The 71,452-nt window shown below is 46.5% G+C and overlaps 5 protein-coding genes across 5 annotated transcripts; 4 read left to right on the forward strand and 1 right to left on the reverse strand.

The window, feature by feature from the left end:
- The first annotated feature begins 7,578 nt into the window (after nucleotides 1-7,578).
- LOC127301141 (uncharacterized) lies at nucleotides 7,579-8,766 on the forward strand. The gene has a single exon (XM_051331364.2). It carries the CDS (start codon nucleotides 7,709-7,711, stop codon nucleotides 8,342-8,344), a length of 636 nt encoding a protein of 211 aa, XP_051187324.1. The 5' UTR covers nucleotides 7,579-7,708; the 3' UTR covers nucleotides 8,345-8,766.
- Nucleotides 8,767-22,233: 13,467 nt separating this feature from the next.
- On the forward strand, nucleotides 22,234-23,330 carry LOC127301142 (uncharacterized). Its single transcript, XM_051331366.2, has one exon. It carries the CDS (start codon nucleotides 22,387-22,389, stop codon nucleotides 23,020-23,022), a length of 636 nt encoding a protein of 211 aa, XP_051187326.1. The 5' UTR covers nucleotides 22,234-22,386; the 3' UTR covers nucleotides 23,023-23,330.
- A 124-nt stretch (nucleotides 23,331-23,454) lies between these two features.
- Nucleotides 23,455-26,391, reverse strand: LOC127301143 (uncharacterized). The gene is made up of 2 exons (XM_051331367.2): nucleotides 26,152-26,391; nucleotides 23,455-23,889 (listed from the first exon to the last, which is right to left on the reverse strand). Exons 1-2 carry the CDS (start codon nucleotides 26,298-26,300, stop codon nucleotides 23,808-23,810), a joined length of 231 nt encoding a protein of 76 aa, XP_051187327.1. The 5' UTR covers nucleotides 26,301-26,391; the 3' UTR covers nucleotides 23,455-23,807.
- A 148-nt stretch (nucleotides 26,392-26,539) lies between these two features.
- On the forward strand, nucleotides 26,540-29,429 carry LOC127301144 (GTP-binding protein BRASSINAZOLE INSENSITIVE PALE GREEN 2, chloroplastic). The gene is made up of 3 exons (XM_051331368.2): nucleotides 26,540-27,827; nucleotides 28,335-28,502; nucleotides 28,590-29,429. Exons 1-3 carry the CDS (start codon nucleotides 26,619-26,621, stop codon nucleotides 28,977-28,979), a joined length of 1,767 nt encoding a protein of 588 aa, XP_051187328.1. The 5' UTR covers nucleotides 26,540-26,618; the 3' UTR covers nucleotides 28,980-29,429.
- Nucleotides 29,430-49,952: 20,523 nt separating this feature from the next.
- LOC127301145 (heavy metal-associated isoprenylated plant protein 23) lies at nucleotides 49,953-51,111 on the forward strand. Its single transcript, XM_051331369.2, has 2 exons — nucleotides 49,953-50,417; nucleotides 50,644-51,111. The coding sequence occupies exons 1-2, from the start codon at nucleotides 50,249-50,251 to the stop codon at nucleotides 50,955-50,957; spliced, it is 483 nt and encodes a 160-aa protein (XP_051187329.1). The 5' UTR covers nucleotides 49,953-50,248; the 3' UTR covers nucleotides 50,958-51,111.
- The last annotated feature ends 20,341 nt before the right edge of the window (nucleotides 51,112-71,452 follow it).

The raw sequence follows: 71,452 nt of genomic DNA on the forward strand, positions 1-71,452 counted from the left end.
CCTGTCGCTGAATAGGGCTAGTCAAGGTCTTGCAAACTTTGCAAGATCCGAAATTTTAACTATGGTGTGGCTTGGTTTAGGTTCTGATTGTGTTTCTCAGAAACTAAACCCTTGAACTCGATGTAATCCTTACTACTATATATACTCCCTTTTGCCAGCTATTTTTTTTATAAAAACAATCATCCAAGATCCTTAGGTCGTGTACAACACTAGTACTCATTGTTCAATGCCTCATTGAGTAGTTGTTGATTTAGACGAGGTACAAAGAAAATTGTGTTCTCTTGGCTAAGAGATGATCACTTATAACACGCTATGCAGTTTTTTTATTTATTTTGCAAGATGTCTTTGTTTAGTCAAATGTTTTGTTTTATTTTATTTTAATAAAGTAAAAATTCTGGGAGCATTAAAATATTAATTGTTGAAGACAGCAAGTCCCAACACTACGTATAATCCATAGTTTTTTCCATTTGGGCTACACATTGATTCGTGATAGGTTTACATATCAAACCTTCTATTCGATCCATGGAAATCAACGTGCACTCCCTCCCATGGAGGTTTCATAAATATTTCATTGATAGTAATTTCAAAAATATTTTATAAAAATCAAAAAGGTTTCACCTGAAGTAAAACACATATGAAAAAAATTCATGTGTATATGTTTCTTCATGAAAAGATTTATAAATTGTATATACATGAAATTATTCTTGAATCTTCATACATTCGTAAAATCTTTTTATGATACCTTCATAGAAACTTTGTTGAACACTTTAACTATGCTGAACCTTGAAATCTCTATGAAATTGAACTAATTTCCGTAGACCACACACATATGCACACCGTCAACACACATATTTTTTCTTTTAAGCTTAATATTCCCTCCGTCCTACATGTTTGGGATTTGTTAAAACTCGGCTGTATTCAACTACTGTTTGGTGCCTAGATACATCTGAATTTAAACAAATCTTTGACGGAAGGCGTACAAAGCTAGAAGTGCAAATCTCGTGCGTGTTCTCAAAAAATAATTGCTTATTGGCCGAACATAAAATAATGAACCACTTTAATATGCACACATGGCGTCTTCTGTTCATCGTGTTGAATTGTAATTTCGTTTGTAGTAATATTTGTAAATGCTGTTTTTTAATCAAATACTACTCACCACTTTCAGCAACTGCATACACGAGTTCGTCCGGGTGTAAATATAGGAATTTGGTGTCTAATTTTACTTACGAGAGGGCATATTACAAAATTTCTTTCAAGATACGTATAACCCCAAATCGCATCTAAGCCCGATAACGATAGATATGCGTGTGGATCGAGCTGATCTTATCTCCGGAAACGTAACAGCAACACACGGGTAGGACGTACTTTTACAGTAGACCAAGTCACTTCTGCTGCTACAAGATGCACATGAAAAATGATTCGGTGACGCTACTTGAGGGCCAAGCCTCCCAGTGACGTGCAGTTGGATCCTTCCTGATAATTAACATCGACCGATATGATATATCTACACCAGGTCAGCACAAAGAAACTTACAAGAAAAGAAAAAGTTTTGGTCGATGATGATATGATAGCGAGACGAAGACTTGGCCTAGTAAGCCATACTTCGGCTCGCTCCCTCCGGTCTGATCTATATGCCTTACGCGAATGTCTAAGTCATCAATTTAAACTATATAATCTAAAATACATAACATAACTTATAATTAAATGTAGATGGGGGTGATGTTTTGGCACATGAGAGCGTATTCTCCCTTTATTTTGAAATACATGTTAGATATATTTTAAAATAATGTCAAAAAATTGAAACACAAATTTTGCACGTACATCTTCATGTGCTACTCGCTGACAAAGTTGTTTTATGAAAAATCGACATGTCATGTGGCGTGTGTAAAAAAGACAAAATTCGGTGCTGAAACAAAGACTTATCACAAGATAATTTTTTTATTTTTTGCTTAGACTACAAAAAATATCATTTTTTCGTGAAACTTGACGAATACACATATATTATGGAGATGTACATGTATTTTTTTTGTCAAAATTTATTAACACTTGGAAATATATTTTTATGGTAGAGGGATCATACGCACCCGGGAGCCGAATTGAGTTTCTGTAGATGATATATTATTTGTAATAAATACCTTATATTAAGTTGACCAAATGAATGACTCGCTTCTGAATTTTTTTTAACGATACATTTCTTGCAATATATATCCTATATTAAAGTAGCCAAATTAACAACCTAAGAACACGAAAAAGACTTATAAAGCTTGGCTCTGATAGTTAGGTCCTTTGTGGTGGAACCAGTCCACCTAGGTTCAAGTCCTAGATTTAGCATGGGTGTTTGCATTTACCTGGATTTATTCCAGAATCTAACTGGCGCTATGCTTTCAGTGGTAGGTGACGTGCCCGTCAACAGCGAGACGCTAGTGGTGACTTTTTTTTCAACCTCAAGATATGCCGGCTCAGTCCCTCAGAGGTGATCATAGGGGTAGGGTGTGCGTGCGTGCGTTCATCGGGGTGTTTGTACGTGCGTGTTTGTGAGCGTCTGCGTTGTACTGTGTTCTCAGAAAAAAAGGATGCATCACGGCTCTGCTGCAGCAATCGAAGAAGGTACAACTTTTTTTTTTGAAAGGTATAGCTAGTTACTACAATTATGTGCACAAACAAATTATGCTGCTTCTTTTTGCACCATAAATGTAGGGGTTTTGTCTTCCTTTCTCTAATTCTAACCTGAACTAAAAAGTTTCGTGTTTCTGATTTTGTGGAGCTGCAACGAGGCAGCAGATAGCTGAAGATGCTTCTGAATTTGAGCTGAACTGGTCAACTTCAGCTCCAAAAGTCAATTTCGGGTTGTAACAAAATTTCAAGAATTTTTTTTCAAAAAATCGACTAAAAGATACAAGCAGATGCATTCATATTTGTCTAAGATTTTTTTTTTCAATTTTTTGTTATTTTCTAAAAATTCCTGAATTCCTAAGAGGGGCAATTATCTTCAAATCAAAATGTATGACCCTGGATTAGGGATGGCAATGGGTACCCCTTATCTGCGTACCCGGTGTGTAAAATCATATTAGGTAAGGGTGTGGGACAGAAAATTACCCACAAATACATAATTTAGAAACTATCACACCGATTGGTAGATCAGGTACATGCATATGTGGTACTACCTCCATCCCAAGGCTTAAGGCCTATATTTTTTTTCCAGAAAATCAAACTATGTTAAGTTTGACTAAGTTTTATAAAAAAAATCATTAACGTGTCAAATACAAAATTAATATTATTAGATAGATGATAAAATATATTTTCATGTGATATCTACAAAATATCATATTTATTGATAGATTATTCTAAAATTTTGGTCCAACTTTACTTGCTTTGACTTTTCCAAAAAAAAAAATAAGCCTTAACCCTTGGGATGGAGGTATAACCTATCCTTGCGTAGCCATGTATCCCTCCAAATTTTTGACAAGTGGTTTTATGCATGGTCAATTATTACAATAATTATTCATGAATTTGTGCCTATGTGCATTAATGTTTATGACTATTTGTTGTGTTTTATCATTTATGTTGTGTTGTTGTTTATAGGAAAGTGTTGTGTTTTATGGGAATATATTGTTGTTCGCAAGTATGTGTTGGGTAAAAATGTGCTGCTATGTTATGAATTATGGTTATATGTTTCTGTTGATGACTATATTTCGATTAATTTAATCTGTAGTTAACTATGGTATTTTTACCCTTTGAGCTCATGGGTATATAAATAATTGTATCGTTGATGATTACTGGTAAGTGTATGGGGTAGCTCCACCGTACATGACGGGCACATGTGCATTCATGGGTGTTTAAATTTTTGAAAGAGCCATGAACTGGTTACTTTGATAAACACTAATCCAAGTATTGACACAAGCATGTGGTGGTATATTTGGCTAGAGTAACTAGACGAGCATGCCAGTTTTTCTTAGGATCAAAAGTTGTTTCTTTCACTATTTATTTATTTGTAGTTTTCTTAGTATTTTCATATTTTGAATACCATACCCATTGCCAAATTCCTAGGGCCCCCATGCCACCATTCCCATATACTACCTTATGGGCCCATTTTCGATAAATGAAGTTAATATGGCACTAGAGCTTTGAAAATCAACTAATTAAAGTAGATAAAAGCAGCAATACATCTGCATGCGGTGAATAGAATATGACATAATAGGTATAATTAGGAATTGGTGAAATCTCGGATCCCTCCAATACAGAGTTTAGGTCGTTTAGACTCTGTGCTAGTGGAATTGTATTTTTTTATCAGATTATATATAATAAAAATACCAATAAGGCATAAGAAAATAATAGCAAGAATATACAAAGTTTTATTTGAAGCACTAGAAAAATTTATTGTTGGAGTGAGGCTATATTTAATATGTAAAACAAGTTATATCCCGTGTGGCCAACAGAAGGTTATTGGGCCTAAGGTTTAACCAGGCGGCCCAGTTGCTGATTGACCATCGCCATGGCTCGGACGGTGGTATTGCCATCGACCTCAACCACCCCGCAATCCCTCGCCAACCATGCAGAGGGGGCCGCTCCCATTCGATGGGACCATTGGGTCACCGAGGTGGATGACCGACCTGGCCTATTTGGCGATGCCGACTAGGGCACCAACAACTTTTTTGGTAGAATGCCATCGAGTGGCTTCGGCGCCTACGAGGTATGAGAACCATTGCATGGTGTTTTCTGTGCACATAGTGGTCATAGGATTATGTGGGTGTTGTGTTTGTGTGCTTAGAATGATGACGCCATCATGAATAATATGATCTATGGTGGAGCTGTGACCGCCGTCACTGATGAAGGGGATGAAGGGGATGAAGAGGAGGTAGAAGGGGATAGAGAGGATGACGCACCAACCATCGATGTTGAGACCAGGAAGAAAATCAAGAGCACACCCGGGAGCCGAGGCCCAAAATGGAATACCTTGGAGGACATGTACCATGCCAAGGCTTGGAAGGCCGCGAGCTTTGACCCCATTACCAGCTTTGAAGAAAGTTGAAGCTCGTCTGGAGGACTCTTAACAAGGGCGGTGTCATTGGTGTAGACGGGCCAGCGCCATCCGAGCCGGCCTCGAAGGGACGCCCCATTGGGAACAAGAAGGCAAAGGCCACAAGGGATGCGAGAACATCATTGGAGAGGGTGCAACCATCGATTGATAAGGTCATATTCTAATCAAACAATGTCTTGAGAGACCAAAAGAGTGATTCAAGGTGTGCGGCTTGTTGAAGAAGCAAGAGGAGAATATAGAGCTTGAGAGGCAAGAGTGGCGGTGAAAAAAAAAGGGAAAGAGGGCATGGCAAACACTTCAAACATGGATGCGGACGCAAAGCCGTGTTATGTGATATATCGTCGGCAGATCTTGCAGGAAATGAGGATTGCATCGCCAGCATCGGCAGCGCCAACACGGCGGCGTCTCATGAGACATCACGGACTCACAGGTGGCGACGGATGGGCAAACATTTTTCATTGAACTCTATGTGGTGTTGTAATATGTGTGACCGGATTTGATGGCGTTTTGGTCGTCGAGGCATTAAATTTATGTCATTTTATGTATATCTGCATAATTTTTTTAATATTACAGAATATGGTTTAGGAGGCGCGTATTGGGAAGCTAGACGCCCCTAGCTATACAGCGGCTACTATGCCGGCGTTGGTACTCATAGACTCTTACGGACGAAGGTACAGTCAAATTCAAAACTGCCAAGAAGCAAAGCTCGATCGTCCTTGGAGAACCCCTGTACCAAGAGAAAACGGAATCTCCGCGACGACCTACTACCCCGTTGAGCAGCGCCTACAGAGGATTATCCCGGAAGTTGCTCAGGCGCGATTGACTTGGCTTTTAGTTTAGTTGTTCGAAAAAACGTGGAAGCGTCCGACAGCATGCACCAAAACGAGAATCAGATGATCCGTGAGCTCCTTTTCATTTTACTTTAGCATATTGCTTGAAGGAGGGAATGAGCCGTCAGCTGATTAGTAACCTCGGCCGCCACGAACATCACCTTTGCTGACCTCGTACACACGTACTGCATTTGGAAGTGACGTGGACTGATGGCTGCCGCGACGCGGAATCGAGCCTGTCTTATTGTAATTCTTAGTCACAGTCACAGGAGTTACTTTACAGTTTTTTGGTCTATGATCCCAAGCATGTAATGTCGTGGCTGTCAAGTTTGAAAAAAATTATACTCCCTCCATTTATTTATATAAGCCATATATATGGTTTTTACATGGAAATTAAAGAACATATATTGGAGAAAAATTACACCCGATTTGAGCGGGATTACCACTGAACAATTGACGTGAGAAAATAGAGAACTTTGTATAAGATAAAAAAAACATAAACTAATCCCCTAAAAAAATGTCGATACAAGTGGTGCTACACAATACAACTTATATTCTGGATTTTTTTTTCCTCAAAAAACTATATGGCTTATATCGAGGTGTCGGGATGCTGGTCGTCGAAGCTCCCTCAAGCCGACTGAGGAGGCGGGGGGAGGAGGCGTCGCGGCGAGATTTGCTCTGCTTCCTCGTGTGACTAAAGTCCGCTGCATCGACGAGCTCATCACGCTGTGGCCTTGACTGCCTCCACGATCTACGACCGAAAGGATGGCCACTTGAGATGCGTCGACGATGCTCTTTACAACCTCCAGAGAGGAGGCCTTTTTCAGAGCTTCTCGCTGGAGCCCCCCCCCCCCCTCTTTCTCACTACCAAGTGGTTTATCCCCGGCAGAATCAAGGAGGCCGGCGGTGGAGGCTCAACTCCGGTGGAGAGGACCAGGGACCCGGTTGCTTTTCCTGTTTTTCTTTTGAGGTCCTTTATGCAATTTTCCAGAACTATGTGTTATTTCTTTTTTAGCTCAGAGTCCCGTCTGTAAGATGTACCCACCATTTTCAATATAATATGCGGCTCGGGGTCTTTGTAGACCCCTCTCTTGTTCAGCTGGATGCTAGTGGCGGCGTGACTCCTCTCGCGAGCAAAACCTTGGTCGTCCACTTTATTTCATCGGTAATATTGGTCGAATATTTAAAAAACACATGTTTACCTATCTGCCTAATAAAATAAAAATACTTTCTTCAGTTCTAAATAATTGTCCCAAGTTCAATAAATCTAGGAGTATCTGAGCCTACATTCTGCCTAAATCTGCGAAACGTATTTAGTGCAGGATCGAGTATGACAGACAATCGTGCGTGCGTGTGAGAGTTATTAGATCCTAAATCCCCAATTTTCCAGTACAGAGACGTCAGTTACAGTGCCCCATCAAACGAAGTCTGTAGAACGTTAGCTGCCGGTGATGCTTATCGAATTGGATAACAAGTTTAATGGTGATTGCTTAGCTGACATGACAGGCAGGAAATCGCACATGGTTGGCTAGGTGCCCAGTCAGCAATCTACGCTTGACCATTGTTTCGCTCACGACCGAGATGACGCGCTGGCCGGGACTTGACAATTCCAATTCCTTAGCCTAATCTCACTTTTCCACCGTGAAACCGGATCCATTGCACGGTCGATATAAACCGGCACACCGCCATCGTTGCGACTCACCACCCAACATCTTCTTTGTCTCTCTCCCTGTCGAGCCTTTTTGCCAAGCGAAGCAGAGCAACTCAGCAAACAACGCAGAAGAGACACGCGAGTTGGTGAGCCGCCTAGCCTAACCAAGAAAGCAAGCGAGTGCTGTGCATGGCGGCAGCGGAGTGCTGGTGCTGGCCGCTGCCGGCGTGGCTGGGCTCCGGCGCGACGTGGTTCGTGCTCCTAAACGTCGTCGTGGGCGCCATCTTCGTCCTTTCCTCGCGGACGCAGCCGCAGTCGCCGTCCCCGCGACGCGGTGGTGGGGGCGGGATCACGCGCAGGGCATCGTCGGTGCTGCTGCAGCGGCTCCGGTCCTTCTCCACCTTCTCCTACCCGTCATCGGGCTTCGGCACGGCGCCGGACTCGCCCGCCACCTCCCGTCGAACAGAGGAGGCCGGGACGACGACGCCCAGAAGGTCGCCGTTGACGCCACGTGCAGCCGCACCAAAGGCGACGGCAGAGCCAACCACACCGGCGGCGAAACAGGAAGAGGATGAGGAGGACGCGAACTCCATGAGCATGGACGACGTGTACGCGCTGGTACTGGCGGGACGGCAGCAGCCGCCGCCGACGGAGGAGGAGGCGGCCAGGTCGGAGGTGGACGCCAAGGCGGAGGAGTTCATCCGGGGGTTCAAGGAGGACCTCAGGCAGCAGCGCCTCGACTCCATCTTCAACTACACCCAGATGCTCAAGAACCGCGCCGCCGGCCACCGGCAGCCTGTACCAGCGGCAGGCACCAATCATTGATCACATCGTCGTTCCATCCTCACGTGATCGCTGAAGGTTCAAGCCAAATCCAGGGCACAACTCAAGCTTGAGTTGCTGTCATGGACGTCGCCGCGGGCTCGCCGCCAGCAGCCGGTCCGGCCCACCTTCGGCTCACGTGTTCATTGCTTCATTTGTTTGTTTGTTTATTCAGGGGAGAGTCATCCGTTTTTTGAGATGCTCTCGTCGTGTCTGTGTACATAGACATTGGTTGGTCGGATGTTTAGATGTTTCATGTAGGTTTGTGCAGATTGTTTGGAGTGGTTTTCATTTTTTTTTTCTTGGTTTGGCTTCTTTCTATGCATTGAAATCAGTGTTCTTTTGTTGTGAGCACATTCATTCATTTGTAACTGGAGACCATGTAAATAACCGCATACCAAATGAGACAGGATATGTGCATTTCAGATATTATCCACCTATTGCTCAAGATAAGTAGCTCCATTTCAGAACATTGTAGAACAATAGAGAGGGATTGATGGAACATGACGAATGTTGTATTAAGCCTCTCGCATTTTAAACATAAGGGTCGAAAGCCCTGCTTTGAATTAACAAAGCCATCAACCGGCCAGGAGTTACAACATTACACCACACCACGCATACCACGGCAAGAAAGATACAAGGGTACACACAGAACGAATTACAACACTGCACTAAGAGCGAGACAAGCTTGCAGAAGTGCAGACCGCCGCTGTTCGGTACCAAGGACACCAGCCGGAGGCACGGCGAGGCACTGCCCGAAGCAGAGTTGTAGTCTTGAATCCGAGGAGAACAACCAGGACTACAGCACCCGAGGCACCAACATGTTCTCATGCCGAAGAGGGCCCCTGCCCTCTCGCCTGGCTCGAAGGCGTCGAACCATCGGACATGAGAGAAGCTCACCCGAGAGCTGCAGAGGTGTTGGGCACCGGACCAGGCGCCGCCCTGGAGAAAGACTACCTTGACGAAGATCACACCAAACCGGCCACACTGCCGAGCACTTGGACACCCCCTAGCGACGAGAAATCCGCCGGGAGCACCTGCAGAGGACGGGGCAGACTGCCGTCGACACACGCATACGGGCCAAAGATCACCGCAGCTGCTCATGAACCAGCATTGCCCAAAAGCTTCAACCTTCAGCTCCGCCACCCTACCCAAACCTTCCCAGGCGGCGCCTCCAAGAAGGTCACGGCGCAGCCGCGCGTCGTCGCCGCCCAATCAGCGAGATTTTGGACTTTCGTCCGGGAGGTGGGGAAAAGGTGAGCAGGAGTCAAGGGCATCAGCTACTACCTCCGGAACCGATGTGAACCGTAGATCCACGCCGCAGACGCCGCCCACCGCCGCCTCACATCCCGAGGAGTCGAGGATGCCGGACCGAGGCACCCACCACGATGCCCGCCGCAGGACATCGGGGGGGACGAACCAGCGCCCTCGCCGCTCGTCGACCAGAAGCATCGGGGCCGCCCACCCGAGGCAGCCCAGATGAGGCCCAGACCTAGGCCCGCAGGCCCAAATCTGGGCCCGCCGCCGCCACCCCTGGCCACAGGCACGCTGCCGCAGGGCCGCGCCAGCCAGCAGAAGCCGCGCCGCCACCCCACCGTCGTTGCGTCTTCACCACGCCGTGGTTAGGCCACCGCGCCAGACTTCGAGCACGGCGCGCCCGCCGACCGCGCCACCATAGCCACGCGGGGGAGAGAGAAGCCCCGCCGCCGCCGGCGCCCCGGGGCATTGCCCGGCGACGCCCTCTGGCGGCGGCGAGGGAGGGACAGGGGGAGGAGGGGCTGGAGGTTGGGGGAGGCGAGGGTTTCTCCCCGCGCTCGCGGGAGCGACATGACGAAACGGGGGGACTGTTCCTCGCTTAGGTATCTCCAGCCTCTCGCATTGGCAGAGCCAGAGTTCACAAAATGGGTGTACATGGCTCAAAAAGCAGTAAAGAGTTTCAAATTATCATAGATTTATGGTTAGATATAGATATTTATATACAAGCATAGCTCTTCCTCAAAAAATGATCGGTGTACATATGTACACCCACGTATATAGCTGGCTCCTGGCTCCGCCTATGGCCTCTCGGACGAGTATATGAAGAGTATAACTCTTGGCTCTCCTAGAGATAAGGTAGATTCAAATTACAAATCCTCGAGTACCAAATACAATAACGGGATATACCTCTAACACTCTCCCTCGGTCGTAGCGGCAGTGATGTGGGCAACAGTAGCGTCGCGAACGGTCAGACTGAAAAGAAGCGAATGTGAAAACCAACGGCCTGACACCCCCCCTCCCGTTGTCGTAGCGGGAACATTGTGGCCGGTGTTGGTGCCAATGTCGAGGTAGCCGAGAACGTGGGTGCTACAAATTTCGTCAAGGTAGCCATGCGAGGGGATGCTATGGTCGATGTCGTGATCGGGGGTTGGCAGTGTCGAACTAGTCGCACATAAAGCCACGGGGGTAGGGAAGTTTCATGGAGTCGTGGGTGTAGGGGTGCGCTGGTGCCGAAGACGGGTACTTGATCGAGGAAGTCGTCAAAGAGTCGTGTTCATATTTGGATCTTTCTTGAATGAATTTTGTCAAATTTCATGGCACACGGTAGACCGTTTGAAATTTTCCCTCAAGGAGTAGCTTTATCTCACTATTTCATACAACTTTATGTTAAAATTTTCCATTTTGACATTCGTAAGAGAATTTATTTCAGGGAGTAGCTTCATGTCATCGTTTCACACAACTTTCGTCTTCTAAGCTTTTTTTTTGTTTGCTCAAAGGAAAAAGAAATAGAACATGAAAGTTGTGTGAAACGGTGAGATAAAGCTACCCTCAGAGGAAATTTCCAATGGTCAACTATGGGCAAGTAATTTGACAAAGTTCGTTTAGAAAAACTGTAGACATGAATATAAAATAGAGCTTTAAACACTCAGCGAAACAATAAACCATTTACGAGAATGAAATTACAACATCGAGACGCATCATTTTCATGTAAAGCTCTATTTTACTAGGCAAGCCTTAGATATGCGTTGTAGCAAAAATTCAAAATATATCCAGTAAAAGTACATTGGACCCTTTCTGCCATGCAGTACTATACCTTTTTATAATATTGACGCGATATTTAACACATGGAACAATAAATTGGTGACACTACTTGATGGCCAAGCCTAGCCTCCGAGTGACGTACAGTCAATGCCTTCATGGACAGCTACGAGTATACGATATGTACACCAAGTCAGCACAAAGAAACTTAAAAGAAGAAATGATTCTGGTCGATGATGTTATGATAGCGACGAAGACTTGGCCCAATTGTCGGTATCAAACCATATCCCGGAAGTTGCTCAGGCGCGACTGATTTGACAAGTTAGTAATTCCGAAAAAAACATGGAAGCGCCCGACAGCATGCATCAGATATTCATATTGAGAATCAGATGAGCCCTGAGCTCTTCTCGTTTCATTTTAGTATTTCTGATGAAAGAAGGACGAGCCGTGAGCTGATTAGTAACCTCGCCACCAACACCACCTTCACCAACCTCGTAAAAATCGAGGGTTTCGTAGGTCTAGGTTTAACTTTATTTTTAACGTGGGGCAAAACCTGTTTCAAGAATGAGCCGATGGCCTAGGTGGCAGCTAATCGAAAATTGGGAATCTAGCTCTTACATGGGCAATTATTCACTAGGTTAACCTCGGCAATATCCATGGGTATGGACTTAGAGTTTTAGGAAAAGAGGTATGCTAGTGAACACGTCGGTTTATGAGACAAACAAGGTGCTCCGATAATATATTGATTACAAGGCAAAATAGTCCTAATACTAGAGTAGATCTAGAGTTACAACAATTATTCGACGACCACCTCCCGCAGGCTCCTCCTAGTTTTTATATAGGAGGCTAGGTCTCAGAGTCCAGTTCGGATCAGTTTACAACAAATATATCTATTTCGGCTCCTCAGATGGGCCTTTCCTTATTCGATCCATCTAGTTCCTATGCTTCGGATGCTTCCAAGCTTTAATATTTCATGGGCTTCTCCCAAATATGCACCAGGGGTATCAATGCCATGACCTAATTAGGTCTACCTATGTCAATAATAGGCAATGTTTTTTGTGTGTGTGGCTAACTAGTTTAATTTTCAAGTCAATCGATATAATCTCCTTAATTTTTATCGTATAAATATTTTTTATTATATGAACAATTTTTTAAAATTATATCTCACTTGCGATTTAAATATCTCAATAGCAAACTATAGATCTACCTTCGATCGCCACAAACACCACCATTACCAACCATGTAAAAATCAAGGGTTTCATAGGTTTTAGGTTTAAATTTATTTATAATGCGAGACAACAGCAGTTTCAAGAATGGGCCGATGGCGTAGGTGGAAGCTAATCGAAAATTGGGAATCTAGCTCTTACCTTGAGCATTATATAGGGAATGCTTTTTTGGGTATGGCTAATCTTTGGTTGACTCTGAACTAGTTTAATTCTAAAGTCAACTGATATAATCTACATAATTTTTCCAAATACTTTTTTATTGTATGAATCATTTTCTCAACTATAACTCAGTTGCGATTTAAATATCTCAACATGAACCCGATTTGCAACTGAAAATATCTTAGTTGCAACTCAACTTTATTAAAAAAATCATGGTTGCGACCCTACTTACGACTAAAAATCATGGTTGCGACTCCAACTGCAATTCATAGGATGCAGAAATCGCGAACACTGAGCTGCAAATTAGCAGCAATTCCAATATATTTTAATTTCCCTATGTTTTGGACGAGAAAAAAATCCGGTTGCATCTTACTGTAAAAAAATGTTGTAAATTAACTTAGTGTTCCAAGAGTTAGATCCTATTTTCGCATTGTAACGAAAATAAGCTCCAAACTGGAGACTAAACTTAGTGCTTGAGTTTTTTTTATATAGAATTACTTAGTGCTTGAGTTGCCTTGCTTGTTTGCTTATCAAAGACTCAAAGTAAACCATTAGACTCTGTGGAACGTTAGCTGCCGGCGAGACTAAACGGAACCAAAAGGGGCCTGCTTTGCTTATTGAATTGGATAACAAATCAATGGTGATCAACAAGCTGACAGGACAGGAGCCCGCAATGGAATTATCGCCTGACCAGTGTACGCTTGACCAATCTTTTTGTTTCGCGAGCGAGATGACGCGCTCAGCGCCTGCCCGAGACTGACAATCCCGAAGTACCTTAGCCTGATCAGTACCTTTTGTGCGACGACACCGGCCGATCGCGCGCTCTATATATGGCCGCCATCGTCGCGACACACCGCCCCCAAGGAAATTAAGATAAATCAATTTAGTTAAACACAATACACCTCAACGCGTGCTATTAGGATTCTAACCAAATGGCATGCCTATTTTGCACCTGGGCTCAATGCGGTGGTGACCAAACCAAGTGCAGAAGGTGACCTTAAATGGTTCCGGCCACTAGCTATCTCTAGTGAGTTCATCAACGGGGGACTCATGCTGGTGTCTCTGCCTTGCCCCCGATTTCCATGGTCGACAGGCGGCCCTCGTCCAGGAGCTCAACCTCCTCTGGAGGCCTTCTTCAACTCTGCGTTGGAGATCGCCATCACTTCTTCTCCAAGTGGTTCGTTCCCGGAGGTGTTGGCCAGTGCGATTGAATCTTCGTCGGTTTGGAGAGCACCCCGAGCTACTTCTTCTCCTATCTCGACGCTTTGCATCTTGAGGTCGCCGGCGTGCGGTGGAGATGGTGCCCGAGCACTTGATTGCATTTTACTCTTTGGTGCTAGGGTCATTTTTACAAATTTCGGTGCCTTTACTTCAAATTCTAGGTTTTCCAGGGCAATAGAAGCAAAAGGGCAACGATGTAATTTATGTACCCATAGCTGATAATGAATCTTCTGGGCCTTTCGAGGCCAACCTTGTTCGAAAACAAAAAAAAAGTGACCTTAAACTTAGCCTAGTAAATCTTAGGTTGGTGAAGAAGATCACTCCGGATAAAAAGAACATATGAGCAAACAAACTGATCCCATATCTAATAAGTTCGCAAGCCTTAGACATGCGCTTGTAGGAAAAAAATCTGGATATAATCCATCAAACAACAGTACTTTGGACCATTTCTGCTACGTACTACTATACCTGTTTATAAAATTGATACGATAACACATGGAACAATGAATCGGTGTCGCCGTGACGGTACTTGATGGGTGCAAGCCTGGCCTCCGAGAGTGACGTACAGTCATGCCTTCATGGACAGATACGAGTATAAGATATGTACACCAAGTCAGCACAAAGAAACTTTAAAGAAAAGAAACTATTCTGGTCGATGATAATATGATAGCGACGAAGACTTGGCCCAGTAGTCAGTACCAAACCGTATCCCGGAAGTTGCTCAGGCGCGATTGACTTGGCTAGTTTAGTAATCCGAGAAAACATGGAAGCGTCCGACAACATCCGATCGAGAATCAGATGACCCCTGAGCTCTTTTCATTTCGTTTTACTATTTTTAAAAGATTTTTTTTTTTAAATGTGTTGTGTATTAATCAGAAAATATTGTTTAAATTATAATCAACCAAGGCCGCTTTCGACACGCAGGTCGGCACCGCACCTTGTAACACTCCACGACACAACACTACGACTAAGTTGGCATAAACCATGAGCAACGTTATTACAGTTTCTGCTCACTTTAGAGATGACAATTTGTCGATCTGGTGGTCTCAACGAGTTGAATTCCTTCGCTATGAAACACACCTCAGATCGGTCGCTACTATCCTCTCTAAAGGACTCCACAACTGAAGCACAATCTGTCTCAATGATAAGATTTGAAGTACAATTTGCAATCTGTCTCAACGTATTACTATTTTTAAAAGATTGATACTTTGGTGTTTTATAAAGACAGAATATCTTTTTAGTGTGAGGCTACGTTTTCATCGATAACGAGATGTATGTGGTGACTATGATCGTATGAGGTATTGTGGGAACAATGAGGACTTCCATCGATTGCGTGTTAATATATAGGGGCCAACAAACGGCAGAGCTAGATACAAGGTCGGTTACAACAGATAGAAGAAAACATGGGTTGATCTTGATCTTATAGTTACGATCAGATCAACAACAATATAGTTTGAACTACCGACTACCTCTATCTGAACTTCTGTCTAGATACGTCTGAACTTCTCTGCCACAAACTCTAACACCCCTCCTCAATCACAACCTTCTTTAGGTTGAGATTGTGCTTGAATTTTTCAAACTGTCTTGTTGGCAAGGCTTTAGTAAAACCATCTGCTACTTGATCTCTTGTAGAAATGAATCGAATTTCTAGTTGCTTATTAGCAACTCTCTCTGACAAAATGAAAGTCAATTTCAATATGTTTCATCCTGGCATGAAAAATAGGATTAGCAGACAGATAAGTTGCACCCATATTATCACACCATAAGCATGATGGTTTATTCCTTTGAATTCCAAGTTCTTCTAGTAGAGATTCAATCCATATAACTTCAGCTGTGGCATTTGCCAGAGACTTGTACTTAGCCTCTGTGCTTGATCTTGATACTGTTGCTTGTTTTCTAGCACTCCAAGAAATCAGATTAGACCCAAAGAAGACTGCAACAAAGCCTCCTGTGGATTTTCTATCATCAACACAGCCTGCCCAATCAGCATCTGAAAAAACACTCACTAATGCAGAGGATGATCTTCTGAAAGTGAGACCAAGGCTAACTGTTCCACTGACATACCTTAATATTCGTTTTACAGCTGTCCAGTGTACAGTAGTTGGTGCATGAAGAAACTGACACACTTTGTTGACAGAGAAGACAATATCTGGTCTAGTGAGGGTTAGATACTGCAAGGCTCCAACAATACTCCTGTACGTTGTACTATCTTCTGGTCCTAGGAGTTCTCCCTCTGTGAGAGAAAGTTTATCTGATGAAGACAATGGTGTAGGCAGGCTTTTGCATCCCTTCAAACCAACTCTGTCAAGTAAATCTAGAGCATATTTCTCTTGGGTTAAAACAATGCCGTGTGTACATTTCTTCACTTCAATTCCCAAAAAGAAATGAAGATCACCTAGATCTTTTAATGCAAATGCTGAACCAAGATCTTGAAGTAGTGCGGCAATAGCTTTGTTGGAAGAGCTAGTAACAATGATGTCATCAACATAAACCAACACAAATATAATTATACCTGACTTGTTGTATATGAACAATGATGTGTCAGCCTTTGACGCCATAAAGCCAAGCTCCTATAGTTTAGAACTTAGTTTAGCAAACCATGCTCTTGGAGCTTGCTTTAGCCCATAGAGTGATTTATCAAGCTTGCACACATGATGAGGTGCATTGGGATTTTCATAACCAGGTGGTTGCTTCATGTAGACCTCTTCTTCCAGAACACCATGGAGAAACGCGTTCTTCACATCAAGTTGCCTCAAGCTCCAGCCTTTGGAAACTGAAATAGCTAGAACAAGTCTGATAGTAGAAGCTTTAACAACTGGACTAAAAGTATCTTCATAATCTATGCCATAGCGTTGTTTAAAACCTTTTGCTACTAATCTAGCCTTATATCTATCAATGGTGCCATCAGCTTTTCTTTTAATCCTGTAGACCCATTTACAATCTATCAAGTTACTGTCCTTTTTATAAGGTACTAGATGCCATGTTTTATTATCTAGCAGAGCTCTATATTCATCATCCATAGCTTGTTTCCATTGTTTGTTTTTCAATGCTACTTGTAAGTTTGCAGGTTCATCAGAGGAGCAAGACAAACCGTAGCGTACAGTACCATCCGTGTAGGTTTTTGGTTTGGCATGACCAGTTCTTGATCTTGTCCTGTACACCGGTGCAGCAGGCTGAGCTACAGGGGCGCTGGCGCAGGAGATCCCCCTGAACCCGAGTCAGCCGTAGCAGGAGAGGGTGCAGGTCCCGCTGTTGATGCTGTCGGCGACGCGGGTGTGTGTTCCCTCTCTCCTGAGCTTGGTGCGGTCCACGCGTCATCCAATGATTCGCCGATCGTGCGCCTCGACGCCGCGGACGTGTTGACACTGGAGAGGCGCGTGTGCGATCCCGAGGTGGATTCCTGCCGATGATCAGGACTTTCTGTGATCCGAGGCTGATCTGCCTCGTGTCTGGCGCCAGGAGATGCACCAGCTTCCAGGTGCCTCTTTTCCTCTGTATGACCACCATTTTGCACCGATTTTTTTTCTGCATTTAGCTGTACCTGTGTAGGACTTAACATAGGCATTTCAGAGTCATTAGATGTTAGCTCATTGCAATGTTGTTCCCCCTCATGAGATGACATGGGATGATTCTGAAGTGACGCCGGAAGGAGGAGGATTTCCTTGCGAAGGAGAGCACCGGTATTGTCATGGAGACTAGCAAAGGGAAACACCGTTTCATCAAACACAACATCACGTGATATGTAGACACGACCAGAGTTGACATCTAAGCACTTGACTCCTTTATGAATAGGACTATAGCCAAGAAAGACGCACTGTTTTGAATGGAAAGCAAGTTTCCTTTGGTTGTAAGGCCTAAGATTTGGCCAACAAGCACAACCAAAGATGCGGAGAGATGCATAGTCTGGTGTTTTGTGTAGAAGGAGTTCCATGGGTGTTTCACCATTTATGACTTTGCTAGGCAACATATTAATGAGATAGGTAGCAGTCAAGAATGCTTCATCCCAAAATTTGAGTGGCATGGATGCATTAGCAAGAAGAGCAAGGCCTACTTCTACAATGTGGCGATGCTTGCGCTCTGCAGATCCATTTTGCTGATGAGCATGGGGACATGACACATGATGCTCAATGCCAATTTTTTGAAAGAAGGAGTTTAAGTGTTCATATTCTCCTCCCCAGTCGGATTGAAGGGCAAGAATTTTTCTATCAAATTGTCGTTCAACAAGTTGCTGAAAGTTGTGGAATATTTGGAAGACATCAGATTTTTTCTTGGGAAGGTAAATCCATGAAAATTTGCTGAAATCATCAATGAAGCTTACATAATATGTGTATTTCCCTACTGAGCTAGGTGCTGGTCCCCAAACATCTGAGAACACAAGTTGTAAAGGAAAGGAAGATACACTAGTAGACCTCATGTAGGGAAGCTTATGACTTTTAGCTTTTTGACAAGAATCACACACTCACTCAACACTAGATTTATTTGAATAAGGAAGTTCATAATGACTAAGCACTTGTTGAACAATACGAAAAGAGGGATGCCCTAAACGATTATGCCATCTTGAAGCTGAAGGCTTGATGACACTGCAAACTTGTTTATTCTTGACTGAAGATGAAGAAATCAATGGATAGAGGCCATGCACGCATCTACCCTTGAGAAGTACCCTCCTCGTTGCTCGATCCTTGACATAGAAAAACCATGGATGAAATTCAATATAGACATGATTATCTCTAGTAAATCGATGAATAGAAACCAGGTTTTTTGTGGCATGTGGAACATGGAGAACATTTTTAAGATGCAAGGATTTTGAGGGGGTATCAACAATTGCATGGCCAACATGACTAATGCTCATACCTTGTCCATTGGCTGCATGGATTTGATCACGGCCATGGTACTTCTCCTTCATGGTGAGCTTGTTGAGCTCACCGGTGATGTGGTCGGTGGCACCGGTATCGCCATACCAGTTGGTGTCCACGCCATAGGACACGACGTTGGCGCCCTTATCCTCCTCCTCTTCTTCATCGTCGGAGTAGCGGTGCCAACACTTCCATGCCTCGTGTCCTGGCTTGCCGCAGATCTGGCATGTGACGAGGTCTCGATCTTTGTCGCCGTTCCTGCCTCCTCCACGGCGTGGATTGCCACCTCCACGACGACTGTGGCCACGGTTGCCGCGTCCTCCTCTGCGTCCACCATAGTTTCCGCGGCCGCGTGGTCCTCCACGGCCACGCTGAGCAGCGTTGGCGGAGAGATTGCTTCCACCGCTGATGGCGCCGTCGGTGAGGAGCTCGATGCGGTTGTCGTAGGCGGTGATCTGCGAGTACAGGTCCGCTACGGGGAGATCTTCCGCACCGTTTACCCCGATGGCGGCGAAGAGGGGATTGTAGGTTTCATCAAGGCCGGCCAGGAGGTACTCAACGAGTTTTTCCTCGTCGATAGGCCGGCCTGCTGCAGCGAGCTCATCGGCGAAGCCCTTCATCTTGGTGAAGAAGGCCGCCGTGGTCATGTTCTCCTTCCTCATCTTGGCGAGGGCGACGCGGAGGTTGGAGACCCGCGTCCTGGATTGGGAGGCGAACATTGCCTTGATCGCCGCCCAAACCTCAGCTGCCATTTCCATCCTGATGGTGGTGACGAGGATGTCCGGCGTGAGGGAGCTGAGGAGAAACGTGAGGATCTGCTGATCCGTAGCTACCCACGCATCGTAGGCGGGGTTTGGCTCCTTGGTCTACTTACCATCTTTGTCGACGATGATCTCTTCCGGCGGCGGCTCGACTTTGGAGTCGAGGAAGTTCATGAGACGGGCGCCACGGAGAGGAGGCAGTACCTGCGACTGCTAGATGAGGTAGTTCTTCCTCGTCAGCATCTCATTGACGCTGATACCTGCAAGGGGGTTCATCATGTTCTTGATGGAGGCTGGGGCGAGGCACATAGATGTGTTTTTCTAGGAAGTTGGCTGTGATACCATATGATCGTATGAGGTATTGTGGGAACGATGGGGACTTCCATCGATTGCATGTTAATATATAGGGGCCAACAAACGGCAGAGCTAGATACAAGGTGGGTTACAACAGATAGAAGAAAACACGGGTTGATCTTGATCTTATAGTTACGATCAGATCAACAACAATATAGTTTGAACTACCGACTACCTCTATCTGAAATTTTGTCTAGATACGTCTGAACTTCTCTGCCACAAACTCTAACAGTGACTTTGTCAATCTCAAGATCTGTTCGATCAACTTTTAAACTCAGTCTCTCAGAGATGCTCATAAAATTAGGATTGTGAGTATTTGCATATGTACCGTGTTTTGCGGAAAAACATGGTGATCTAATTAGTGACCTTGGTCCAAATAACACCCTCAAACCTCATAAAGGTGACGGTTCTATACGTATTGATTTATCTTGCACACGGCGTTCTCCGAGTTATTAGATCATACTAGCATTTTCGGTTGTGCCCTTCCAAAGAAGGCCTTACAGGGAACTAGGGTGACACCGAACAGAAAACCTTCCTCCTCGAAATAGGCTTTCGCCCCGCTATATTAATATAGCAACGAACTGATACAAGATAGAGACCACCGCTGGGGCAAACAGCACAACAAAGCCCAAAAGAAAACACAAGAAGAAGAAAAAAGAAAGAAATGATGACAAAGTCGGATCGACGAAAACGCTGATGATCCGCAACCGCTGCGCCCTCCGGAAGATTCCCACCACGAGCTTAGCCCTCCGAAGCGCCGCATACCAAGGCAGCACCTTCAAGAAGGGATGCGGCGATGACGACGCTGCTGCCCGGACAAGCCTAGGGTTTCCCCCGGTATGCGGAAGGGAAGTGGGAAGGGGAAACCCCGACGCCCCTCAAGAAGGAATGGTGGCGCCCGCGAGCGTCACCGCGTCGGTGTCGGCCGCCGACAAGGAATTCTCCCGTCCCCCAAAGTCCCACGGTCCCGGACACTCCGTCATGGTCCGCCAACCTTGCCGCCCACCAACTCGCGCCACCACGGTCACGCAACCACCACCGCCGTCTCACCATGACCCACTGACGAAGACCGACGAAACCGATCGGAAACACCCCGAGCCGAGGAGAGCCTGGGCAGCAGCCACGCGGGAGGACGCAACCTCCACCGCCAGCTGCGGTGACAGACCGGACGCAGCTACAGGATCAAACCAGGCCCCTCTGGCCCGGCCGAGCCTGCCGGGCTCGTGAAGCTCCCGTGGCCGCGCTCCAGTCCACGCGCCGCCGTCCTAGCCACCCTCAGCAAGAAACGCTCCACCAGCCGCCGGGAGCAGGCCTCGGGATCCCAGACCAGGCCCGCCCAAGCCCAGATGGGCCCCAGACAGGCCCAGATCTGGGTCAGGGCTGCGCCGCCCGCGTCGCCGCTGACCACCCTGCCGCCCCGCCGCCAAGGGGCCGCGCCGTCGCCACCATGTCACCCAACGCCGCCGCCACCCGGGAGGAGCGCCGCCGCCGCCGCCGGAACCCTGCCCACCGGAGCGCACCGCCGCCAGCCCCGGCGACCCGCGTCGCCCGCCTCGCGCGCGGGTCGGAGCATGTCCGCCGTCGCCGGCACCGCACGGGACTTTGCCCGGCGGCCTGCGCCGACAGCGGCGAAGGGGAGGAGAGGGAGGAGCGGAACCTGGCGGCGCGAGGGTTAGGTCGTTCGCCCGACTCCGCCCGTGGGGGACGGAGCGGAGCGAACCTTCCATATTCACATATCCGAAAAACGTCGAACTGAGAGGCAAGCTCCAAATATTATTCGGGACGTCCAGCCCGTGTCATGTACATACGTGCTTTATCAAGGATGATAGACACAACTTTTACATTTAGTTTTTATTTAAAAACCACGTTTGGAGGATGCGGCGTTTTTGCCGATCGTTGTCTGGAAGAAGCAACAGGAAATGCTCTAATATTTTCATTATCAGAAGTAAAGCTAAGAACTCGATGAAACAGAAACGTGAGTTACTTATTACCGCCGCAACAATTAAAATCCGTAGAACGCTAGCTGGCGGCGTGACTAAACGGAACCAAAAGGGGCTTGCTTATCGAGCTGGATAACAAATCAATGGTGATCAACAAGCTGACAGGACAGGAGCCCGCAATGCCGCAATGGGGTTATCGCCTGACCAGTGTACGCTTGACCAATCTTCTTTGTCTCGCGAGCGAGATAGACGCGCTCGGCGCCAGCCCGAGACTGACAATTCCAAGTAGTACCTTAACTTAACTTAACCTGATCAGTACCTTTTGTGCCACGAAACCGTGCCGATCGCGCGCTCTATATATTGCCGCCATCGTCGCGACACAACAAAGTCCCCACCATCTTCTCTGTCTCTCTCTCTCGGCGAAGCGAAGCAGAGCAAGCAACGCACAAGAAACACGCGAGCTGCAAGTCGGTGAATCGCAGGGTCTAAGCCAAGCAAGCGATCGAGGGAGCGCCGATGATGGCGGTTGCGGGGTGGTGGTGCTGGCCGCTGCCGGCGTGGCTGGGCTCCGGCGCGGCGTGGTTCGTCCTGCTCAACGTCGTCGTGGGCGCCATCTTCGCGCTGTCGTCCCGGGCGCAGCCGCAGTCCCCGTCGCCGCGACGCGGGAGCGGGATCACGCGCAGGGCGTCGTCGGTGCTGCTGCAGCGGCTCCGGTCCTTCTCCGTCTTCTCCTCCCCGTCGCCGGGCTTCCACACGGACGCGGCGCTGCCGGAGGACTCGCACGCCACCTTCCGTGGGACAGAGGAGGCCGGGACGAGCGCGAGGGCGTGGTCGCCGTCGACCCCGCGGGCGCCAACAGCGTCTGCACCGGCGAGAAAGGAGCAGGACGAGGATGACGTGGACTCGTTGAGCATGGACGACGTGTACGCCCTTGTGCAGGCGCGACGGCAGCAGCCGCCGCCGACGCCGACGGAGGAGGAGGCGGCAGGGTCGGAGGTGGACGCCAAGGCGGAGGAGTTCATCCGGGGGTTCAAGGACGACCTCAGGCAGCAGCGCCTCGACTCCATCTTCAACTACACGCAGATGCTCAAGCAGCGCGCCGCGGGCCGCGGGACTACGCCGGTGGCCGAGCCAGATACTACCGATCAGTGATCACCTGATCGTTGAAACTTCAAACCATGTCCAGGAAGGGCCAACTCAGGCTTGAGTTGCTGCCATGGACGTCGCCGCCAGCAGCCGGTCCACATTTGGATCACGTGCTGGATTCATTTTTTCTTCTTCATATAGGATTGCTTCATTCGTTTGTTGAAGGGAGAGCTATCCACTTTTTGAGATGCTCTCGTCCTCTCGTGTACAAAATACAGAGGCATTCGGTGGTCGAATGTTTACAAGTCGTGTAGGTTTTAGCAGATTGCTTCTACTCAAGCAAATAGTGTGGCTTTACTTTTGGCTTGCTTGTATGCATATTGCATTTCGTGTTCATTTACTGTAAGAAATCCATTTATTTGTAAAGTAACTCTTTTTTTGAAACAAGGAAAAGGCTTGCCATTTTCATTCATAAAGAACAAGATAGATAATCAGAACTAAATCCAGACAATATATGTGCATTTCAGGCACCCGCAAAACCTCTATCAAGGTTGTGATTTGTTTTACAAACATAGAAACTGCTGAAATATAACAAATCATGATTTATTGGATGCTCACTATTGATCTCACCACAGAAAAGTATAATATCCGAGAAATATAAATATGCACTCCGATTTCTAAACCAGCCCAGAAACTCAGAAAGGGGATAGAACTCACATGCACTATCCATGCATCCACCATTATTTGAGTCCAATATCTCTATACTGAAGATCGTACCAAACTCTTTTTGTACAAGTACGCGAATCCTAAACCCAAAGCTGCTTTCAACGGAAAATGGCGTGCAAAACCATCTAATCCTTGTCCACTTTGGGTGCAGAATCTTTCTTGGCAGCCTGGGACTCCAGCTCCTTTGGCACCGATCGCTCAGCAGATCTGCCAAAATAAAAACATGGAAGAAGTTGAAAGCCTGCAAGTGCTGCTAATGTTATCATGGAATATGAAATTACAGTAACTATTTCTTTCTCGATTCAGTGGACTGAGGCTAATTACAGCATTGGTGAATCAAATTGCACAAAGCAAGAACAGTCAGCAAGAGTAATTCCTACCGAGTTCTCACTCAAGGATACAATTATTATGTACTACCTCCGATTCAAGGAATAAGGCGTCCTCGTTTTACGTGTTTTTCGTTTGATAAAAAATTACTTCAAATATATAAATATTTTCTGTATGAAATTAGCATCATTAGAAAGTACTTCTCAATACGAATCCAAGGATACTAATTACATATAATATAATCAAGATTTTGTTGCTCAATTTTGATGGTTAAAGTTCGTCTTGGAATACGCGTGCGCCTTATTCCTTGGGACGGAGGTAGTATAAGCCTTCCTATCAAAATAAACACCATAGAAAAAGGGCAATGAGAAAAGGGGAAATAAAGAAACCAAGTGATGTAATTAGTGGACAGGCTGACTCTTTTTGGCACTGCAAAAAGGCAATAGGCACATGATTATAGGTATCCAGCAGTAGAGGTGGATAGCCTAGCATGTGTACACATTTATGACCATTTTTTAATAATGCTAACCTAAAGTTCGCATAATTTACCACAAGTGCAGTAATTCTAGTCTCTTAACGCAGTAAAAGAAACCAGGCTAGCATCTAGGGGTCCTTAGATTCATAGGATAGGAAAGACATAGGATTATCATTATGTCTATAACTTGAGAGGCAGAAATCTAAAGCCTGGAAGAAACCTTGCATTATCATTACCAGAAGAAATATTAAATCCAATGTCGAGTTAATTGTTAACTGGTAGCTGCTTGGTCAGTGGGTGAGTGGAGGATTAATAGGCAAATCCGCCACTTAATAGGCGAACAGGGTAATTCCCAAACTAACATGTACTGTATGCGCAGCCTACATAGTCAACCATGCAAGCACTCTAGAAAATTATGATTTTTTTATATATACATGTAAATTAAAAAAAAAATGGTACCAAAAAATAACCATACGTCTCGTGTGCAGAAATATGAAGTTGGTATGGCATGGGTAGTGAATGTATATGCTATAAAAATGTGAAAGCAAAAAATTGTGCACGGCACAGCTGGCATGGGTAGTGAATGTAGATGTCTATATTAGGATGAGTATCCATGAATGTTCCAAAATTATTCTCAACATTCGTATGTGTCTGAGGAGAAGACATAGTAAAGGTCATGTGCCAACTAGGTGTGCGAATCCAGGCTCTCTACAAAGTACAGGGAATGGCAGGTGGAAAAAACCATTAAGGTGTTATCCTTTGGTGATGGAACTACTCGCCAATGAATCAAACATAGATTTATAATTTCAGCACAGGAGAATCATAGGTGATAATTCCAGCTCTACAGAATGACAGGTGATAATTTCAGCACTAGAGAAACAGAGATAATAAATAATTTATACCAAAACTATATTGGGGAACAAGAAGGTGCACCTAGCCCATATAAGCACCATATATTTTGTTGTGCACCATCAGCATGACTTGATTTTAAAACATGTAGGTCTAGTCTACGATTCTTAATACGTTGCATATATCAATGCTGAGGTGCTGAGCTACCACGGACCTAAACACATCATATTACAGTTTTGCCAAATTGACAATAATATCTAATCGATGTTTTGGATCCATCCGGTTCCACTGCAATTTACTACAAGCAAAACAGAAGGAGGTGAAGAGTGTACGTGGTGGCGGCAGACTCCTCCTCGAGACAGTTCTTGATTAAGGTTTTATCCTTTGCTGATGGAACTACTCGCCAACGAATCAAACATAGGTTTGCTAATTTCAGCATTCAAAGGTGATAATTCCATCTCTATAGAATGAGAGGTGATGATTTCAGAAATAGAGAAACAGAAATAGTACTTATTTTTACCAAAAGATAATTGGGGAACAAGCCTAGCCCTTATAAGTACCACATCTCTTGTAGTGCAGCAGGAGCAGCCTCAGCATGACTTCATTCAAAAACAGGTAGGTCTAGTCTATGATTTCTCAATCCGTTGCATATATCAATGCTGAGTTACCACAGATGAAAACGCATCATATTACAGTTTGCCAAATTGTAGTGCGATCTGATTGACAATAAGATGTAATCCGATCGATCCAGTTCCGCTGCAATTTACTACTAAACAGTAATGGGCTACAAGCAAAAGAGAAGGGGGTGAAGAGCTTACGTGGTGGCGGCGGACTCCTCCTCGAGCCAGTTCTTGATATGGCGAATGTTGCGGCGGAAGACGGCGGACGACTGCTTCACGTCTTTGCGCAGCAGCATCACCGCCGCGCCCACCCCCACCACCGTCAGGATCAAATTGGTCAACGCCATCGCCGAGCTCGACTTGCGGCAGAAAAGAGCTGTGGATCCTCCGTACGGGGGAACCCTAGGATATGCGCCGGAGTTGGGGACGAGAAAGGGCCGGCAGACGGCGGCGGAGCAGAGAGAATGTTCGTTCAGGCGTTCCGACGTGGGCTTTCCTTCTACAGAGCAGGGCGACCGATGCACGCACTGTTTGGTGTGCTTGGCCCGTTAAAGGCCCAATTTTTTCTTCCCAAGACCAAAAGCCCAATTCCTCTACCTCCCCGCGAAAACGTCCAACACCCACCGCCGGTCACGAATTGGCGGCGGCGGCGGCGGCACGGTAAGATGCTCTCCCACGCCCGGCGCCTCCAACCCGCGCTCCGCCGCATCCTCCGAGCAAGCGCGGCGCCCTCGCTTCCCCATCTTCCTTCCACACCTCACCCCCAAATCCCTAAACCCTTCCCGCTCCTGCGCCGCCATCTCTCGTCCTCCCCGCCGCCGCCGCCAACGGCGTCTCCACCTCCGGCCGTGGTCTCTTCTACCCTCCCAGCCGTTACCGCCATCGCAAACTGCCCCGGATGCGGCATCGCCATGCAGTCCGCGGACCCGGCGGTCCCGGGCTTCTTCAACCTCCCATCCCCGAAATCCCCCGACTACCGCGCGCGCCTCGCGCCGGTCACCGACGACGACACCGCCATCTCGGCCTCTCTCAAAACCGGCCACCTCCGGGAGGGCCCAGACAGCTCGCGGGACGTCGACGCAGCGGCGTTGACGGAGGCCGAGAAGAAGAGCAAGGTGCTGGTGTGCGCCCGGTGCCACTCGCTGCGCCACTACGGCCACGTGAAGCGCCCGGACGCCGAGGCGCTGCTCCCGGACTTCGACTTCGTGGCCGCCGTCGGCCCGCGCCTCGCGTCGCCGTCGGGGGCCCGGTCGCTGGTGCTGCTCCTGGCCGACGCGTCCGACTTCGACGGCTCCTTCCCGCGCGCCGTGGCGCGCCTGGTCGCCGTCGCCAGCGAGGCCCACCACGCCGACTGGAGGCGCGGCGCGCCGTCGAACCTCCCGCGCGCGGTGCTCGTGGTCACCAAGCTCGACCTGCTCCCGACGCCGGCGCTCTCCCCCGACGACGTGCACGCGTGGGCGCAGTCCCGCGCCCGCGCCGGCGCTGGCGCCGACCTGCAGCTCGCCGGCGTGCACCTTGTCAGCGCCGCGCGAGGGTGGGGGGTGCGCGACCTGCTCCACCACGTGCGTGAGCTCGCCGGGGCGCGGGGCAAGGTCTGGGCTGTTGGAGCCCGGAATGTGGGCAAGTCGACCCTGCTCAATGCCATTGCGAGGTGCTCTGGGGCAGAGGGCGGGCAGGGAACCTTGACGGAGGCGCCGGTTCCGGGAACGACCCTCGGGGTCATCCGGGTGGACGGCGTTCTTGGTGCTCAGGCAAAGCTGTTTGACACCCCGGGATTGCTTCATGGACACCAGCTGACGTCCAGACTTACTCTTGAGGAGCAGAAGCTTGTTCAAGTGAGGAAAGAGATGCGGCCCAGAACATACAGATTAAAGGTCTCATATTGCTCATTTTATGCACCTTCTCATATTAGATGCCATGAAGTTAATTTCTGATTATTTATCATTCCCTTGATCAATTTTCTTTCTTGTGAACAACTCTAACTTGTTTTATTTCTTTGCTACATAACAAATCCGCTTTTGGTTAAGTAGTTGTGATGATGTGAGGGATTGGTAGGGAAGATTGGGAGGTGGTGTTGTTTCAAGTAGCTACATTGCGTAGTTCTGAAGATGAAATCCACAAATGCGTGATGATAGATTGGATTTTCAAATTGACACACAGATGCAACTTACGAAGTTTCAGCCATTCATATCATGACTGGTTCATTTCTGAATGTTACTTTTTTGAGGGGGCATTCCTCAATCACTTACAGTGCCTTCGGTTAAGGTTCTGCGGTTAGGCAAAAGAATACTTAGCCAGGATTATTCACCCTGCTGTTTTGGCATGTCTCATGTTAAGCGCTCCTTGCTTGTATGTAATTAGTCTGTTTGCAACCCTTTCAGGCAGGGCAGTCCATACATATGGGAGGGCTGGCGCGTCTGGATATTGAAGATTTAACTGTAGGATCAATCTACGTTACGGTATGGGCATCACCACTTCTGCCACTTCACATGGGGAAGACCGAAAATGCAGCTTCTATGATGAAAGATCACTTCGGCTTGCAACTTCAGGCATCCATCTTATGCTAACAAATTGTTGTTTTTATCCTAATTAATGTATGTCATAAAATAACTTGCTTCTTGGTGTGATAACTGCAGCCTCCTATAGGAGAGAAACGGGTGAGCGAGCTTGGGAAATGGGTGAGGAAACTGTTCAAAGTTTCTGGGGATAATTGGGATAAAAATACTATGGATATAGCCATTTCAGGTCTTGGCTGGTATGGAATCAGCCTGAAAGGAGAGGCGGTATTAGGGTTATGGACATATGATGGTGTTGATGTTGTCCCCAGGAGCTCCCTTGTCCATGAGAGGGCATCAATTTTTGAGGAAGCCGGATTCTCAGTTTCAAAGATTGTCTCCCAGGCAGATAGCATGACAAATAAGCTGAAAGGCAATAAGAAAACAAACAAGAAGAAGGACAGCAAAGCCAGTTCAAGTCCATCTGCAGCACCAGAACCTTTGGAACCAGCTGCGGTTATAGATGCTTGAGTGTTTCATTCCATTCTGTGACAGGAACATAGCTGTCCATGTTCTTCTTTTCTACAATGTTAGGATTTGCCCCTCTAAGCTGTCAGATGAGGTTTGAGACATACAAAGGCACATCCTGTGCAATGCATACTTGTTCAGGGGACTGTTGCTCGTAGAAGATTTTTCTGGGAGCATGGGGGTCTTCTAGACTTGCCATGAACTGGTAATAATAATCTAGTCAAATGAACCTTTGCTAGTATGTTAAGTGTCCAGTTTGGACTGTCTAGGCTGTTCTCGCTGAACTTCAGCATCTTTTGTTACTTAATCAGACATGGAGATTCTGAGATAGTCAGTTTTACATTTTAATTACGTGATAAAAGTTCAGGACTGAAGTTGTATAACTTGTACATTGAAGTTGTAATCTCTGAATTTTGATATAGAATCTACGGATTTCACATCTAGTTTCTCTTACACATGTTGCCTAAGACTTCTAAACTCTGTCTGCATGTTTTCACACTCACAGCTCGTTTTGCTACAAAACTTACTAACTTCTGTTGGGTTTTGAGACCTATGCTGTTTCAGCTTGCCATTTTGTGAAACTGCTTATGCATAGTATATGTTCACATTTTCACCAACTATTACTCTTTGTTGAGATTTTTCGTACCGTTATGTTCTGGTACTAATACATGCTGTTATGTTTTTTTTTTCCTTTTACCTGTTAGGGTCGACAAGTTTTGTTGTTGGTACATGAGCAGCAGGGCAGTATCCCTGAAGTTGCTAAATGTGAACAGTATCTTAACATTATTTGTCTCTTTCTTATTGTGAAGATGCACACACGGCAATGTTTGCGCTACGACCCATCATTCTGGTACTGTAAGTTACATTAGTTGCATATTACAGACAAATCCCCAGCAAAATTGACAGCTACTGCAACCAATTATAAGCAACTGCAATACTTTGGCACATGCATAGATAGAAAATTTCATCAGTCATACCTGTTGTAAGCAGCTCTTGCATATATCTCTTAGTCATACCTGTTGCATATATCTCAAGTCATATCTGTTGGTACTGCAACCAATTATAAGCAACTCTTGCAGCTTTATAAGCAGCTCTTGCATATATCTCTTAAGTCATACTTGTTGCTACTCCAACCAATTATAAGCAACTCTTGCAGCTACTGCAACCAATTATAAGCAGCTCCTGCATATATCTCTTAAGTCATACCTGTTGCTTTCTTTCATGAGTGTAATCTGAACTCTGCTTTTCTATCTTACATTATATAATCTGACTCAAATTCTTAAAAGTAACTTGAAAGAAAGATCTGGAATGCATGATTCTGTTGGCAAAATGGCAAGTAGAAGCCCACCTTTTCAACTCAAATCTTCAGAAACTGTCATTGACATAAAGTACAATCTTTTGGATTAATAAATTTAATGCAAGTAGCAGCATAATCATTTCATGATGCTTAGATGTTAACGGCTGTGCTTTACCGATATTAGCTTTTGTAGTTAATGACTTGGGTTACTCGGTTTTAGATGAGAACCACAATCATGATCATTGTCAATTTTGAGATTTTGTGGGTGTAGTTTTAAGTGAAGGGCATTAGGGCAAGGCATTGCGATTGTACTACCTGTGCGCAAATGGTGTGTCTTCTATTTAGAAATTACTATTTCTAAGTCTATGATAGTAAGCATTGGTTTATTAGAGCGTCTCTAACCGATGCCCTAAGAAAGCCTTACAAGAATAAAATTTGTCCAAAACTGTACCTACATGATTAAAAATTATAAGAGTGGATCCCCAAAACTGGCCGAACTCTCCTGAATATACTTGACCGCGCAACCCGTCGAGTATATTTTCCTTTTTCCCACCCGCCTCGACACCATCCCAACATTTGCACCTCCCTGCTGGCACCGACAACCCTGGCTCCGGCACACAACCAAACACATGTTGTTGCTATAGCCAAGCCATAAGCAATTAACCAAACAGCAAGCTCCAATTTGTGCCAGAATGCAGAAAATAGGTTGCCAGCCAAACGGGATGCATAACTTGGCTAAGGCCGACTTCTTTTGGGCTCGTGCTTATGCAGAAGCCAACTTATAGGAAATGGTGGGGAGAAACTATGGTGGGAAGAAGCTCGTAGAAGCAAGTTCCTCCTATTCTTTTGGGCTTCTAGGAATTGGCTTATTTGAAGTGTTGAATTGTGAAATGTCTGTAATGTCCCTAAATTATATGTGTTCAAAATAACTACAATAGAAGAACTCATGTCATAACTACAATAGAAGAACGCCTCAAGCAAACAAACAACTAGCAAGGATGCAGCACATGTAAAATTCTTCATCGGTCATCGCTAGAAGAATTCATCTGTAGTTAGACAAAAACACGGTCATGAAAAATACTAGTCCTAGGAAATAGACCTTCATGGAAATATTTCAAAGGAAATAAGCAAATGGTCATGGAAATTGAAAGTATAGAGATGGTAAACCTAGAGGGGGGGGGGGGGGGGTGAATAGGTTTCTACAAATTTTAATTCTTTCTTTGCAATATTAGGCTTTGCGGAATATAAAGATGAGCCTAATGCAAACTAGGTGAAGCAACCTATATGAGGATACAACTAACTCGAGCACGAAGGCTCTCACGAGCGATTAAATCACAAGTAAGGAGTTCGGTTAGAGATAACCGATAGCACGCGGAGACGAGGATGTATTCCCGTGTTCCCTTGCTTTGCAACAAGGTACGTCACGTTTGGAGGAGTGGAGGTCCCACGAAGGATTCCCCGCGCCACGAAGGCTCACCCTATTCTCCGGAGCCTATCCCACGAAGGAATAGCTCACTCACTTGTGGTAGACTTTGAGGTAGCCTCCAAACCTTCACAATCTTGCCCGGAGCAAATCCACAGCCCGGATGCTTCCGGACTCCTCTTGCCTACCTAGGGTTTCCAAGGAACCCTAGGAAGCAAGCTTCTCAATGAATACAAGGGGGAATGAGATTTGGCTTGGTAGAACGGTAGATCGGGTCCTCCTCTAATGATTCCCCGGAGGGATTTGAGTTTGGGTGGAGGAGGAGGGAGATCTGAGGCTTTTGGTGTTTCTAGCAATGGAGTAAGAGAGAGAGAGCTCAAGAACAGCTTGTAGTGTAGTGCCTAACTGTTCAGAGGTAGGAGAAGACCTATTTATAGTGTTCTTCGAAATACGGCCGTTGGTCACTTGCCACATCAGCAGATTCTTCGAGAAACCCGGTCAACCGGATTTGGCGCCGGACAGACCGGTCCACAGCCCGGTCAGACCGGGCCACAGACCGGGCCGGCCGGTTTCCAACCGGAGCTGGGACCGGGTCTTGACCGGGCAGGCTTCGAGCTTCTTGGATGGCGCCGGATGTCACAGCGCAGTCCGATTCTTGGCCGGGCCGCTCGATGCAGTGCCCGGTCAGACCGGGCCATGGACCGGAGCAGCCGGTCCGAGACCGGGCTGGTGACCGGACGCAGACTGGAGGGCTCGCCTTCTTTACTGGAACTTGCCCGGATGGCACCGGTTCTGGGTCCGGTTGGTGACCGGGCTGTCCGGTGCCAGGGCCGGTCCGACCGGATCTGTGACCGGCCAGGCTCTGAAAAACTAGCTGATTTTTCGTCGAATTGGGGGGGTCTCCCGTTGCCTTTTGTTCCATTGCTACACCATCATACCTCTTTGGCTAATACCTGAAAGTCATCTTGTAGGCATGTATTAGTCCAAATACTCTAGCACGGTGTCATAGATACCAAAATAATGGATAAGGGTAAAATACCCTTACAATCTCCCCCTTTTTGGTATACGATGACAAACCGAGCTAGAGTAACACATAGATATTATGATAAGCTCTAAACCTTGATTCCATATAAGATATTACGACAGCTCCCCCATAATGTGTGCACTTGGAGAATTTGCGTTTGAATGCAAAGTGCACCATTTGTGGAATATGAGAAGCTCCCCCAATATCTTTAGGAAGCAAGCATGGTATGGACAAGTATATCAACATATATAAGCATAAAGCATGATTATCCATAAAGCATGATTATCCTAACATAGAGTAGCACACATAATAGTCGTCCATACATATCCATACATGAATTATTCAAAGTAGCAAATGGTTCTTGAGAAATCAAAGCAAATACGCACAAGCCATATAAACTCCAAATAAAGCAACTCCCATGGCTTGTGACAACGAAAGAACCCCGTAATTCTAGACTCTACTCTCTTCTCCCCCTTTGGCATCGGAACACCAAAAAGGCGAAGAAAAGAGGAGAGATGCTAGCGTCCCATCAATAGAAGTGGGGCCCCGCGGATGGAGAGTTGCCATCACCATCCCCATCGTCATCCTCTTCATCATCATCCTCTTCATCATCATCCTCATTACCTTCATCCTCTTCATCATCATCATCAGCAGGAGGTGCACGAGCAAATCTAGGAGTAGGACCACCAAAGTACAGAGAAGGATCAAAGTTCTGGAACATCTCATCAGAAAGAAGAGGCATCTCCCAGTTTGGTGCGTGGATAGGCTCCAACTCAGGGCCAGGAGGAGGGATAGGCACATTCCTAGCAGCCATGAACTCATTTTGGCGCCTCCTTGTCTCTTGGTTCAAAGAGAGACTTTGATGTGCAACATCATTTGTATTTTTGCACATCTGCCATAGGCAAGAGAAGAACCGTGCGACACCATGCTGTGGGCGACTAGAGGAGCTGGAGCTAGCATGGTCATGGCGTGCCTTGGACCGGCGCTCAGAAGGCATCATTTCAGGAACATCCGGGCTATCACCTTGGGCAGGTACTTTGAAAGCTTCCATCCTGACCCGCTCACCTTGAGTATTGAAAGGTGCGGGCACAACCTTGTTGATGAGCAGCTGAACGTACTGGGCAAGATTAGGAGTCAACCTCTCGCGAACACAGCGCCGTAACTCGCAGTAGATGAGATCACAGCCATCAATAAGCTGCCGGTGCTCAGGGTGACAGTAGTACATCAAGTTCAGATGATATGCACGGCATTCACTTGTATCGCCGGACTTGCTGATGAGAGTCTCACGGAATAGCTTGGCAAGTAAGAGGTAGGAGTAGTACATCCCAGAGATGGTGGGATGTCCAGGTGTGGGTTCCGGCGGATAGCAAACGGCAATGTCCCCACGGTTGAACTTCTGCTGAGAATATATCTTGAAACCAGAAGCACGCCCTCCACCAAACCCCAAAGCTTCACAGAAATCAAGATAGTTGCAAGTGTATTTCTGTTTGCCAGTCATCCAAGTCATAGTCCGAGCTGCATCATCATGGAAAAAGACTGTGCAGTGAAACTGTCTCACCAAGGTTGGACAATAGCACCCATCAGTAGGTGTCAAACACATAAGATCATACAACCCCATCCGCCTCAAGGTCGCAACCACAAAGCGAAACTTGGTGGCTTCATACATTCCAATGACATCCTTGATGGCCTTGGGCATAACAATGGTGCCTTTCTTCATGTGCTCGCGGGAGTTATAGAAGTCATCCCACATGACTTGCTGGGTGTTGGTCCAGAAAAATTGATCTCCCCCTGTGTAAATGGGTTCCGCAAAGCGATAGGGGTTGGACTCTCTGAGTCTTCTCCATGCCCCAATATGTACATCACCAACATGGAAATCTGGCAGTACCTCATCACCATCCTGTGCTGCATGTTTATCTTTCCTCTTATTGGCAGATGTCTTGGTTCGGCCTCCAGTTGAGCTGCCACCCGTAGTCTGAGGAGCACGACCAGTAGAGCGCCGTGGTGGAACCCCTGAGCGCCTCCCTCGCTTGGCAACAGTGCCATGGTCCGCATCAGTCCATTCATCACCTGTGAATCAGCAAAATAGGGCGAGGATAGCAAAGAGGTAAGTGTACATGTCATCAGCATATGTGAGGAAGCCAAAAGCATAGCCTATGTTCAAGTGATTCGACGAGATCATGCGAAAAAGCTGGGCGAGCCGGCGCAGGGGTCGGTCCGACCGGACGACAGACCGGACGAGCCGGTTGGCCATCCGGTTGACCGGGCTACGCGCCGGACCAGCCGGTCGAGAGGCCGGTCGACCGGGCTGTAGACCGGGTCATGCTGAGTTGTGATGTTTGCCCAGAAATTCGACACAAAATCATGCAAAAACTCACAAACTTGAACATAGATTATACCAGGAGAGTGAACAATGTGCATAGGAGGGGTGTGACACTCTAGGTGGCATGAGGACTTACTAACCCTAACCCTAACCCTAACTTTTCTCAACTTTCCTCAAAAATGGGCAATGGGAGAGGGAAAGCAAGAGGGAGAGGGATAGGGAGAAAGATTTACCCGAAGACATCGTCCTCTTGGTCCAAGTGAGCAAGAAGAACTCGTGAAGAAGGCTTGAGGACCAAATCCCCACGATCTCCCAAACTAGCTTGAGAGGGACCAAATGCTTTGGTGAAGGTGCTTGAGAGATCCCGATCTATGGTTGTGTGAAGTTTGGGGAGAATCTAGTGGTGGGGAGAGCCTAGGGCGTGGTGGAGATGGTGGAGGCGGCGGCCATGGAGGTTTGAGAGGTGGGGGATAATGAGGAAGAAGATCCCCAAGGGGTATCCTCTCCAAAACATAACAGCCCGCACGGCCGGTCGGGCGCCCGGTCGACCGGGGCTGGATCCGGACGGTTCGAGCGCACAAAGCCGGTCCGACCGGGCCAGTGACCGGCCAGAGTCAATTTTCCCAAAAATGTGTCATTTTGCCTCGTTTTGCCCCTATTCTTTGTGTAAATGTGTGTGAGTGCTCATATGATGACATGTACATATAGATAGATAGATGATGATGAGATGAGCATAGACATGGGGTTGGAAAACACAAAGTTCTCTAGGCATACCCATTGGAGTGAAAATGCAAACAAGATACAAATAGCTACAATGGGCATGATTCGAAGTATATCAAGAATCATAAGAGCATTTTGAAATAGTTTTTGCAATAAGATCATTTGGCCTTATATAGTCAAATCAAGTTGTAATGAAGGCTCAATGAGGGGCGGGGGATTACTCCCCCTATGTGAAAGCGCAAATGTCATGAGACCTCGAAGAGACATGCTTGGATCCATATAATGACATTGGGTCTATTTATGTTGCACACATAGGTATGCATCATACCAAGATATGGTAGAATGACTATCCCCATATGTGCTATGCCTCTAAGCTAGATAGCAAGATAAATGCAAGAATATAGTGCAAGAAGTTAATCAATCCAAGTTTTTAGGATCAAGAATACCAAGTTCTCCTCTCAAGTTAACAAAGCGGGCTTCATCCAAAGGCTTAGTGAAAATATCCGCCAATTGGTAGGTTGTTCCCACATGAGTGAGATCAATATCCTTATTGGCAACATGATCACGTAGGAAGTGATGGCGAATGTCAATATGTTTGGTGCGACAATGTTGAACCGGGTTGTTGGCGATCTTTATTGCACTTTCATTGTCACAAAGAAGAGGCACCGTACCAAGAGACACACCATAGTCTTTCAAGGTTTGCTTCATCCATAACAATTGAGTGCAACAAGATGCCGCGGATATGTATTCGGCTTCGGCGGTGGATAGGGCGGTGGAGTTTTGTTTCTTGGATGACCAACTCACCAATGACCGGCCAATAAATTGGCAAGCCCCGGAGGTAGACTTCCGATCAACCTTATCACCGGCCCAATCGGAATCCAAATAGCCAATGAGTTCAAAGGTTGACCCCTTTGGATACCATAGCCCGAGAGTAGGAGTGAGAACAAGGTATCTTAGTATCCGTTTGACCGCCACTAAATGGCTCTCCTTGGGAGCGGATTGAAAACGAGCACACATCCCTACACTTAGCATGATATCCGGCCTAGAGGCACAAAGGTAGAGCAAGGATCCTATCATGGAGCGGTATACCTTTATGTCCACATCCTTCTCACCGTCACATGAACCAAGTTGCCCCTTTACGGGCATGGGTGTCTTCATTGGACTTGCATTGGTCATGTTGAATTTCTTGAGCATGTCCTTCACATACTTTTCTTGAGAGATGAAGGTGCCTTTTGCAAGTTGCCTCACTTGGAAGCCTAGAAAGAACTTCAACTCTCCCATCATGGACATCTCAAATTTCCTAGTCATCAATAGCTCAAAAGCTTTGTTATGATTGGGGTTAGTTCCACCAAAAATAATATCATCAACATATATTTGACATATAAAGAGGCCACCCCCTTTAACCCGCTTGGTGAAAAGGGTGGAATCGACCGTACCCATGCAAAACCCATCATGTAGTAAGAAATCCCTAAGGAACTCATACCAAGCACGTGGAGCTTGCTTGAGACCGTAGAGTGCCTTATGGAGTAAATACACGTGGTTGGAGTCGGCATGGGTCTTCGAAACCCGGGGTTGAGCCACATATGCGGTTTCTTTTAGGGGACCATTCAAAAATGCACTTTTCACATCCATTTGATATAATTTGAAATTGTGGAAAGATGCAAATGCAAGCAAAAGACGAATAGCTTCAAGGCAGACACGGCGCAAAGGTATCCTCAAAATCCATACCTTCTATTTGGGCAAACCCTTGCGCCACTAACCTTGCTTTGTTTCGTATAACAATGCCATTCTCATCTTGCTTGTTCTTGAATACCCATTTGGTCCCAATGACATTGATGCGATGATCCTTGGGTCTCTCAACTAGAGACCATACTTCATTACGAGTGAAACACTCCAATTCTTCTTGCATGGCAATTACCCAATCCGGATCGACCAAGGCTTCATGTACCTTAAGTGGTTCAAAACTAGACACAAAAGCATGATGTTGACAATAAGTGGTAAGTAATGCATGGTGTCTACGAGTTACCACTCCTCTTGAGATGCTACCAAGGACTTGATCCACTTTCATGTCACTTGCCCTTGTAGCGGCCTTGATCTTCCGAACGGTTCCTTCATGATCAATGAATTCATCTCTTGCTAGTACTTGATCATGAGGGACCACTTGAGCTTGATCATGAGTTGAGGATGTTTCTTGATCGTCATCATGATCTTGCTCCATGGAATGAGGATCTTCTTCTTGTTCTTCGGATTGAGACTCATCTTGAGTAGAGGATGGTTCTTGAGTTGCACTTGATGGTTCGGCTTGAGTTGAGCTAGGCTCCACTTGTGGCGTGCTTGAGACATCTACTCCATCATCTTGATCATCATTATGAACTTCCATGGGCCGGATGTGTCCAATGCCCATATGCTTGATGGCACTAGATGGATCATCATCATTACCTGCAACACATGGAACAACATGCTCCACTTGGGAGCCATTATCCTCCAAGAACACTACGTCACAAGATACTTCAATAGTCCCGGAGGACCGGTTGTAGTATCTATAGGCGTGAGAGTTCTCCGCATATCCAACAAATATACCCTCTATGGTTCTAGTTTCAAATTTACCGAGCTTTCCTTTGTTGTTCTTAACAAGGCATTTGCATCCAAAGACACGAATATACATGACATTAGGCTTGTTACCGGTAAGGAGCTCGTATGGGGTTTTGTTGTGGAGGGGACGGAGGAAGAGCCGGTTGGAGTAGTGGACGGCCGTAGAGATGGCTTCTCCCCAAAAGTTGTGGGGTGAGTTGAATTCACTCAACATGGTTCTTGCCATCTCAATGATAGTCCGGTTCTTCCTTTCAACAACACCGTTTTGTTGAGGGGTGTATGGCGCCGAAAACTCATGCTTGATGCCCTCATCATCCACAAACTCTTGCATAGTGTAGTTCTTGAACTCGGTGCCATTGTCGGTCCTAATTGCCTTGATCTCGGATTCATACATACGTTGAGCTTTCTTGGCGAAGGTGATGAACACTCTATGGGTCTCGTCCTTAGACTTAAGGAGAAAGACCCAAGAGTATCTTGAGTAATCATCAACAATGACAAGTCCATACTTGCTTCCACCAAGAGTATCATAGTGTGATGGCCCAAAGAGGTCCAAATGAAGGAGCTCCAAAGGCCTAGATGTGGTAACAATACTCTTGATGGGATGCTTCTTCTTGAGTTGCTTTCCGGCTACACATGCACTACAAACACGATCTTTCTCAAAAGAAACACCGGTTAGTCCCACAATATGCTCACCCTTTAGGAGTTGTTTAAGATTCCTCATGTTAACATGACCAAGGCGGCGATGCCACAACCATCCTTCGTCATGCTTGGCCGCCATTAGACATGTGGAGAAGGAGGGGCTCTCTTTCGAGAGGTCAACCACATAAAGGTTGTTCTCCACATATCCAACAAGGACCAATTTGAGATTGTCACTCCTAAAGACTTGCACATAATATTTAGTGAAATATGAATTGTACCCGGCATCGGCAAGATGATATATAGAAAGTAAGTTATAGCCAAGGTGTTCAACAAGCATAACCGTCTCAAGACACAAGTCCTTAGAGATTGCTACCTTGCCATACCCAAGTACCTTTCCCTTTGAGTTGTCACCAAAGGTAATGCTTGACTTCTTGTTGATATCTTCAATGAATTGATCAAGCACACCTTTTCCTCCGGTCATATGATTGGTGCATCCACTATCAAACACCCATTTTGGACCACCGGAGGAATACCCCTACAAAATCAAGTAGAGGATTTAGGAACCCATCGATTAATGGGTTCCTTTGCAATGGCAACAATATCTTTTGGTACCCAAATTGAGTACTCTCTATAAGCATAGCCATTAGGAGGGCCAACATAGTTAGCATAGACATCACCATAATAATCAACAAATAATGCATAGTGATCGTTTGGCCCCGTGCGGTCACCACTAGTGGCTTTGCCCTTTGAGGCTTTGCCATTGTTAGTGACCTTCTTGTTCTTATCTTGAGCGGGTTTCTCCTTCTTGTAGTTGTTCTTCTTGTGAGACTTGGGAGTATACCCAAGTCCATACTTTTGATTGTTTGACCTTTGCTTACTCAAGAGGTCATCCAATCCCATCTAGTTCTTGGCGGTGGTGAACTTTGCAAGTTCCTTTGTTAGCCTAACATTTTCCTCAAGAATAGATGCTTGCTCACAAGAAGATTCATTAGGATGATAGTCAAGACCATATTTGGTCACCAAGGACTCAAGATATGCATTGGTCTCAACATGCAAAGAAAGTTCCTCTTGTAAACGAACATGTTCCTCAACAAGTTTAGCATGCTCACTAGTAAAGGAAATGGAGGAACAAGCAAGCTTTTCAACATCAATGGGATCCTTCATTGATCCAAGAGCCCTTTTGTAGGATTCTTGAAGTAGATCATGATTCTCTCCAAGTTTCTTGAGCTCATCCTTGACAAGCTTGTTAGCTCTTTCAAGGTGGTCAAGATCCCTAGTGAGAGAAGCATGAGCAACTTCAAGTTCCTCCTTTGAGGCATTGAGCTCTTGGGTCAATAATTGAGCCCTATCAATAGTTTCTAGGTCCTTAACTTTATCAAGTTCATAAGTTTCAATTTGTTGCTTAAGGCCTTGAGATGTGCACCTTTCGGTGTTTAGCTCTTGTCTTAGGAGATTGAATCTCCGTTCCTTCTCATTCAATTGATATTCTAATTCCTCAATGGACTCATCCTTTTCTTTGAGTGAGTCCATCAAGAAATCAAACTTGACAAGAGCTTCACCACGAAGGGTGCATCTAACATCATAGAGTTCCTTAAGCATAATTAATTCTTCTTGATCTTCGTTTTCATCATCAAGAACACTAGATAGGGAAGGTGGAGGTTCCATTACCTTGGTTTCCCTTGCCATAAGACAAGAGCCAATGATTGGAGAGGAGGGAGAGTCATCAGAGTCATCATCTTGAGTTGTTCTTGCCATGAAGGAAGAGCCAACATCATTCTCCGTGGAGTAATCTTTGGAGTAGTCATATGTGAAGAGTGACCCGGGCTTAGAGTAAGCTAAACCGGCCACTCCGGCCTCCTTCTCCTCATCTTCCTCTTCTTCATCGGACAAGTACTCGGCCCCAACAAAAGCTCTTCCCTTGTTCTTCTTGTACCGATCGTTGATTGGGTTCGGCTTCAATCTTGGCTTGACCCCTTTGATGAACTTTGGCTTGTCTACCCTTTTCTCATAAGGGCACTCATTTGCAAAGTGGTTATCTTCATCACAATTGTAGCAAGTTCTCTTCTTCTTCTTGTCACTGAGGAGCATTGGGAACTTGACCTTGTACTTCTTGGCAAAGAAAGCAAAGTCGGTAGCAATGTCACTAGTTGAAGTCATCTCTTCATCTTCTTCAATTTCATAGTCTTCGTTGCTTTCATGGTCGGCTCTAGCTTTGAGAGCAAGGTTGTGTGACCCTTCATGGTTATGTGAGGCTTCATCAACACGGTTCATTGCCTTGAGCCTCTTTCCGGCTTTGGCCATGCTTTCATTGGCGGCCACATAGGAGACTAGATCATCGGAGTTGAGATCGGCACTCTTGGTCATGATTTGCAAGTTGAGTCCAAGGTTGGTGTCTTCTTGTTTGACGACAATCATAGCAATGACCTTGGATTTTATGAAGGCTTCGTTCATCTCGAATCCGTCATTGTACTTCTCAGCACCAAGTCCCTTGACCCTTACTTTCAGAGCACCAAGCCTAGCATAGGCATCGAATACGGATTCTCCATCTCGAATCATGAACTGGTAGGCCTCTTGCTTTGCGGTCTCATAGAGAGCTGATTGGATCAAATCGGTTCCCTCTTGGAGTACTACGATCCGATCCCACAACTCTTTAGCGGAGACAATGTCATCGACTTGATCAAGAAGCTTGCGGTTGATGCCACTTCTAATCTTGTCACGTGCGGATGCATTGAGTTGACGGTTGTAGAACTCGGTGGAGGTCAACCGAGTAGGATCTTGTGGCTCCCGATGTCCATGAACAATGAGCTCCCATAGCTCCACACTGCAGCTGCGAATATGAGATTCCATAGCAGATTTCCAATGTGGAAAGTGAGTTCCATCGTAATGGGGAACGGTCCCACTATGGTTTATATGAGGCATGGGTGAAGTGTTTCTGGGATAGTCATGGTTAACATCATGGTAGGTTTCCTTAGAGGCCGAAGCCCCACTAGAAGTTCCACCCGCAGTTAGGTTCTTAAGCATGGCAGTCATTTCAGTCATTTGGTTTTGTAGCTCATCCTCCCTTTTCTTCTTCTCGACATCATATGCCAAGAATCTAGATTTCATCTCTTTAACCGAAAGGTTAGAGTCGTCATCTAGACCCTCGAAGAGTTTATCCATCTCACTCTTAAGGCAGTGAAGCCCTTAATAAGAGTCCAGGCTCTGATACCAATTGAAAGTATAGAGATGGTAAACCTAGAGGGGGGTGAATAGGTTTCTACAAATTTTAATTCTTTCTTTGCAATATTAGGCTTTGCGGAATATAAAGATGAGCCTAATGCAAACTAGGTGAAGCAACCTATATGAGGATACAACTAACTCGAGCACGAAGGCTCTCACAGCGATTAAATCACAAGTAAGGAGTTCGGTTAGAGATAACCGATAGCACGCGGAGACGAGGATGTATTCCCGTGTTCCCTTGCTTTGCAACAAGGTACGTCACGTTTGGAGGAGTGGAGGTCCCACGAAGGATTCCCCGCGCCACGAAGGCTCACCCTATTCTCCGGAGCCTATCCCACGAAGGAATAGCTCACTCACTTGTGGTAGACTTTGAGGTAGCCTCCAAACCTTCACAATCTTGCCCGGAGCAAATCCACAGCCCGGATGCTTGGGACTCCTCTTGCCTACCTAGGGTTTCCAAGGAACCCTAGGAAGCAAGCTTCTCAATGAATACAAGGGGGAATGAGATTTGGCTTGGTAGAACGGTAGATCGGGTCCTCCTCTAATGATTCCCCGGAGGGATTTGAGTTTGGGTGGAGGAGGAGGGAGATCTGAGGCTTTTGGTGTTTCTAGCAATGGAGTAAGAGAGAGAGAGCTCAAGAACAGCTTGTAGTGTAGTGCCTAACTGTTCAGAGGTAGGAGAAGACCTATTTATAGTGTTCTTCGAAATACGGCCATTGGTCACTTGCCACATCAGCAGATTCTTCGAGAAACCCGGTCAACCGGATTTGGCGCCGGACAGACCGGTCCACAGCCCGGTCAGACCGGGCCACAGACCGGGCCGGCCGGTTTCCAACCGGAGCTGGGACCGGGTCTTGACCGGGCAGGCTTCGAGCTTCTTGGATGGCGCCGGATGTCACAGCGCAGAGTCCGGTTGCCGACCTGGCCGCTCGATGCAGTGCCCGGTCGACCGGGCCATGGACCGGAGCAGCCGGTCCGAGACCGGGCTGGTGACCGGACGCAGACCGGGAGGGCTCGCCTTCTTTCATCGGAACTTGCCGGATGGCACCGGTTCTGGGTCCGGTTGGTGACCGGGCTGCCCGGTGCCAGGGCCGGTCCGACCGGATCTGTGACCGGCCAGGCTCTGAAAAACTAGCTGATTTTTCGTCGAATTGGGGGGGTCTCCCGTTGCCTTTTGTTCCATTGCTACACCATCATACCTCTTTGGCTAATACCTGAAAGTCATCTTGTAGGCATGTATTAGTCCAAATACTCTAGCACGGTGTCATAGATACCAAAATAATGGATAAGGGTAAAATACCCTTACAGAAATAGTTCACAGAAATTATCGTGTGAAAAGGGTTCGTCGTCGACTGGCCGAGGTGTCAACGGCGGCGGCGGACCGACTAACTTGCTCAGCACCGGCGCCGGTCTGTGCTGCGGGAGGATAGCTGGCCGTGAGTAGGTGTCGGGCGGGTCGGGTAGCGGCGAGGGGTGTGGCCGGCTGCGAGCGGAGAGGCCGGCGTCGGGGCCGTCTATGGCGGAGCGGCGGGGCCGTCGGTGGTAGAGCGGCGGGGCCGACAATGACGGAGCGACGGGCCCGGCAATGGCGGAGCAACGGGGCCGGCGGTGGCGGAGCGACGGGGCCGGCCATGGCGGAGCGGCGGGGGCCGGCGGTGGCGGAGCGACGGGGCCGGCGGTGGCGGAGCGACGGGGCCGGCGGTGGCGGAGCGACGGGGCCGGCGGTGGTGCGGGATCTGGTTCGGGTGCCGAATGGGCAGAGATACGATCAATTTTATTTTTTCCTTAGATGCTTTTTTGATCGGCAGACACACTGCGGAGTGGCATCTGCTGTAAAATGCACTTAACTTGAGGGGCAGGTTGCCTCCTTAGCTAGAAGCTCGGGAAACTGCATAGGGCCAGTTTCCAGAATTGCACTAGGAGTTAGCTTCTCGGTGGAAATAAGCCCAGTTTAAACCGGACACTTCTTTTGGGCTTCACCTGTTTAGCACCCAGAAGCAGCTCTAGAAGCCCAAAAGAAGTGGCCCAAAAGAAGTGTGCAAGCTGTGAGCGGCCATTGCACGGAAACGGTGGGAGCATATCCTGAACTTGCCAAGAGTATGCCTCAAGTATTAAAATCAAATAAAAATATAATATACCCTGAGTTTTTTTACATAAACTCGTCATGTACATATGCCTCGAGTATTAAAATCAGAAATTGCCTTCTGTGATAAATTCCTCGGTGTAGTCATGTGACTTTCAAATATGTGATGAAAAAGATTTGTAAGGATATCACTAGTCAAAATTTGAAACTACCTTTTGTGGAACTACCAAGATAGTGTCTTTTTTTTGTTGTTTTTGTTTTTGTGGAACTGAAAAAGACACTATCTTGGGGCTTCTCTTTAGGAGAAACGGTGGGAGTAGGGTATCTTGGACTATTGGCCTACACGTTCATGCTAATTAGTGCTCTAATTTGTTGGTACTCGGCTACTCACGCGTTTGATCAACACGTACATGTTTTCGCACGTGCAACTTTGGACTTTCTCATTATATATACACAGTATGTGTATCCTATACATTTCCCCCTTCCTTATTCGCTAAGTCTAAGCGGCGCAGAAGTGCGTGATGGAAAGAAGAAAGAAATATTCGATCGATCGTATAGGCGTGCAAAGTTTGGACGAAATGTGGAATCTCCAGCAAGTATATTTTAAATGCACGTATGCTACTATGTGGAGGGCCAAACTCCCAAAGGCAGAAAGGCGATCTAGTTCATTCTCGCCACATGAATACTTCTATATTCTTCAGCCAATCAGGATGTGACGCCGTCACTTGGATTTGCCCGGCTGCCGGGACACCTATCGTGCCCACGGAGCTCACTGGAATCTTGTGAAGTTAACAGAGCGCATGAATGAGTCTACGGGCTTCTATAGTTTATGGCCGGAGATATAGGAGTACTGTTTACTCACTGTAGGATTAGCACCCGACGTGGGGCTGAAATTGCCAATTAAGGGTCGTCAGCTGTCAATCAATCAGTGTTCCAATGCCCTTTTGAGGGTGTTGGTGCAGATTGAATTCACATATTCTAGCTAGCTGTTGATAATACTGCTAATTTCCTTATAATATATACGCTGATCAGTGGAGGTCTGTTCATGCCGGAGATTAGCCATTGATTAATATTCCAAATTCCATTGGCCGGCGAGATGTTTGTTCAATTTCTGTCATTCAGCCATTATGGGATATCCCTCTTTTGGGTCCGAACAACTTATTCTTAGAGCATGTCTAACAGGCTCTGTATTTTTTCACCCCGTAAAACACGAGTAGAGGGCCCTGTATCCGGTTTTCACCGGCCGAAAACTCGGACGAGTTAGCAGAACCCGTATCCCCATTCTGTTTTACGGGGTGGGGATACAGGTTCTGCTAGCTCGTCCGAGTTTCCGGCCCCTCAAAACAGGTTTTTAGACAGCAATTTGCACAACAATTTCACATCAAACATAGCACATCCAAAATATGTGATGCATAATTCATAGTTTTAACATCACAACGCGATCATAGGCAATGTTCAAGCCACGGAAGTTCCCAAATGTGATCAAGCATCAACGAATCCATCGCCACCGGCGCCACCGCTCGCCGGAGACTCACCTTGAGCACGAGCTTGACGCGCAACCTTCTTCCTCGCAATGATGTCCGCCTTGGTCTCGTTCCACCACGCCAGCTGATCCTCGTCCATGCCGTCGGTGTGCATCATCATGATTTCCCTCTCCTCGGCCAAGAGCTCCTTCATGGCCTTGGCTTCTTTGGCTGCGATCATCTTCATGTCAAGCTCGGCCTTCAACTTGGCATCTTCCCTCCTTGCTTGCACCTTGGCAAGCTTCACCTCACTCTTCTTGTCGGTGATGAGGAGCTTGGTCTCCAACGTCTTCATCGTCAATGCCTCCTTGGACTTCATGAGTTGATCCAACTTCTCCCGGAAGCTAGCTGCTTCAAGTTGTACCTTGACCCTCTCCTTGGCCTTCTTGTTGCCCTCCGGCTTGCCGGTGTTTCTCCCACTCATGTCCTCCGCTTCATCATCCATGGTGAGAAGTGCCTCCTTCTTGCACTTTGGCTCGTTGTCCCGCAACTTCCACTTAGGAAGATGTTGAAGGATGGACAAGCAATGTTGAAATTGAAATTCCTTGTTCTTCGAGCCGGCCATGTCCTTGTACCGTTGTTGAGCGTACTTGGGCTGCACAACAATAGTATGAGGAGATGTTTGCACATCATCAACACATAATATGGATAGCTTGTGATGTTTCCACATCATCAACACAAGGAAAACTTACATAGTCCTCCGGCACGCATCCACTAGGGGGGTTGTCGGCCACTTGATCCATGGCAGCACTCCAACGAGAACAAGCCGGCTTGATGATGTTCCATCGGCCTTCAAGGGAGCGGTAGGATCTGTCCGTCATGCTCTTCGTGCGAGGCTTCAGCTGGTGGTACAGATCCTCAATGCGTTGCCAATAGCGTTTGCCGCCTTGGTCCACTCCGGTGCACGCATCCATCCCCACCTTGCTCCAAGCACGGACCAAGATGGCGTCTTCGATCTCGCTGTAGTTCGTCGTGTGTGGCTTCGGCGTCGACGAAGAACCGGCGGCAGCCGGATCAACCTCAACCACCTCCTCCTCGTCACCCTCATCCTCCTCCTCCTCATCAATCTCTTCGATGTTGCAATCCCCATCGAATGCATCGATACCGGCGTCCAAATTCACCGCGGAACCGTTGAGCATGTCCATGTACGATGTTGTGGACTCAACGTCGAACACCTTGTCTACGTCCATGGTGGATGGCGGCGGCGCGGGCGGCGCATCGGACGGAACGGAGGGAGGAGAGGGCGTGGCCTTGGAGGGCGGTGGAGGCGCGAGGCCGATGCGGCTGATTGCCTTTGTCCGCACCTTGGCCGGCGCGGCGCCCCTCGGCCCGGCCGCCTTGGTCTTCATCCTGCCCGCCTTCTTGGCAGCCAGCGGGGCTTTGCCCGGTGAAGCGGCGGCCGCCGCAGGAGCTTCGAAGAATTGCTTCGGAAACCTCTTCCTTTTTGACGGGATGGTGGCGGAGATCATGGCCGACACCACGCCGGCGTTCGGCGCAGCTCCGACGGGGATATCGACCACCGCGGCCGGAGGAGATGCATCGCCGGCGGTAGGCGGCTCTTGCGGACGGTCCATGGCAGCGGGATCCGGCCGGGAAGGGCGCGGGGGAGGCGATCGGGCGGCGCCGGCGGTTGGCTTCAGCGAAATGCTTCGCGCGCAGTGGAGTGGGCGATACTGGTTTCGCCCACTATCCCCGCTCCCACCCCGCACAAGTAGGGGGCGACGACCCGCCCCGTAATCCAAAATAGCAAAAAACGATGCGGGGGCCGTTTTTACGGGGCGTGCTAGACGACCGGGTAGAGCCGAAACCCTCAAATCGACGGTTATTATACGGGTTTACCCCTTTTACGGGGTCTGTTAGACCTGCTCTTAATAAGGTTAGTATTAACATGGGCCACTAGAATTGACTACCACTAGAAACTTCAGCTCCTCTGAATCAAAGAGACGCTGATGTTTGATAACTGGCCATAACTTCAGCTGCTACTTAAATTGGAATATCTTGACCAATTATCTAATTATCAATAGGTCTCTTCTCCAAAAAATATAAACTAGCCAGCTTCAATTCCTACTGAAATTTGATTATCTTGACCAATTATCTAATTATTGATCGGTCTTTTCTCCAAAAAAAAAAAAAATTAAAGTATGTGTGTTGATTGCTTTGTTACAGTAAGTCAAGATATTCTTTCGTGCCAGGGCCGTTATATATGTAAAAGTTATTATATTATATTTAAATTCACATCTGTTAGCTTTATGTGGTTGCAAATAACTTGTCGGAGTAGATGCATACACCTTCAATGATTCTGCAACTCAGTGCTAGTTGCTACGGTTAGGTGTCACAACAAAAGGATCAATGCTTGACATTTCTTCCAAAGAAGTGGAAACGAAGTGATTAAAAGAGGGCCAGCCGGCTGGGGTTTAAAGAGGTTAGGCATCACCGTCAAAGTAAAAAAAAAAAAAAAAAAGGCCATGCTTCACATGAGTAGCTAGTGCCTTTTTCACATTTTCAGCTCACTTTCTAAGTTAGTGTCAAAATGATAATGGTTTACTTTTCAATATGGAGTAGAACAGTAAACAGAGTAGCTTTCACTACCTTGAAAGATGACTTCTCACTTCAACTTTCGGTTCAGTCCATCTTTAGTTACTCTTCTATACATTGGACTTAATGATGATTCCGTCTCTACCTCTGTCTGCACTGAATGCAACTTGCTGACAATTGGGATAATATCTTGATGACTTCCACCAACTTGTTCGATGGGTTGTTTTTACGGAAAACAATAGGTCAATAGCATTTTACTATATGTATTTATATTTATATGCATGTTCGAAGGGTTTTAAACATGCAGTAAGACCTTTTGTAAGCTTCACTATTTGCTAGTCTAGTTTTAACCGGCATTCTTAGATCACGAAATGCAATGGATCTAGCTGTACATGTCTTTAGAAAAGTCACAAACTGACATACAGGATGAAGACTATGGCTATCTTAAACTTTTTGCCAATAATGGAATCACCAATATACCAACACCTCACTTCTAGGCTGCTTGGCTAGATCACGAAGCTGTATATGTCATTAGAAAAAACACAACCGGACATGGAAAGATGAAGACTTTATGGCTATCTTAAACTTTGCACCAATAATGAAATCAACCACCAATCAAACAACCTCACTTCTAGCTGCGTGTAGGGCGTCTGTAGCCCAACATGGGTTTATTTGTGCAAATGTTTCAGTGAAAGGAGGGACAGATGTAAGAAGGAACAGAAATGCTGGCGAAGGAGCCCTTGAGCACCAATCATAGAGTACCAAATCACAAAATTTTCTAAGACCTGCAAAGTGGGTCCTGAATACCCAATCAGGGAACAGAACCACACCTCAGCCAACACCAGAGGGCAGCTGGCAGCCCCAGATTGGTCTTTGGATGACTATGTTTGATCCCCATTATGCGTGCACATTCCCGGTTGACAGCTTGCTTGCTTACAGTATTTCAAAAAAAAAGCTTGCTTGCTTACTCGAGAACGATACCAACACCATCCATCATTCAGTACACCAGCACACGGCAAACGCGTGACCATGGTTTTCTGTTGTGAATACTCATGGCCAGGTTGTATGCATTGCCCTCTGGAAACTGAAACCGGTTGGGACAATCATGAGGTACACACCACTGCACAATACTCGCAGCATTCGCCGCCGGTAAAGCTGCTCTGAATGCTGAAGTGTGAGTATACATTCCATAAATCGTTTGAATCATCTGTTGCTCGGTTCAGCTCAAGTTTTATTTTTAGAAGGTTCAGGAAAATGGAATGAGAAGCAGGTCATGGAAGAAGAAATGAATCAAGAGAGGTGCCCGAACACACGGTAGGGAAGTACCTTTGCCACTTGCTTAGCCCAGCGGATAAACGTTACGAACAATAGTCGGTTTCTCAGGCTCGGCTATGTTTATCCGTGGGTGCTACCTTTACAAGTCCCTATTGCCGGAGTCGGTTGAGGCTGCAGAATTCAGGAAAAGGTATACAGTGGGTGCAGGCAGGCAGGTACGGCGAGGGGCAAGGTATCTTGGGAAACTTCTTGCGGACATCAGAAAAATACAGACGCTGCCGGCCAGCTGCTAGCTGTGCAACAAAACAAAAGGATTCCGCAAAGCAAAGCAGGGCAAAGCTGGGCAGGCGGCTTAGCTTAGCGAGGTGCTGCCTTGTAACAAGCCAACAACTGCAGAAGGCCTATATATATACACCCCATCTTGTATCCACTCTCCAGCCATCTCTAGCTTCATGAAGTAGTGCTGTCAGTGGGAGCAAGCGACCGATTGATCCGGGAAGAGAAGAGAGTTTGATTAGAGAGCAGAAGGTCTTAACTCTGTTCTTGTTTCTTTCGTTGAGAGAGCAGTTTGGAAGTGCACTAGAGGGTCAAGCACATAGTAGGTTGAGGTTTGGTTGAGAGGATGGGTGTGGGTGGCACTCTTGACTACTTGTCCGAGCTTCTCAGTGGCGGCAGCCGTCACCGGAGCTACAAGAAGAAGAGGAAGCAGTTCCAGACGGTGGAGCTCAAGGTCAGGATGGACTGCGAAGGCTGCGAGCTCAAAGTCAGGAACGCCCTCTCCAGCATGAAAGGTATGCACACATCCTTTGAACATATTCTCAAAGGATTACGATGACTCAAGAAAATGCTGCAGAATCCACATGACATTTTTGTTGTTGCTGACGATATGATAACGATTAGTTCTTTTTTTTGCGAGAAGATAACGATTAGTTCTTGATTCTTTTCATCTCAACAAAACTATAAAAGGCCAAGAAAAATGCAGGAAAACTGAAAGACATTTTATGGTTGTGTTTGCAGGCGTGCAGTCGGTAGAGATCAACCGGAAGCAGTACAAGGTGACGGTGCAGGGGTTCGTGGAGCCGCACAAGGTGGTGAAGCGGGTGCAGGCCACGGGGAAGAAGGCCGAGATCTGGCCATACATCCCTTACAACCTGGTGGCGCACCCCTACGCCGCGCAGACCTACGACAAGAAGGCGCCGCCGGGCTACGTGCGCAAGGTCGACGCCGTCATGCCGGTCGCCAGCTACGGCACCGGAGCCGGCGCGGCGCAGGAGGAGCGGCTCACAACAATGTTCAGCGATGACAACCCCAACGCCTGCTCTATCATGTGAGATTTGATACACTGGGGTTAGATTGCTGTGGACTGTGATGCGAAGATGATCGATCCAGATCGTTGGTGTTCTTTGTTGGCGGTGACATGTATGTAGCTAAATGTGTGTATAAAGATGTTAAAGGAAAAAAGTGGGCATATTTTGAGCAAGAATATTTTCAGAGTTTTGTCACCTGCTGCATGCATGTGCTGGAACGTCTCAGTCTTTACCTTTCGCACTACCAGAATAGTGTGTTTCGTGTAGCTCGCATCGTACCTGAAAGTCTAGAACTCGGTTCTTAATCAGCAAATCGATTTATTGACGTAGACAGATAATACAACAGATCTCAAAGAAACTAAAATGAATGCAAACTATGAAAATCCCTAATCTCTTTCCTTTTTCAAGATCACAGATCAGTAACTTTTTTTTTAGGAAAAGGCAGTCGATTTGCCACCCAATTAGATAGAAAGAAAGGATTTATTGAAGACAAAAGATTTATTTTTGAAAACACGAGTGGGGTAGAAGATTCTTTTTCGCGGGTACGCGAAAAGCGTGCCAGATCTTTATAGAAGGGAGCAACAAAATTACAAAAAACCAAAGGGGGATGCGAACATCTGCCCTCGGTCAACCCACGCACACACCCAAAGAAACATAAGGCCTACTCTCGCAGCATGACTCTCCGCTCCCCTCCCCTCGTGGCCTTCCAAAGGCCAAGCTCCTCTAGGACTGAAACTATGATCTGCTCCGTGGACAACTGCCTCCCTAAGTTTCCAAACACCCGTGCATTTCTCTGCTTCCATAGCGTCTACGCAACAAGCAGTACGAACGTGTCAAAGCCTCTCATGTCCTCCCTTCGTAGCCTCTTCCCCGTCTCCGTCCACCACCTTTCTAGGTTCGTATTCTCTTGCGGCTCCTGTAGTTGCAGCCCCATCCTTCTCAAACAACCAAACCAGACCATCTTGATATAAGGGCACTGCGATAGGACATGATCGACATTATCCTCATCATGAAGGCAAGTGGCGCAGGGGTCTGGACGGTCTTGCAGGCCATGCCTAGCTCTCCTGCCGGAGGTCCACTGCCTCCTTCTTATCGCCAGCCAGCCGAAGATTTTGCACTTTAGGGGTGCAAAAGATCCCCATATCGGCTTGGCCATACTCCAAGTGACCATCCCTTGACAAAGCATATTGTAGGTCGCACTAGCAGTATACAGGCTCGACACCGACCCTTTCCAAGTGATTCGGTCCGGCCTACTTTCATCACGAGGTACTCTCTCCAAATGCTCCCAAAGCAGGGTGCATTGCATCCATCCCTCAATGGATAGATCTCCAGACACATCCGAGAGCCAAGAATCCTCATGCAAGGCATCACTCACCTTCCTTGTGTTCCTCCTCCTCGTTGGGACCAAAGCCGCCACCTCTGGGGCGATCTCAGCCACGTTTCTCCCATTGATCCAACTGTCTCTCCAAAAGAGAGTAGTCTCTCCATATCCAACAGACAACTTCGCCAAGCTTTGGAACACTTCGTTGGCTTCCGAATCATTGATAGCGGGCAGTCCTTGCCATGGCCTCGAAGGATCCGTGCGCCTCAACCAACACCATCTCACTCTGAGGGCCAAGCCCTGCAGACGCAGGTCCTTCACTCCAAGACCTCCAAACTGGGTCGGTCTGCATATAGTGTGTCCCATGCCACTAGACATTGGCCTCCATTGACCTCCTTTTTTCCCGCCCAAAAGAAAGCTCTCATCCATTTGACCAGCTCCTCAAGCACCCAGGCTGGCGCCTCTGCCACCAGCAGTTGGTGTATGGGCTGTGCACTGATGACCGATTTGATGAGAATAAGCCTCCCCGACTTCTGGATCATCCCTCTTTGCCAAGCCGGAACACAATTTATGACTTGGTCAATCAGCGGTTGCCACTCCGCTTTTGTTAGGGGTCTCAGTGCAAGCTGCATGCCAAGGTATTTGATGGGAAAACCCACAACCTCGCATCCCAACGCTTTTGCAACTCTCTCGGCATCCCCTCATGTTCTCTAATGAGCGTGGCGGAGGTCTTCCTATAGTTTACACACAGCCCTGAGGCTTCTCCAAACACCTGTAGAATGGCCTTGACCGCTTCCAACTCTATGCTCAGCGGTTTGCAGAAAATTACCACATCATCAGCATAAACCGAGATTCTCTGTAGCTCCGTGATCCCTGCTAGGCTGGAGAACAATTGTCTCTCCATGGCCTTTTTAATTGCCGCAGTCAGAACCTCCATAGCTGCCACAAAAAGCATAGGTGATGTGGGATCACCTTGCCTAAGACCTCTGACATAGACAATTCTACCTCCCGGCACTCCGTTTACCAACACTCTAGTGTTCGCCATGTTAAGCAACAAGGAAACCCATTTTAGAAACCTCTCTCCAAAACCCATGCGTCATAGCACCTCAAATAGGAAACTCCAAGATATCGAGTCGAAAGCCCTAGTGAGATCCAATTTGAGTAACACTCCCGACTGCCTCTGTTGATTGATCTTCCTTGCGACTTGTCTCACTAGGATGAAATTGTCATGTAGGGACCACCCTCTCACAAACACCGACTGATTAGCGCTCACCACATCTCCCAACCTCTTCCTGAGCCTGTTTGCCATAATCTTGGAGAACAGTTTTGCGAAGCTATGCACCAAGCTAATGGGGCGATAGTCCTTGACCTCGGTGGCCTCCGGTTTCTTGGGGATCAAATTGATCAAAGCTCTATTTAGTCGGGCAAAGCCACGACCGTCCCCCACGCTGAGTTTAAACAACCCAGCAAGGACGTCCCTCTTGATAACCGGCCAAGCTCTCTGGTAGAACCCCCCTATAAACCCATCCGGTCGAGGAGCCCGATCCGGGGACATGTTTTTAACCACCCTCCTTATCTCCTCTTCAGTGAACATACCCTCCAGGTCCTGTAGATCTGCCATGGGGATCTCAAGTTCCTCCAGGTTGATCGAGTGTTTTCTAGGCATTACCCGCCCCAGCAGCTGAGAATATGCCGCTGTAAAAGCCTCCACTTTCCTCTCCTGATCTGTCACCAGCTCCTCGCCGATTTTAACCGAGGCAATGTGGTTTTTCACTCTTCTTCCATTGGCCACTGCATGGAAAAGCGTCGTGTTGGCATGTCCCTCTGTCAACCAGCGGATCCTCGATCTTTGTCTCGCCATAGTTCGCTCTAGCGAAGCAAGACCCAACACAGACTTCTTGAGCATTCTACTTAGCCAAATATCATGTGGGGTCAAAGTGCGACTCTCCTGGGCCACATCTAGGCGTAGGATCAGGGTGTTGGCAATCGCAGTGTTCAACTTCACATTCCCCACTCTCTTTTGCCCCCAGGATTGCAGATACTCGGCAGCATTCCTGAAGAGCGCGTCCAACCTCCGGAAGGGGTCTACAATATCAGGGTCACAAACCCAAGCTTCCTTAACCGCCTCATCAAACCCCTCCAACTTGAGCCAGAAGCTCTCAAACTTGAACCTCCTCTTAGGCCTAAACACGGCATTAAGGGCCAAGTGTAACGGTGCGTGGTCCGACACCGACGAGGATAGCCCTTGCAGGACCGAGTCGAAGTGCTGCAAGTCCCAGTCCACCGAAACCAGCAACATGTCGATACGGGTGAGGGTGGCTCTCTCCCTCTCATTACTCCATGTGGATGTCCTCCCATGCATGTAAATGTCCTTGAGCTCATGCTCATGCACGAAAGCCCTGAAGCATTGCATCATGTTACTATCTAAGTTCTCATTGTTCTTCTCCGAAGCATTTAGGATCATATTGAAATCCCCAGCCACCACCCACGGGCCTGGGCAGAGGGACCTCCTCTCCGATAGCTCCTCTAGAAACATGATTTTCTCCTCCGTCGCTTGGGGCCCATAAACGGTGGTGAGCCACCATTTAGAGTCATCTCTAGCCGTTACTTCGCCGGTAGCGTAAGTGTCATAGCTCACATGATCAACACGGACCACTGAGGTGTCCCAAGCCATGGCCACCCCTCCTCTCGTCTCATCCGCAGGCAAAAACACGTATCCGTCAAAGGACGGGCCCAAACACTGTGAGATATAAAACTCATCGACATCCGCCACCTTAGTCTCCGAAATACAAACGATACTCACATGCACACTATCGAGGAATTCCCGAATAGCACTCCTTTTGGCTGGATCATTCGTACCTCGAACGTTCTAGAACAACATCTCTAGATTACAATCCATAAAGAGCTATTTGGTACAAAACTCCACTCCCTCAGACGCCTAATGTGCCGCTACCTCTACTCTACAGCTCTCCTACTACTCAAAACTCTGGGGTACCATCTTGCCAAAGATGGACGCCATGACCCTCACGTGTCGGTCACCAAGAGGCGAGTCGAAGATCTCGTTGAAGCTGGCGAGATGCTCCTCATCCACCGACAGCTCCTCGGGGCAGATCCCCAATGCCTTGAGTAACATTGTCTCTGCCATTGAGGCCTTTGATGCTTTCCTCCCCCTCTCCTATACCGCCAACGCTCCACTCATAGTCAGACGCCTGGGTGTGAAAGGCTGCGCATCCGCACACAATCTGGACGAGCTCTCCACTTCGCGGAGTAACGGTGGAGCCAGCTTCTTGAGTATCGAGGAACAAAACGTCTTGCTGCGGCATAGCGCAAGTCTCTCCTGCTGTAAAGCTGACTCAGCCGAGGTATCCTCTCTGTCTCTCCCCGGCATGACCTCCTCAAGAACTGGACCATCCTGAGCCCTACGCGAAACCAGCTGCATGTTGCTATCTGGGCCCGTATAAGATATACAAGGGGAACCCAGCGTGTCATTCTCTGAAGACGCCAGCTGCTCATTAGCCAGCCCGGCGCTAAAATCCTCACGAACTCCCTTATGCAGGCCAACATCCGAAATCGAGATTTGGATGTACTCTTCCACCGGCCTCCCTGCACAGCTAGCGTTTGATGCTATAACTAAACGCGAGAAACGTGGTGAAACCGAAACTCTTCCTGAATTGATGAACAAGTTCAAGAGTGTTCGTCGAGTCCATGGATTTGTGAAGGCCCAATTAATGGCTGGTGCCAGGTTCTCCTTAATTATGTTGCAAATCTGCCACCCGAAGTTAGACAGGTCCAACATTGTTGACCTATGCCACTCCCGATTAAGAAAAAGGAGGAGAAATGTCGACAAGATCAACAATCCTGTAACGCCTATGGCTGAAAAGATGATTGAAGACCTTCTTCGGATGGACACATAATTCTTTACCGACTGCCACTATGCTGATTCCATGGGTGCTTCTGTGGAAGGTGAAAGGGTGAACATAGATGACCTTATAGGAGACGATTGAAGTTCTTTTTCTTCTGTCGAGTTTTTTCTGAAATAAAGAAATATCTTGTATATTGCGAGAGATATCTTGTATATTGCGAGAACTATGTATACTTAGTTTTCCTCCTTATCTAGCCCCCGAGTGTTTCGGTAAGCATATGTATATTTACTACTCGCGAGGTGTTTGAACCAAGGCGAATAATTTATGTGCTATATGTTTGTAAAGATCAAGTCTATTTTGTGGGATCTGCAAGTTGCGAGCCCCCGAGCCTGATGAAGAAAAATATATATCATCATTATTTTTACTATATTGCAGCATCGCGAGCCCGCCTCATTAAAAACCTTTCAACCCCACTCGGTGCCCTAAAAGGAAAAGAGTGCGCCTGAAAACTCGCGAGCTTTTCAGTACATTGTATGTTTACATGCATATCTCTATTTTGACTTCTACGCATAGAAATGCCGAAGCTGCGCCACGTTCTATGGATTTAGCTCTGGGACCATGTCTTCTTGTCCTTTATTCTATACGCTCCTCCTGCGATCACTTTTGTGACGATGTATGGTCCTACCCATGGTGACTCGAATTTTTCCTGGCTGTCCTGTGTAAGCCGAAGAACTAGATCGCCAACTTGAAAAGACCTTGGACGCAAACATCGACTATGGTAGTTTTCAGGTCTTGCTGGTACTTGGTGACTCTTGACAGCACCTCGTCTCTAGCTTCGTCGAGTGCATCGACATCGTCCTCTAGTGCCTTTCTCGAAGTTTCTTCATCAAATTCCGCCACTTTCAGAGAATTGTGTTCTATTTCTATCAGGAGCACTGCCTCGGCTCCATGGACCAGAAAGAACGGAGTTTCCTGTGTTGTCCGTATACTCCATAATACGCTAGGCAACTCTTCTGGCCAAGTGTGTCGAGCTTTCTCCAGAGGTGTTAACAACCGATTCTTGATACCGTTGTAGATGATAGCGTTTGCTTTCTCGACTTGACCATTGGTTTGCGGGTGCGCAACTGATGCAAAGTGTAGTTTGATGCCTACCTCTGCGCAATATGCCTTGAATTCCTTGGAGGTGAAATTGCTGCCGTTGTCCGTGACGATTTACTGTGCGGACACCAAATCGAAAGATGATGCCTTTAACGAAGCTTACCACCGATGTTGCATCTGGCGAAGTTATTGGTTTTTCCTCAATCCACTTAGTAAACTTGTCGACAGCCATGAGCATATATACGTATCCTCCTGGCCACGCCTTATGCAATTTCCCCACCATATTGAGACCCATTGTGCGAAAGGCCACGACAAAGGTATTGGGATAAGCTCTGCCGCTGGGGAATGAGGTTTTGCCGCAAATCTTTGGCAAGCATCACAAGTGCATACTATGTTCTTTGCATCTTCTAATGTAGTTAACCAGTAAAATCCTGCCCTGAAAACCTTGGATGCTAGTGCTCGACTGCTTACGTGGTGTCCGCATACTCCCTCGTGTACATCCTTCAGGATAACTCTTCCTTCTTCGGGTGTAACACATCGCTGCAATACTCCCGATATACTTCGCTTATACAACTCTCCTTTGACCACGTTAAATGCTTTGGACCGTCGAGTAACTCTCCTTGCCTCTACCGGATCTTCGGGTATCTCTTTCCTTAGGATATATGCTACATAAACCTGCATCCAAGGAACTTGCACCACCATCACCTCGTGTGGTTCCTCTTCGTCTCCCGATGTGTTTGCTTCTGATCCTGATGGAGCCCCCGAGTCTTTCTCAAGCTTCTCCTTTTTCTTCGGATGTTTCTTCGCCTTAGTTGATCTTTCACTTATCTCCTCCCAAAATACGCCGGGTGTTATTGCTAAGCATTGCAACCCGATGTTTGCCAAAACATCGGCTTCATCGTTGCTGAGTTTGCTAATATGATTCACTTCACACCCATCAAACAGTTTCTCGAGTTTGTTATATACGTCCTTGTATGCTATCATGTTGTCATTGACTGCATCGCACTGGTTCATCACCTGTTGAGCCACCAGTTGGGAATCGCCGAAATTTTTTAATCGGGTTGCTCCGCAGGCCTTCGCCATCTTCATCCCATGTATGAATGCTTCATACTCCGCCTCATTGTTGGATGCATTAGGGAACATCATCCGCAGCACATATTTCATCTTATCTCCTTGAGGTGACACTAATATCACGCCTGCTTCAGCTCCTTCTAACCTCTTGGACCCGTCGAAGTTCATGGTCCAGGTTCTCGACAGATCTGGGGGTCCCGTATTTTGCAGCTCCATCCCCTCTGCGACAAAGTCTGGTAAGATCTGCGACTTTATTGCTTTCCTTTTCTCATACGTGATGTCCCGAGGGGAAAGTTCTATTCCCCAAAGGGAGACACGGCCTGTAGCCTCTGGATTGTTTAATATGTTTGATAAAGGCGCCTCATTGACCACTATTATCGGATGCGCCGAAAAATAGTGTCGTAATTTTCTTGCGCTTGTGAACACTCCATACGCCAACTTCTGATACTGCGGGTACCACTGTTTTGAAGGCGATAAGACTTCACTGATGAAATACACCGGCCTATGGACTTCATGAAGTTTCCCTTCTTCTTCTCTTTCTACCACAAGCACCGTGCTAACCACCTGAGGTGTGGCCGCGATATATAACAGGAGAGGTTCCTTTTCCTTGGGTGCCACCAATATTGGTGGTGTCGAAATTGTGCGCTTGAGGTGCTCGAACGCCCTATCTACTTCTTCGTTCCACTAGAGTTTTTCTCCTTGTTTTATGAGCACGTAGAAGGGCAACGCTTTTTCTCTTATCCTGGCGACAAACCTGCTTAAAGCCACGACACGTCATGTCAGCTGATATATCTCCTTAAGCTTCGTCGGCTTTCTCATTGTCACAATTGCTTGTATCTTTTCAGGATTTGCTTCGATTCCTCTAGTTGACACCAAGTGTCCAAGGATTTCTCCCGCAGGAACGCCAAAAGAACACTTTGTTGGGTTTAGCTTGAGACGAAACTTGTCTAGGTCGTCGAAGGTTTCCTTGAGATCATCAATCAGAGATGACCCCTTCTTTGTTGTAATTACGACATCGTCAATGTATACTTGGATGTTCTTGCCAATCTGCGTGGCGAGACACTTTTGCATCATCCTCTGATAGGTAGCTCCCGCGTTTTTCAACCCGAAAGGCATCGTTTTATAGCAGAACACGCCAAAGGTGTTATGAAAGCTGTTTTGACCTCATCCTCTTCTTTTAAGCGGATCTGGTTGTAACCAGAATACGCGTCCAGGAAGGAAAGACGTTCACATCCCGCTGTGGAGTCGATAATTTGATCGATCCTCGGGAGGGGAAAGTGATCCTTTGGACAATGTTTATTGAGACACGTGAAGTCGACGCACATGCGAAGGACGTCAGTGTTTTTCTTCGGGACCAGAACTGGGTTTGCGACCCACGTGGCCTTTGTGTGCAGCTCCTTGATGAAGTTTGCTTCTCGAAGTCGATTAATTTCCGACAGCATAGCTTTGCGGTTTGGTTCCGAAAAACGCCGCAAAGGTTGTTTGATTGACCTAGACATTGAATCCAAGTTAAGAGGGTGCATGACAAGTTCCCTGAGTACTCCTGGCATGTCAGCTGGAGACCATGCGAAGATTTCCCAGCGCTCACGGAGGAACTCGACAAGCACGCTTTCCTATGCGAGATCCATGTTTGTTGCGATAGCTGTCGTCTTCTTAGGATCTGCTGGGTGAATCTGTACTTCCTTCGAGTTTTTGGTGGTATCAAAGGTTGGCTCCTTCAGCGTCCTTCCTCCGGCAGGCAACACATCATAATCATTTGTTAGCCTTGATGCCATATATTCTGCTTGCATCCCGAAAGTTTCCGACATCCGATAAAAATCCTTGTTGCACTTATCCGCTAGCGCGAAACTACCTTTTACTGTGATTGGGCCCTTGGGTCCAGGGAGTCTCCATAACAAATATGTGTATTGTGGTACCGCCATAAATCTGGCATAAGCGGGTTGTCCTAGCAAAGCATGGTACTGTGACGGGAAATCCACAACTTCGAACTCCAGCTTCTCTCTTCTATAATTCTTCCGGGTTCAAAACTGAAAGTTGAGATTGATCTTTCCCAATGGATAACTTGGCTTGTCCGGTGTGATACCATGGAAACGCGTGTCAGTTGGTGTTAAATTCACCAAGGATATGTTCATCTTTCTCAATGTATCTGCATACATGAGGTTTAAACTGCTGCCTCCATCTATGAACATCCGTGAAACGTCGAATCCTGCAATCACCACCGATAGGATCATGGCAGATTTCCCTGGTCGTGGAACTTGCTGCGGGTGGTCCGGTATGGTGAAGCCGATGTCCTGCCCCGACCAATTCAGGTACTCGATTGTTGGTGGAGGCATCTTTTTTGCCATAAAAACTTGTCACGAAATCACCTTTCGAGTTCTCTTGGAGGGTCTGCCCTTCTGAATCATCGAGACCGCCCCATTGGTGTCAATATAAGGACCATTGGTTGGAGCTGCCGCCAATTGCAACTGGTGTCGATTTTCGTCTATGATTGCGGGTGGAGGTGGAAGGTGAATCTCACTCCTTGGCCCCTGGGGGTTCCTTTTTGCTGCGTGCGCATTGGTATGCCCTACATATCTATGCAGTGCTAAGAAAGTTCAGCAGTCCTTCTGCAGGTGCCCTGACTGCCTCTTCCCATTATTATCGAGGAAGAAGTGCATTTGGCATGGTCCGTTCAAGAGATCCTCGGGTGACACATATGGCCTCTGGAACCTTGGCCCATTATTTTGTCTGCTGGGACGGGGAACGTCCCTTTGATTGCTGCGCTGCTCGTTACTTCTCTAATAATCGTCTCGATTATTACCTCCACCAGTTATTCAGAAGCCAGTCGATATTTGGCCAGGACCATCGTAATCTGAAAACTGCCGAGAAAAGCGTCGTCTATTTTGATTATTTCGGCTGCAGTCATCCTCAGGCGACCTATGCCATTTGTTGTGAACAACGTCTTCTCCACCTACCTAGCGATTCGCTATTTCCATGAGCGCTGCTATTGTTTTTGGATTAGTCCTTCCCAAATCCTCGACTAATTAAGTCCTTTCTTCGGATTCCAGCAACAAATGCATCTATTGCTCTTTCGTCAGATATGTTCTCTGCCGAGTTTTTGATGATGTTCCACCTCTGGATATATGTCCTCATTGGTTCATCATACTTCTTCTTGCAGGCCCTCAGTTGCTCTAATGACGCGGGTTTCTTGCATGTGGATAGGAAATTCTTCACAAATATGTCCTCAAAAGTTTCCTAGCTATCGATAGATCCAGGCAGTAGCTTTTTTATTCATGACCGCGCTGCTCCACTTAAGTGTACCTGGATGCTCTGCATGGCAGTTGCTTTGGTTCCACCCGTCAATTTTACTTTCTCCAGGTAGTCGACTAACCAGTCCTCAGGATCTTGCAGGCTATCGAACTTCTTGTAATTGTCGGGCAATTTAAACCCAGATGGGACCCGGGTTTTACGAACTCGTCGAGTGAAACAAGGGAGCCCGCATATATCCTCCTCATCTACCTGTGGTGAGTGCCGACGTTCTCTCCTTTATTGTCGCGCCCTGTCGACCCGCGCATGTGTCGCTGTATCTCTCGCATCGCCCGTTCTTGGAGGATCCTGCACTACCACCGTGGGTCGTGGACTATTTTGCCTTGGAGCACCTTCGGGAGGTGTACTTGTGCCCGCGAACGCTGTTCCCATAACTCCGACTCCTGCCATAGCCATATTGTACAACGCTTCTCTTGGATCTCCGGTTGGTGGCCTAGATGCCAGTATGTAAGCCTGAGTCGCCATATATCCAGCTTACGGTGTTGTGGGAATAATGTTTCCCCTTATGTCTATCGACATAAAGGACATGTCGAAGTTTTGGACTAGATGCTCCCTCTCGCCTTCAGGTATATGCTGCAGCCGAGACCTTCCCCTATTACGAGCTGCTCTGTGACTATCTCCCGAAGTTCCTGATTGTCGACTCAGCTCAGCTCTTCGCCTGCTTGACGCGGAAGCTGCAGCTTTTCTCTTCTCAAGTATCTCCCTCTCTTTCTCTATTTCTTGACTAGCACACGCGAGCCTATATTGGAATCCTTGCAACTCCTCCACCGTAGCGGCGGTGGTCAATGGATCTGTACCGTTCAAGGCTGTTGTCGCTCTGTCCCAAGCTGCTTGCGGAAGTTGCAACCTATGGCGTGGTGTAGTCCCGACATACTTGTTGCCTAAGCCTCGTGTAAGATCAGCGGGATCGATGTATGGGTTTCCCAAATTATCGAAAGCCTATGATGTTTCGCCCTCTGGATTACTTGACTCACCAATCACATAGACTTGATGGTATGTTGGCCTTGAGTGATCATCCTCTGAGTCGGTGACACCGTCGTAACGATCGGCGAAGACCTCCCGAATAAGGGTAGATTTGTCGATGAAGCTGAAGCTATCGATGCTTTCTGAATCGATGTCCAGATCAGAGTCCGTGAACGATCCGAACGACATCCCGCCGAACAGATTGGCGAGATCTCTACTGGAGGCGGGCTTGATGCTACTTGTCGACAAAGTTTCTCCGCCGCTCGACTTGGTTGGCGATGATGATCTCGAGGAATCAAAACCACACGCTAGCAGTCCCGAACGGATCGGTACCGCCAAACGGTGTGATCCTTCTCTCCGACGCAAAAGTAGAAACTCCCAAACTTCATCTCCATTGGCTCTTCCAGAGAGGCATATGCATCCAAACGGGCGGGAGGGTGAGGAACAAAATCAATGATAACCCACAAGTATAGGGGATCGCGGCAGTCTTCGAGGGAAGTAAAACCCAAATTTATTGATTCGACACAAGGGGAGGTAAAGAATACTTATAAGCCTTAACAACTGAGTTGTCAATTCAGCTGCACCTGGAAAAGCACTAGTAACAGGGGTGATGTGAAAGTAGCAGTAATATGAGAGTAGTAGTAACAGTAACACAGCAGCAGTAATAGCAATATGAGAGCGATGGCACCAGAAAATAGTTGATACTACTTCCAGTGACATGTAGAACAAGTATATAATGATGAGAGATGGACCGGGGTTCCCAGCGATCTACACTAGTGGTAACTCTCCAATAAGTGACAAGTGTTGGGTGAAAAAATTACAGTTGGGCAATTGATAGGATTGATAAAGCATTAAGAAAGAACATCAATTCATTAATCATGTAGGCATGTTTTCCAATTATAGTCGTACGTGCTCGCAATGAGAAACTTGCACAACATCTTTTGTCCTACCAGCCGGTGGCAGCCGGGCCTCAAGGGAATCTACTGGATATTAAGGTACTCCTTTTAATAGAGTACCGGAGCAAAGCATTAACACTCCGTGAAAACATGTGATCCTCACATCACCGCCATCCCCTCCGGTTGTCCCGATTTCTGTCACTTCGGGGCCTTTGGTTCCGGACAGTGACATGTGCATACAACTTGTAGATACAATCTAAGCAATAATTATAAAGCTCAAATCTAAGATCATGTCACTCGGGCCCTAGTGACAAGCATTAAGCATAACAAGATTGCAGCAACAATAACTTCACAAACTTTATAGATAGACTAATCATAATGTATCATCCATCGGATCCCAACAAACACAACACCGATTACATCAGATGGATCTCAATCATGTAAGGCAGCTCATGAGATCATTGTATTGAAGTACATGGAGGAGAGTATACCAACTAGCTACTGCTAGAACCCGTAGTCCATGGGGGAACTACTCACGGAGCATGATGGAGGCGGTGGCGTCGATGGAGATGGCTTCCGGGGGCACTTCCCCGTCCCGGCAGGGTGCCGGAACAGAGAGTTCTATCCCCCGAATTGGAGTTTCGCGATGGCGGCGGCGCCCCTGGAGTCTTTCTGGAGTTTCGTCAATTGGTACTGCGTTTTTAGGTCGAAAGGGGTTATATAGGCGAAGAGACGGCGCAGGAGGGTCGACAGGGTGGCCTCCCCATAGGGGGGTGCGGCCTGGGGCTGGCCCGCGCGGCCCACCCTCCTGGTGGCCCCCTGGCTCTCCTCCGACTCTTCTTCGGTGTTCTGGATGCTTCCGGGAAAAATAGGATGTTTGGCGTTGATTTCGTCCAATTCCGAGAATATTGCCCGAACAGCCTTTCTGGAACCAAAAACAGCAGAAAACAGGAGCTGGCACTGTGGCATCTTGTTAATAGGTTAGTTCCGGAAAACGCATAAAAACATAATAAAGTGCAAGCAAAACATGTAAGTATTGTCATAAAACAAGCATGGAACGACAGAAATTATGGATACGTTGGAGACGTATCAGCATCCCCAAGCTTAGTTTCTGCTCGTCCCGAGCAGGTAAACGATAAAAAGAATAATTTCTGTAGTGACATGCTACTTACATAACCTTGATCATACTATTATAAAGCATATGAAATGAATGAAGTGACTCAAGGCAATGATCTATAGTTGCTAACAAATAGATAACATATAGCAAAACTTTTCATGAATAGTACTTTCAAGACAAGCATCAAAAGTCTTGCACAAGAGTTAACTCATAAAGCAATAGATTCAAAGTAAAAGCATTGAAACAACACAAAGGAAGATTTAAGTTTCAGCGGTTGCTTTCAACTTTCAACATGCATATCTCATGGATATTGTCAACACAAAGTAATATGATGAATGCAAACATGCAAGTATGTAAGAATCAATGCACAGTTGACACAAGTGTTTGCTTCTAAGATGGAAGAAAGTAGGTAAACTGACTCAACATAAAGTAAAAGAAAGGCCCTTCGCAGAGGGAAGCATTGATTGCTATATTGTGCTAGAGCTTTGGTTTTGAAAACATAAAGAGAGCATAAAAAGTAAAATTTTGAGAGGTGTTTGTTGTTGTCAACGAATGGTAGTGGGCACTCTAACCCCCTTGCCAGACAAACCTTCAAAGAGTGGCTCCCATGAATTATTTTATTTTTGGGTGGCACTCCTTCCAACCTTTCTTTCACAAACCATGGCTAACCGAATCCTCGGGTGCCTGCCAACAATCTCATACCATGAAGGAGTGCCTTTTTATTTTAGTTTTATTATGATGACACTCCTCCCCACCTTTGCTTACACAAGCCATGGCTAACCGAATCCTTCGGGTGCCGTCCAAAAATCACATACCATGGAGGAGTGTCTATTTTTGTTAATTAATTTGGGACTGGGAATCCCATTGCGAGCTCTTTTTGCAAAATTATTGGATAAGCGATGAAGCCACTAGTCCATTGGTGAAAGTTGCCCAACAAGATTGAAAGATAAACACCACATACTTCCTCATGAGCTATAAAACATTGACACAAATCAGAGGTGATAAATTTTGAATTGTTTAAAGGTAGCGCTCAAGCAATTTACTTTGGAATGGCAGAAAATACCACATAGTAGGTAGGTATGGTGGACACAAATGGCACAGTGGTTGGCTCAAGGATTTTGGATGCATGAGAAGTATTCCCTCTCGATACAAGGCTTAGGCTAGCAAGGCTATTTGAAGCAAACACAAGTATGAACCGGTACAGCAAAACTTACATAAAAACATATTGCAAGCATTATAATACTCTACACTGTCTTCCTTGTTGCCCAAACACTTTTACCAGAAAATATCTAGACCTTAAGAGAGACCAGTCATGCAAACCAATTTTAACAAGCTCTACAGTAGTTCTCCATTAATAGGTTTAAACTACATGAGAAAACTTTATCATGATCTACTTGAGAGCTCAAAACGATTGCCAAGTGTCAAATTATCCAAGACATTATGAGGCATTTTCTGTTTCCAACCAAATAAAAGTATTGTAGCTTCCAACTTTTATCATTGAACATTAAAAGTAAAACGAAGAACAAGTGTTCATATGAAAAAGCGGAGCGTGTCTCTCTCCCAAACAAGGATTGCTAGGATCCACTTTATTCAAACAAAACGAAAATAAAAGCATACAGACGCTCCAAGTAAAGCACATATGATGTGACCGAATAAAAATATAGTTTCAATAGAAGAAACCTGATAAGTTGATGAAGAAGGGGATGCCTTGGGCATCCCCAAGCTTAGACGCTTGAGTCTTCTTGAAATATGCAGGGATGAACCACGGGGGCATCCCCAAGCTTAGACTTTTCACTCTTCTTGATCATATATCATCCTCCTCTCTTGACCCTTGAAAACTTCCTTCACACCAAACTTCTCATAAACTTCATTAGAGGGGTTAGTACTCAAAAAATTTGAATCCACCTTGGTCCTGTAGTGACACATTGCAAGAACTCAATAAAACATTAGCTACAGCTCTCCACGTCTAGAAAGCCTCGCTTAAAGTCCACAAGAGACAATGCAAAAAACAGAGACAGAATCTGCCAAAACAGAACAGCCAGTAAAGACGAATTTTAATAAATACTTCCGTTGCTCAAATCAGAAAACTCAAAACTAATGAAAGTTGCGTACATATCTGCGGAACACGCACGTAAATTGGCATATTTTTCTGAGTTACCTACAGAGAAAACAGCCCAGATTCGTGACAGATAGAAATCTGTTTCTGCGCAGAAATCCAAATCTAGTATCAACCTTCGATTAGAGGCTTCACTTGGCACAACAAAACACAAAACTAAGATAAGGAGAGGTTGCTACAGTAGTAAACAACTTCCAAGACACAAATATAAAACAAAGTACTGTAGCAAAATAAACACATGGGTTATCTCCCAAGGAGTTCTTTCTTTATAGCCATTAAGATGGGCTCAGCAGTTTTGATGATGCACTCGCAAGAAATAGTATTTGAAGCAAAAGAGAGCATCAAGAAGCAAATTCAAAACACATTTAAGTCTAACCCACTTCCTATGCATAGGAATCTTGTAAATAAATGAGTTCATGAAAAGCAAAGTAACAAGCATAGGAAGAGAGAGCAAGTGTAATTTCAACAATTTCAACATATAGAGATGTGTTTTAGTGCCATGCAAATTTCTACAACCATATTTTCCTCTCTCATAATAATTTTCAGTAGCTTCATGAACAAACTCAACAATATAACTATCACATGGACCATACTTTTCATGATTTCCAAACACATAATTTTTATCAAGTTCAAAAATAGTTGGATTAAAACTTTCGAATCCACTTTTATCAATTATATAACAGGATGATTGATCAATCTCAAGAGATTTGGGACACATAGATAAAGTCAAGAACTCTCCAATCCCATTTTCATTAGTAGTACAATTAATAGTATCAAGTAACATAGGACCATCATCTAGAGCTTTATCATAAACATTTGCCAAGCAAAAATCTTTAGTACCATGCATTTCGACATCAGGCACAAACAAAGCATTATCATAAGATTTATCAAAGTAGCATGGATTATCATAGATAACAATAGCATAATTATTCTCACAAGTATTACTAGTAGGTACTATTTCAAGAGAATCCACAGGAACATAACATTCAACCTCTTCCGGTAAGCATGGAGGACAATCAAATAATGTAAGAGATAAAGAGTTACTCTCATTAGAAGGTTGGCATGGGTAGCTAATCCATTCTTCCTCCTTTTGTTCGTCGCTCTCCTCTTCTTTTTCATCCAATGAGCTTTCAGGTTCATCAATTTCTTCTTCCACCGGTTCCTGCAAATTGTGAGTGCATTCTTGTGCATTAATGAGTCTCTCTTTATAATCAATGATATAAGGATTACCACTGTAGCATTCTATGCAAGAATTAAGGATACAAGAGACATAATCTTTAAGGTCCTTACAAGCAACACAAGTTTCATAATTCTTAACCATGAAGGATTCTATCTCGGAGGCTCCCATAAATAAGACAAATTGTTCTACCTCTTCGAACCCATAATGAATATAGCAATTCCGATTATAGTTCTTAATTAAAAATTCCTCACTAAAGCCACATTGAAATTTAAGATGTTTAGTATCCTGTTGAGAGCAACAGTTTATATCATGGCGTTTAAGCAAGATTTTAGCCATTGTATTCAATTTTTCTATCATAGCACTCATTACTTTACCAGTTCTTGATTCTCTATAATTATTATAACATTCTATAAGCTCCAAGTAGGTTGTTGGTTCTCCCATAACAGCAGTTTTTAATTTTTTGGTTTTTCAAATTTTTATGGATTTTTGGGTATATGAATAAAACAAGACAAAAATAAACTAAGCAAAGTAATAGTAGACAGAAATAAACTAAGCACAAATAAACTAGGCAAAAGTAAACTAAGCGAAACAAAATAAAACAAAATAAAAACAGAGAGAGAGGTGGAGTGTACTCCCCAGGTGAACTTATGAGTAGAGCTATGCCTCCCCGGCAACGGCGCCAAAAAACAGTCTTGATAACCCACAAGTATAGGGGATCGCGGCAGTCTTCGAGGGAAGTAAAACCCAAATTTATTGATTCGACACAAGGGGAGGTAAAGAATACTTATAAGCCTTAACAACTGAGTTGTCAATTCAGCTGCACCTGGAAAAGCACTAGTAACAGGGGTGATGTGAAAGTAGCAGTAATATGAGAGCAGTAGTAACAGTAACACAGCAGCAGTAATAGCAATATGAGAGCGATGGCACCAGAAAATAGTTAATACTACTTCCAATGACATGTAGAACAAGTATATAATGATGAGAGATGGACCGGGGTTCCCAGCGATCTACACTAGTGGTAACTCTCCAATAAGTGACAAGTGTTGGGTGAACAAATTACAGTTGGGCAATTGATAGGATTGATAAAGCATTAAGAAAGAACATCAATTCATTAATCATGTAGGCATGTTTTCCAATTATAGTCGTACGTGCTCGCAATGAGAAACTTGCACAACATCTTTTGTCCTACCAGTCGGTGGCAGCCGGGCCTCAAGGGAATCTACTGGATATTAAGGTACTCCTTTTAATAGAGTACCGGAGCAAAGCATTAACACTCCGTGAAAACATGTGATCCTCACATCACCGCCATCCCCTCCGGTTGTCCTGATTTCTGTCACTTCGGGGACTTTGGTTCCGGACAGTGACATGTGCATACAACTTGTAGATACAATCTAAGCAATAATTATAAAGCTCAAATCTAAGATCATGCCACTCGGGCCCTAGTGACAAGCATTAAGCATAACAAGATTGCAGCAACAATAACTTCACAAACTTTATAGATAGACTAATCATAATGTATCATCCATCGGATCCCAACAAACACAACACCGATTACATCAGATGGATCTCAATCATGTAAGGCAGCTCATGAGATCATTGTATTGAAGTACATGGAGGAGAGTATACCAACTAGCTACTGCTAGAACCCGTAGTCCATGTGGGAACTACTCACGGAGCATGATGGAGGCGGTGGCGTCGATGGAGATGGCTTCCGGGGGCACTTCCCCGTCCCGGCAGGGTGCCGGAACAGAGAGTTCTGTCCCCCGAATTGGAGTTTCGCGATGGCGGCGGCGCCCCTGGAGTCTTTCTGGAGTTTCGTCAATTGGTACTGCGTTTTTAGGTCGAAAGGGGTTATATAGGCGAAGAGGCGGCGCAGGAGGGTCGACAGGGTGGCCTCCCCATAGGGGGGCGCGGCCTGGGGCTGGCCCGCGTGGCCCACCCTCCTGGTGGCCCCCTGGCTCTCCTCCGACTCTTCTTCGGTGTTCTGGATGCTTCCGAGAAAAATAGGATGTTTGGCGTTGATTTCGTCCAATTCCGAGAATATTGCCCGAACAGCCTTTCTGGAACCAAAAACAGCAGAAAACAGGAGCTGGCACTGTGGCATCTTGTTAATAGGTTAGTTCCGGAAAATGCATAAAAACATAATAAAGTGCAAGCAAAACATGTAAGTATTGTCATAAAACAAGCATGGAACGACAGAAATTATGGATACGTTGGAGACGTATCAATCAACGAGACCAGTTTTGATTTGTTTACCTCTATCCATCGCATTGCTTGCCACCGAAGATGTCGACGATGTTGAACGTGCCATCGAGATCAGCTCCTTGTCTCCTCTAATTCCCACAGACGGCGCCAATTGACAAGGTATTAACTTGTCAATGCCTACAAGTTGTAGACTAGGGTTTTCGGGGAAGTACTGGGCAAGTAGATCTCGAGGGTTTCAGCCGGAAAAATACCCGACTGCTAAAAGCTAGGGTTGTGTTGATAATGAATCGATCCTTTCCTCGTCCCTCGACTCCCCCTTATATAGGAGGTGGAGCCGAGGGTTTCGTATTACACAAGTTACAAACTCCGGGAGACTCTTTGAGTTCGTCCCGTACTGGTTACAAGTCTTTATTCCTAATACAATTTTATCTTTCCATATCGACAGTTAATTGGGCTTCCAGGCTTCATATTCTTCGAGTCATGGGCCTTCGGTAAACCCTGGGTACCTTCTTCGGCAGGCCCATTAGGGATGCCTATGTCACCGCCCCTGCGCGCCACGTCGACCACGGCCGGTAGTACTGATACGTCCAAAACGTATCTACTTTCCCGAACACTTTTGCTATTGTTTTGCCTATAATTTGTGTATTTTGGATACAACTAACACGGACTAACACTGTTTTCAGCAGAATTGCTCTGGTGTCTCGTTTTTGTGCAGAAACTCAACTTTCAGGAAAATCCCCGGGATTAATGTCGAAGGGCCTATTTTCCCAGAAAACTCACGGAGCCAGAAGGGCAGGCCAGGGGGAGGCCCACCGCCTCCACACCATAGGTCGGCGCGGCCTTGGAGGGGGGCGCGCCGCCTTATGGTGAGGCCGCCTCGGCCAGCCCCAGGTGCCTCCCTCTCGACTACTTAAAGGTTTCGACCTAAAAACGCACGGGGGTTAGACGAAATCGCCAGAAGACATCCAGAACACCGCCGCCATCGCGAAACTCCGTCTCGGGACCAGAAACTCCGTTCTGGCACTCCGCCTGGACGGGGAATTGGAGGAGATCATCGCCATCATCACCACCGACGCCTCTCCATCGACCAGCCATGTTTCTCCCATCCATGTGTGAGTAATTCCCCCGCTGTAGGCTGAAGGGGATGGTAGGGATTGGATGAGATTGGTCATGTAATAGCATAAGATTGTGAGGGCATAGTGCCGAGTGTCCGTAATTGGTACTTTTATGATATTGTTGCAACTTGTTATGCTTAATGCTTGTCACTAGGGCCCGAGTGCCATGATCTCAGATCTGAACATGTTATTGTTTCATGATGATATTCATTGTTTTATGATCTTACCTGCAAGTTGTATACACGTATTGTTGTCCAGAACCCGAGGC

This window comes from Lolium perenne, chromosome 5 (genome assembly GCF_019359855.2).
Source record: "Lolium perenne isolate Kyuss_39 chromosome 5, Kyuss_2.0, whole genome shotgun sequence".
NCBI classification, from domain to species: Eukaryota; Viridiplantae; Streptophyta; class Magnoliopsida; order Poales; family Poaceae; genus Lolium; species Lolium perenne.

Coding starts and splice junctions, on each gene's coding strand:
- LOC127301142 (XM_051331366.2), top strand. CDS start 22,387: ATGATGGCGGTTGCGGGGTGGTGGTGCTGGCCGCTGCCGGCGTGGCTG.
- LOC127301144 (XM_051331368.2), top strand. CDS start 26,619: ATGCTCTCCCACGCCCGGCGCCTCCAACCCGCGCTCCGCCGCATCCTC. Junction 27,828..28,334: donor CCAGAACATACAGATTAAAG/GTCTCATATTGC, acceptor CAACCCTTTCAG/GCAGGGCAGTCCATACATAT. Junction 28,503..28,589: donor ACTTCGGCTTGCAACTTCAG/GCATCCATCTTA, acceptor TGATAACTGCAG/CCTCCTATAGGAGAGAAACG.
- LOC127301145 (XM_051331369.2), top strand. CDS start 50,249: ATGGGTGTGGGTGGCACTCTTGACTACTTGTCCGAGCTTCTCAGTGGC. Junction 50,418..50,643: donor CGCCCTCTCCAGCATGAAAG/GTATGCACACAT, acceptor TTGTGTTTGCAG/GCGTGCAGTCGGTAGAGATC.
- LOC127301141 (XM_051331364.2), top strand. CDS start 7,709: ATGGCGGCAGCGGAGTGCTGGTGCTGGCCGCTGCCGGCGTGGCTGGGC.
- LOC127301143 (XM_051331367.2), bottom strand. CDS start 26,300: ATGGCGTTGACCAATTTGATCCTGACGGTGGTGGGGGTGGGCGCGGCG. Junction 23,890..26,151: donor GAGGAGTCCGCCGCCACCAC/GTAAGCTCTTCA, acceptor TTATTTTGGCAG/ATCTGCTGAGCGATCGGTGC.